General features: G+C 37.0%; 3 protein-coding genes across 3 annotated transcripts in view; all 3 read right to left on the bottom strand.

Annotated features, from left to right (window-relative positions):
* The window catches only part of BDH2 (3-hydroxybutyrate dehydrogenase, type 2), a 10807-nt gene extending 2310 nt beyond the window's left edge, over nucleotides 1–8497 (bottom strand). Inside the window, exons 1-6 of the mRNA XM_010003160.1 lie at nucleotides 8423–8497; nucleotides 6982–7060; nucleotides 3888–3984; nucleotides 3326–3434; nucleotides 2166–2226; nucleotides 495–608 (exon numbers count right to left, since the gene is read on the bottom strand). Coding sequence (XP_010001462.1) covers nucleotides 495–608; nucleotides 2166–2226; nucleotides 3326–3434; nucleotides 3888–3984; nucleotides 6982–7060; nucleotides 8423–8494 — 532 coding nt within the window. The 5' untranslated portion in view covers nucleotides 8495–8497. The remainder of the gene's footprint in view (nucleotides 1–494; nucleotides 609–2165; nucleotides 2227–3325; nucleotides 3435–3887; nucleotides 3985–6981; nucleotides 7061–8422) is intronic.
* A 3844-nt stretch (nucleotides 8498–12341) lies between these two features.
* Nucleotides 12342–47447, bottom strand: CENPE (centromere protein E, 312kDa). The gene is made up of 43 exons (XM_010003174.1): nucleotides 47392–47447; nucleotides 47031–47122; nucleotides 45431–45520; nucleotides 45234–45352; nucleotides 44039–44158; nucleotides 43020–43101; nucleotides 42747–42814; nucleotides 42596–42667; nucleotides 41787–41838; nucleotides 40886–40973; nucleotides 40571–40697; nucleotides 39842–39961; nucleotides 38413–38571; nucleotides 37962–38106; nucleotides 36787–36881; nucleotides 36420–36476; nucleotides 36172–36339; nucleotides 33555–33677; nucleotides 33070–33204; nucleotides 32313–32490; nucleotides 31708–31862; nucleotides 30497–30811; nucleotides 29414–29725; nucleotides 29051–29230; nucleotides 27864–28070; nucleotides 26855–27136; nucleotides 26609–26767; nucleotides 25516–25737; nucleotides 24240–24402; nucleotides 23826–24043; nucleotides 23423–23560; nucleotides 22357–22557; nucleotides 22129–22275; nucleotides 20425–20637; nucleotides 18880–19089; nucleotides 18154–18363; nucleotides 16950–17171; nucleotides 16118–16321; nucleotides 15279–15391; nucleotides 14700–14797; nucleotides 13996–14158; nucleotides 13301–13563; nucleotides 12342–12439 (listed from the first exon to the last, which is right to left on the bottom strand). Exons 1-43 carry the CDS (start codon nucleotides 47445–47447, stop codon nucleotides 12342–12344), a joined length of 6639 nt encoding a protein of 2212 aa, XP_010001476.1.
* An 810-nt stretch (nucleotides 47448–48257) lies between these two features.
* On the bottom strand, nucleotides 48258–54714 carry RSPH4A (radial spoke head 4 homolog A (Chlamydomonas)). The gene is made up of 6 exons (XM_010003173.1): nucleotides 54425–54714; nucleotides 53689–53920; nucleotides 51306–52055; nucleotides 50103–50253; nucleotides 49163–49280; nucleotides 48258–48492 (listed from the first exon to the last, which is right to left on the bottom strand). The coding sequence occupies exons 1-6, from the start codon at nucleotides 54712–54714 to the stop codon at nucleotides 48258–48260; spliced, it is 1776 nt and encodes a 591-aa protein (XP_010001475.1).
* Nucleotides 54715–72089: the final 17375 nt, after the last annotated feature.

The following is a 72089-nucleotide window of genomic DNA, read 5'->3' as shown; positions in this document are numbered from 1 at the left end:
TTAGCGTGTCTTCACGGTTATGTGTAACTTCATAATATGATTCAGGAGAAAGACTGCAAAACTATCAACATAGCGTAGTATTCTAAATTTCAACAGAAGACTTCTAAGAATTAGATTAAATGTTTTTCAGGCAGCTGAACAATGGCTAGCCTGTTAGCTAGCCCTTGCCTGATTCTAAGTTCTTGGACTATATTTTTGAAAATAAATGTTCAAGTACTTTGTAAGTATTTTTACAGATATATATATATGTATAATGTTATGTATATCTACTATGTATGTGATGGGTTAACAGATCAAACATACAGCATGACTACAAAAGTAACAACTTAGCCACTTTTAATCTCAGAAATGTTTCTGGCATGCCCTGCTCTTTTAGAATGCTGGTTACTCTAGTTGCCATTTGTAAGTCTATTCTTCATGAATAATGCCAAACTACATTGGGCCTCCTAGCCCACTAAACTCTAAAGTTTGCAAAATAAGGTAAGAATACTTACCAGGACATACACAGTTGCATCTGATGCCTTGTTCAATGAAATCAGCAGCCACAGACTTTGTTAGACCAATCACTGCTGCCTTTGAAGTACTATATACACATCTGTTCACAACTCCTAACAGAAGGTCAGTGTGAAGGCAGTGTAGAAATATATGAAAAAAAAAGAAAAGAAAAAGAGAGATTCAAGTCTGTTCAACATGCACCTGCTTCAGGACTCCAGCATTTCCTGTAGCAACTGTAGTCTTTCCAGAAGGGAGGGCTAACCAGAATGCTGACTGCCACAGATCTACTCAGGCATAAATGAGAGCAAAGCACATGATCTTTCAAGAGTCTAAGTTTGGGAAGCAGTCTAGAAAAGTTAAAGATTTAGGAACACATAGACCCATCTGTTAGTCACCACCAGGCTTCCTCAGGCAGCACAGCTACAGCACTTATGCAATTGTAATTGATTTCTTCACTGCTCTTCTGAAGAGCATATGTAGCAAGGCATCACTGCACATTATTCCTTTTTAGTTAATGAAAACTGCTAAAAAGGATCATAGAATCATAGATTCATAGAATCCTAGGGGTTGGAAGGGACGTCAAAAGATCATCTAGTCCAACACCCCTGCCAGAGCAGGGTCACCTAGAGCACATCACACAGGAACACATCCAGGTGGGTTTTGAATGTCTTCAGTGAAGGAAACTCCACAACCTCCCTGGGCAGCCTGTTCCAGGGCTCTGTCACTCTCATAGGAAAATTTTTTTTTCGGATATTCACCTTGAACTTCCTATGCTCCAATTTGCACCCATTACCCCTTGTCCTATCACTGGTCATCACTGAGAAAAGCCTAACTCCATCCCCCTGACACTCACCCCTTACATATTTGTAAACATTGATGAGGTCACCCCTCAGTCTCCTTTTCTCCAAGCTAAAGAGACCCAGCTCCCTCAGCCTTTCCTCATAAGGGAGATGTTCCACTCCCTTAATCATCTTTGTAGCTCTGCGCTGGACTCTCTCAAGCAGTTCCCTGTCCTTCTTGAACTGAGGGGCCCAGAACTGGACACAATACTCCAGATGGGGCCTCACCAATGCAGAATAGAGGGGGAGGAGAACCTCTCTCGACCGACTAACCACACCCTTTCTAATGCACCCCAGGATGTCATTGGCCTTCTTGGCCACAAGGGCACATTGCCGGCTCATGGTCATCCTCCTGTCTACCAGGACCCCCAGGTCCCTTTCTCCTACACTACTCTCCAGCATGTCAGTCCCCAATCTGTACTGGTACATGGTGTTTCTCTTCCCCAAATGCAAAATTCTACACTTCCCCTTGTTGAACTTCATCAGGTTTCTCCCCACCCAACTCTCCAGCCTGTCCAAGTCCCTCTGAATGGCAGCACAGCCCTCTGGTGTGTTAGCCACTCCTCCTAGCTTTGTGTCATCAGCAAACTTGCTGATGAGGATGCCACAAAACATTCTAGACAGAGATTCAGAAGCCCAAAGGCAAGAATCTTAGTGTTTCTGCAGCTTTGTCTGTGTCCTTGTATGTATGTATGAGTTTTAAATTATTATTTTAACTGCATCACTCCACAGGGTTGGCAGTGCCCTCTGAATTCAAAGTTGTGCAATATTTGTTTTGTATTCCCATAATAGTACAGATTTACAGAAGGAATTCTCTAGCAAGCTACTGACCTTTAATGCTGGATGCCACAGAAGACATATTTATAATGTTTCCAGATTTCTGTTTAAGCATCTGCAAAAGAATACTTAAGTCATATGTAGCCCATACATGCAACTGATACACAGGATAACAAAGATGAATTGGCATGAATACGTGATTCTCTCTTTTTAAACTCTGCTTTACTACTTCAGTCATAATCTGAAATTCCCACTAGGTTCTCTTAAATCATCTCAGATTATGACAGGAAAGGATTTTTTTCCTAGATAGCCACCTCTGAATCATTGCCCTCTTGTCACTACAGTAAGTCACACTACATAAATGTTTGCTCACGCCATCTACTAATGTAGTAATTCACTAATCCCATTCAAACTTTCTTGCTTTGGAGAAGACTAAAATACCACTCTAGTACCTTGTAGCTAATGTAGCTAAATTTCTTGAAGTTATAACCTTTTTATGCACCCCAAGACCTGAGATGCCTGAAGCTGTTATTAAAAAAAAACTCTGAAAATAGAGAACAGCTAAGAACAAACAACAACCAACCAAAAAAATGACACTAACAAAATGGATTGAAACAACACTGAGAAGAGAGGTCATCATCCAGTCACAGCTTTCACTTCTAGCCTTTGCATTTAGAGGCATAAAAACACCTTACTAAATTAATAAATCTTTGTAGTCCCAAATCTAGTTATTAAATCAAAGACAAAAACTGCCCTCAAGCTGCTAGACTAATTGAATCATTGTTCTGTTACAGCCAGCATGTTGGCATCAGTGGTACTGAATAGCTCCACAAGCTAGTTTCCAGATTTTAATAAGCTTCATATTAATATACATCTTTCATAAATATTTTTTAGCAGCGGTATTGTGCAGCTATATGCTATACTGTAATATGGGAATACTGTATTACAATGGCTCCCTCACTGCTCTGCATTTGAAGAATTTTAGTTACAAATTATACAGGGAAAAAACCTGAGTAAATCTTCTCTACCATATCCTTTAGATAGATTGTCTACACAAACGCAGAGGATATTTTTAGAGCAGGACTGATCTCATCTAAGGGCCTCCCCTATACAAAGTGGCAAATCCCACGCTGTCACAGTGCCAACAAATCAGACTTCCTGCACTCTAAACACAATGCAGCAGAGACTAAAAATCATGGGCAACCAAGCCTTACCTTGGGAAGGAATGTCTTGATCATTAGGTACATGCTGCGAACATTGAGATTCATAGTGAAATTCCAGTCTTGCTCCTCACAGTCCAGAATGGTTCCATGATGCACAAACCTAGAAAAAGAGCAAGAAGTGGATTAGTGTTTGTGATACACATTTCTGTGGCATTTATTCATGTTTTTCCATTACTATTTTGCAGTGGCTAAATCTTCCAACCTTGAAAAGGAGGGACAAGACTCAGTATGGGCAAATAAATGATTGGCAATAGTGAAATTAAAAGTAAAAAAATTAGAGCACCACTACCAGACCTTCAGATTTGCTTGGGCTGTGGGTGCCATCAGTACAGGGCACCCACAGAGTGGGGAAAACAAATCCCAGAGCGATTCTATCTTGGCCTGGGTAATATGGCAGATCACAAAAAGTTCAGTTTTCATCAAAACACATTAAAGTTTGTATTAAAAGTATAAAATACATTAACACAAAATAGAGTGCATTTAAGTAAAAGAGAGCACTTCTGGAGAACAGTGAAACCTAGAAGAATAGTAGGATCAAATAGAAGCTGGTTACCCTGCAATGTTACAGAGGACGTCAATCTTTTCAATCTCCTTGGCCAGATTTTCTACCTGCTCCCTTTTGGTGACATCCAGAAGCCGTATTTGAATTCCTAGAAAAACATGGCATTTTCTTCACTGTATTTGGCTGAGGATTCAGTTTATTTTCCTCAAGTGCTGAGGAGTGAACCACAATTCAAGTCAGCAGCTTGTGAGGAACAGTGCCCCCTCAGTGGTGCACCCAGACATGGACACTCACTGAGTGAGAGATATATTTAATCATTGTTAGTGCAATGGTTAAATTGGGACAGCAACAGACAGCATAGCATGCTACTTAAAGTTTCAGAAGGAAAAAAAAATCAACTGATTTGATTGTCATACAGCATCACACAAGTAGATGAGCAACATAATTTACTATGAAACATTACCTGAAGAATTACAGAACCTGTAAAATCACAACAGGCTTTTATGCCTATTATTATAGAATAATACTTACTTGGAACTAGCTGCATGTGTCTTACGAATCAGCTTTATATCAGTTATCTAATACATCTACCTTCTCTCATCCATGTGAGAATTCTTACTATGGCATAGGCAAACTGGGGGTCCTGGTGGAAAGGAGGATGACCATGAGCCAGCAATGTGCCCTTGTGGCTAGGAAGGCCAATGGCATCCTGGTATGTATTAGAAAGGGCATGGTTTGCAGGTCAAGAGAGATTCTTCTCCCCCAATACCGTGTCCAGTTCTAGGCCCCTCAGCTCAAGAAGGACAGGGAACTGCTTGTAAGAGTCCAGTACAGAGCCAAAAAATTATTAAGGGAGTGGAACGTCTCCCTTATGAGGAAAGGCTGAGGGAGCTGGGTCTCTTTAGCCTGGAGAAGAGGAGACTGAGGGGCAACCTCATCAGTGTTTACAAATATGTAAAGGGTGTGTCTGGAGGACAGAACCAGGCTTTTTTTCAGTGATATCTAGTGATAGGACAAGGGGCAATGGGTGCAAATTGGAGCATAGGAGGTTCCCCATAAACATCAGAAAAAAATTCTTTACTGTGAGAGTGAAAGAACACTCTCTGGAACAGGCTGCCCAGAGAGGTTGTGGAGTCTCCTTCACTGGAGACATTCAAAACCCACCTGGACGCATTCCTGTGTGATGTACTCTAGGTGACCCTGCTCTGGCAGGGGGGTTGAACTAGATGATCTTTCAAGGTCCATTCCAACCCCTAAAATTGTCTGATTCTGTGATACTTCATGATACACTTTGCCTGCACCCTTACTCCATACTGCATGTAAAGAGTGAGTGTGCCCCCTTCTCAGAGTACATGAGCTTTTTATCCAAAGTAAACCTGGATGAGTGGAGAAGGACACAGTAATTACTGACTCCAGAAATCTCCTTAGCAGTTACAATGAGGCTCCCAGAAAACTAACAACTGCTGCTGAAAACTCTTTTGCCACAGCCCTTTTTTTCTGTTGTTGTTTTTTGGGGTTTATGTATTTTACAATTTAGTAAATACAACTAGGAACAGAGTCTAATACCTACAAGGAGATAGAGCCAGACTTCTCAGAGGCCCACAGTGGAAGGACAAAAGGCAACAGAAAAGCTGTAAGTTAGGAAAGTCTGAATATAAGATGTGTTTAGTTTTGGTGGGGTTTTTTTACTGTTTGTTTCAGCCTTGTTTGTTTTAAAAGTATCATTATTATTTAAAACTATGAGGGCAGTCATGCTGGAACACACAAGCCTACAGAGGTTATTGAGGAAATTCCACCCTTGGAGAAGTTCAGAACCTGACTCAACACAGCCCTGAGGAATCTGCTTTAACTAGTCACTTCAAGCAGTAAGCAGGACTAAATGGCTTTCAGAGGTTTAAGTTATGGGAGATTATAATTTGAAATGGATAAAAACCTGTTTCTTCTGAAGCCAAACTGACAAGTCCATAAGTAGGCTTTAAATGCTTTAGTTAAATGATATAGACACTTTCGAAGATATTTGGTGTAACAATGCAATTACAGGCTGGTGATTAACATCAGCAGTGGAATTACTCCTCCTGGATAAAATTCAAAGACCACAATATGCCAAGTCTTGAAGAATTACAGCTTAACTAATCACATGTCGAAGGAATGGAAATGCCTCTGAGTGTATGGAAAAATAACTCTTTCCTTGTGAACACACTAACAGAGGGGAAAAAAAATGCACAGCACAAAATTTAACACTTCCTAAACACCCTCAGATTGAACCTAGAAAGTCCTAAAGTTCCTAAAAAAATTACAAAGGAACTGCTTATGGTTAACTCCAGTCAGCAAAGACCAATGTTCACTCTCAAAGCTGTGCCAGAGAAGTGTGTTTTTGCATGTTTGACTGCTGCCCTGTAATAAGAATTCATTAAATCCACTTCATTCCCTCAAATTAAGTTGAAAGTATTTTCAGTTACAAAATATATCCAAGTCTTTTTTTTTATTATTATTTTAAGATAAAAAAAAATAATCCTGCACTTCTGTTACTTACTAAGAAACACAGCAATGCAAAATCTGTTCCTTGAAATATGTTCCAGTGATAACAATAGGAAAACAAGCTTCAGGCTTGAGCATTTGTGCAAACAGGTTAGGCTTATCTAGTGTTGGTGGAACTAGTTTCTGAAGACATAAGAAACCTACTAGAGAGTGATCCTTTTAATGCATTCCTTAGGAAGTATGGACCATAGAAACGCAAGATGCTAGATGTACTTTTTATATAGCCGGATATTAATTCTTGTGAGCAGAAAAAAAAAGCTTTGTGCCTTTTAGAGTGGTACGTTTGACAATTATCCTAGTGATCTCAAAAAGTAACTGAAATAGGCACTACTCTGGGAAGCACAAATCAACTTCTTCTGTGACACAAGAAACTCAAAGTTATCCCACATGCCTGGGATAATTCTGTCTGGTATGTTGATTTTGCAGCATTTTACATTATAAATCTCTGCCATTCCTCTCCACAGAATAAAGCAATGGCAACCTCTACAGAATTAGTATGAGTATTTTCTATTTTTTTTCTAGCCTTTTAAAGTTTACCTATCCTCAAATTATACTCCAGCCAGCCCACAACAAAGAGCTGAACTACTGCCCACTACGGGTCATTTACCTGGATATTTCTCCAGTTCACGCAGCTTAGTCTCATTGATGTCTGTAGCAATGACTTTGGCTCCTTCTTTAGCAAAAGCCTAAATAAAACAATAGAAGCAATTTATATTTACTCCAGATCTTACCTGGAATAAGATCTGTTTTCTTCTCATGTCATTTTTGGTTTGAAATAAAGGTTGGGTAAAGGTAGCTGATCTGTCACTTTTCATTCTGAGTATGTTAGGAAGCAATGGATATCAATAACCACACATCCTGGGAACAACAAAGTAACTATACATAAGACAGATTTAAGATCTCTTCCTTAAAGTAAATAAAAATAAAGTATAGGTACAGTAACCACACTAAAAACTGGTATTTTTGCCCTTAATAGCTGCATATGCTGTAGAGAACATGTCAAACACATAGGGCTAGAATTATCAGTTTTTTTGGCTTTAAATGAAGTTAATGGGATTTGGCAGGTAAAGGCACAAGTCATAAAAAAATAGTGGTATATTAACTTTATGAAAATTCTTTACATCCAAATCATTAGACTATAGCAATATTAGAAGAAGCATGATTTGATACTTAATCAGAGATATTCCTTCACTCTTGATGCTCCCCTCAAAACCACTTTTCTCTGCATTGTGATTAGTGACAAATCAACAGCTATGCTAACAAAGTAACCTCTGTTTCAAAAGTATTCTGCCATCTCAGATCCCCTAATCTTCAAAATAAGTGTCTCAAATGCATCTTAAGAGGATAGTGCCATTAAACATGCCAGCCTTCCGTGGTTTATTGGGTATTTACACAGTGAAATAATCAGAAAAATAATTACTTACTCCTTGGACTTCTCAAGACAAGCAGTCTTCTGTATTCTTAACTGCATGCATTAAAAACTAACTAGTCTGGCAAAAATCCTACTTGTGGGAGCTTTTCTGGGCTTGCTGATAAGAGATACTGAGTCAGCCCTACTAGTTTATCTATCTATTATGGAAGAAGTAAGTAGCAAGGGAAGAGCTGGTCAAAAGGGATTAAAAGATAGCCAGAACATTAAATTCTGTTTAACAGTAATTACAGCAAATTTGTAAAGGATTTCTCACAGCTGCTCATTGTGAACAACACTGTAGCTGTGCTGTTAGTATCACATAGTTATGTAAACTATTACTGCAGATAGAATACCTTGGCTTTAGAGCAAGGAATCTGCAGTATCACACCTCATAACAGGAAATATTACCTCTCTCCTCCCTATTTTCTCCCAGGACAAAGCAGCCGAGATATTGGATTAGAGGTACAGACACTACCAACCCAATATTGTTAAAAAAACAGTTGCAGCTGTGCTCAAATCTTGCCTATATCCTTGCGTCATGTTACCACTCAGAGCTTTATTCATTCAAGAACTTGTTGGTGTAGGCATTATTGGAGAAGCTAGCACCAAGGACACAGGGGAAGATTTTCCAACTTACTATAGCAGCAGCTCGTCCAATGCCCTGTGCTGCTGCAGACAGCAGTATAACCTTCCCATCAAGGCGACCCATACTGCTCACCTGTGCAGACAGAAGATGTCACAGAATAATTAATAAAAAGATGAGCCAACACTTCCTAGGCATCAGCTGCAAATGCATTCAAAAAACTAAGCGTGATTCAGAGATCCTCTGCCATCAAATCATATCACAGAGTGACCTGTCTGGCTGCATTGTGACCCTGAGTCATCCAGGATTCTGAGGGGACTGCCTCAACTTAGTTCTATCATAACCAAGGGGACCTAAAATAGATAAAAAGGCATTTAAGTGCAAAAGCCAGGCTTTATTACAAGAGAAAACAGACTTTATTCTTCCTTTATAAAAAAGCCAAGATGAAACTGAAGTACAGTAACTTGTATTCTAGAGCTTCCACTGTTCATTGAATTGTTAGAAATCAGGTGTTTCAGCTACTCCTGTCAAGCTACAAATTAATCAGCCTCCTGGATTGCAATAAATTCCAGACAATACGCTGGCCTTGGTGTCTGCTCTGAATTGTTTTAGGTATCCTCCAGCACAGCAGATTCCCAGCACCAGTAAGGCAGATGGGCGGGGGCAGGAAAGAAGCTCTGTCCTGTCTCACCTCTCGAGTTGCTTGCTCTAGGGGAACTACTGAGCATGCTTGAGGCGAGCAGGAGGGAACCGCCCAGACTTTTAATTGGGTTCCCGTTAAGCAAAACTTCCTGCACTTTTATAATCCACAGAGCACAATTTGTTTATATAGCTAAGACCATAGAAGCGTGTCCCAAGAACCTCAGATCTTTAAATACGTGTATGAATCCAATGTAGAGTACTGCTAAGTTAAGACAAAGATGCCAAAACATCCCCCAGGTTAGAAGCAGATGATGTTATCTGAAGATACTCAAATCCACACTGCGACTCAAATTTAGTAAAATTGAGTCAAATTTAGTGTTCCTACATCTTAAACCAGATTATTATCTGATTTTGATCAGAAATTTTTTTTCCAGCAGTTTTCCCTGACAGAAGTTGCAGTAAAACTAATGTTTCCCTGGAGGTTATAGATTCAACAAATGAGACTTCTCTGAGATAGTTCAACTGAAAAATTATTTCCACTCTAATATGAAAAACATTTTTTTTGGTTTAAAGTTGTACTAAGTGATAGACTATATTGAAAGACACTGATTTTTTTTCACTGTAGGTTTTCCCCCCTTTAACCGGAACACACACACACAGAAAGAATCAAAGCACAGAAGAACAGTCACATAAGCAAAGAGTAACTGAGATGCACGTTTCCAATCAGGGAAAAGCACAATACCTTAAACACACTTTTTACATTGGCTGGTAAAAATGCCTCTGATGGCAAGCTAGAGGCTAAGGCCTCTGGGTATTTGGCCTCTGTTAAAATAACCTTTTTGCATTGACAGACAAAACATACCAAATAAACTGAGTAAAATGAGATTACTTGTAGCAAATCCTGAGTATCTTAACAATGAGATCCAAGTGCTCCCTCCAGGCAGAGGAAGGTTTCTTATTTCTTTGTTGTTACCTTTCCAATGGAATAAACAACCTGATCAATGTAAGTATTTCCCCAAAAGACCCTGAAATTTTGCTGTGCTTTTTGGGATTTGTAGTCTGAGCCAGGATGAAGCTATATTTTCCTGTATTTACACCCACACTCTGGCTCAGATTTCATGAACATTTGCCACATTGATTCTATGAAGCATTTAAAATAAATATTAGGTCACTCACCAAGAGTTCTCAGGTTATTTTCACCGACCTTTGCACAAAAGGAAGTTTTGTACTTTTTTGCTGTGCTTTTTGGGATTTGTAGTCTGTTAAGTTTCTCTAAATGAACGTAATTTCCTGTTGAAATATTGAGATGCTGCCATCTAGTGAAACTAAGGACTTCAAGTGAGATTTTCTCCTGCGCGGGAAAGAACAAACAAGGGTCACCAGGCCTGGCTTTCCATTTTCCCTAAGAAATTAAAGAAAACGAAAAGTATTCCCACAAATATAAAGCTACCAAATCTTAAACTAAAACAATACTTACATGAGAAATTGTTATTTTGTTTGGTTGCGTTTTCTTTTCTTTTTTTTGTACTGGTAACTTACAAACTTTTTTCTTGTCTAGTGGTTTAACTTACATATGTGAAGGTAGAGTTAATATGATCAGACTGGAAAATTCTAGGATAAACTAATTTAGTTACAAGTTCAAACCAGACCTAAAGCTACCCTGATAGCATTAAGAATTTGGAACCCTACCTGAACTTAAGGTGGGCATATTTTCCTCAGAAAAGCCACTTCTGTGGGTAAACTGGGACACACAAACAACAAGTTTACAAACTCATGGATTTTTGGTTAGCAGTACCTTTAAAGGCTTCCCCAAATACACTCCAGGGCAGAGATTGAGAGATAAATAATTGCAGTTTCTTCATAGTTACAGTAGTTGGCAGAGTTTTCAGCTATCCAAGGTAAATAGGTTGTTGGTTCTTCAGAGATCTCTGAAGTAGCTCCATCAGATAAATAACCCGTGTGCAACTTTTCCAATTCCAGTAACTGCTGAATGCCCAGGAATGTGTCAATGTAATAATTTGCTTACCAGCTTGGGTTTTGAGTATTTGGGAGACCTAGCATCGCTTAGAGCTTTATTCCTATAAAACAAAATAATGCTCTTGATGCAGACATCTTTGTTAGGAATTACTTTCCTCACATCATGATGATGATTTAACTCTTAAGAGTCGATCTCAGGTTTTGAGTGTCAAATTCCTATTCGGTTGGCAGTGAAGGGTGTGCAGGGAGGAAAGTGAGGAGGATCTATCATCTAGGCTTAAAACATTTAAGACTTACAAAGAACAATAAAACAAAGCACCAGTGACACAGACTTGTACAACAGTAAACTTCTTCACAGAGTAATTATTGCAGAAAGCCTAGAGGACACAGACAGGAAGTGTAATAAAGATGGAAGTGGTGAGATTACTATAAAAGATAGTCTTTAACACTGAATATTGTACTCAACATCCAGAGATCATAGCATAAGTTCAGTGACCAGCAAAAACACTTATAAATATTTAAACACTGAAGTTTATTGTTTCTTTATACAAAACATTCAAAAAAGTAGGCCTCACAATGCAGATAAGGCGGCTAGTAAAATAGTCTCTTGCAGTCCTGATCATCCAGGTTTTTTTCCATTCACTAGAGTAGCAGAAAAGTGTCAGGTCCATTGTTTCCTGTTAAAAGGAAAACCAATACCCAGCTTCAAGCAGGAACTAGAAGTATACTGAAAGATGAGGCAAAATACAGAGTTATTCTTGGCATCATAATTGACTGCACTGCAGAAGTACTCTAAGGAGTTTAAGAGGAACTCTTGATTGTGTGCCATATAAACAGCAGATTAGAAACTTCAGTTACAATGTCCAGATAGTGAGGTTAAAACTGCAGTGAAAATGCAGTTTTTGTACTTACAGAAAGTATGGTATAAAAGCTATATGCTATGGGGGGGAAAAAAGTATAGTTCTGTCCAACTCAATATCAGACCCAGAAGAGGACTGTTCTAGGCATGACAGAATGAAAGGTTTAAGATTGAGAAGTTTTACGTTAGATTAGTTTGTGGTCCATTTCCATTTTTTTCTTCGATACATTGACTTTTCTTTCCCATCCAAAAAAACCAAACCAACACCAAAGTAGATCAGTTGGGCAACATGACTGCTTTTCCTTTTTCCCTGCTGTATTCAAGCTTCCAATTGTGCTAAGTAGCAACTCCAAGACAGCAAAGGATTTTCATGACACCAGAGCTCTTCCCACAATTTGTAGCACAGGCTGATGACTTTTGACCTGAAGCAGTTATTTTATCTACATGTAGATTCTGGCTGTAGCCACTGCAAAGGCAAGTTGCAACAGAGCACCTTTACTGGGTGGGGCATTCAGGGGCTTCATCTTTCTTTGAATTTCCAAACCAGAACTTAAGATGTTCTTCTGTTGGCTCTATTCCCACAGGCCGTGAGTCTATACAGAAGAAAAGAATAAAGTAAAACTTAATCTTTCCTAGTTAGACAAGCAGTAGGAATATGCAATTTAATCCTGACTAGTGTTTTAAATGCCAACTACCAAAGCTTGCCTCTGAGGAGTTTGGTTTGTGAGGAAGGCCATACTATCATCAAGCTGGCCATCAAAACAAACAGGAGTGAGCCATATTCATTCTGGAAATCTGCAATTAATACCTTGAAAATGGGGTTAACTCTTCACCATGCCTGCTGGGGCCTTCTTAATGCTTTGAGAAGCAAGTGTAACAAGGACAGTAGCATTAATATGCTAGCATAGATCACTAAGAGACTTGTCCAGAAGTCACCAGGTCAGATATGAGTAGGGCTGAGGAACAGAAATTATCAAAACAGCTATTACTGCAGCTGGATCTAGGTAGACTGGCAGATTCAACAAAGACTAAAATCTGTCACCCTAAAGAAGTTTAGGAAAAAAGGTAACCAGCAATTAACTTTGAATAGTTTTGCTAGAAGTCTGTGCTTAACCAATGTGAAATTAAGAAGCAAAACATTTTAGACTATCAGCTACCTAATTCACTTTAGGTCATCAACACTTCCACTGCAGCAAAAGGAAAAAATAAAAATTGTATAATCTTCAGGAGGTGAAGTACTACTTAAAGGATTTAAGTTCTGTAAAGAATATTAAAATTTCATAGCTCCAGCTGGTTAGCCCTTCAACAGCCACCTGATTAACCAATCAAGAAAACTAATTGTGGAAGTTTCAAGTCTGAATACAGAAAATACAGGGCATTTTCTCATAACTCAGACCACCCCTTAAATTTTGCCTCTCCAAGGCCTTATAGGAGAACAGCACTGCATTACGTACCTGTTGGTGTACCCAAGCTGGAATTATCAAAGAAATTTGTTGGACAAGTCAATGGCAGATGCTTTGATACCTCCTGGGTCACAATTTCCTGAGAAATAGGTTCCTTGCATGGTGAAGGCATTTGCTCTTTAAGAGAACGTGACACTGTCTTCCTTGGAGACCTTGGCACTGTCTCTCGAGTAGTTTCTCTTGAGGATCGTTCTTTCCACTTGAGTGCTCTTTCTTTCCATTTTCTAAGTTCCTCTTTCAGTTGAAGCTCATTACTTAAAAATAAAAAAAACCCCAGAATTTAATTAAGAAAAAAAATGTAGTAGTTCCTTTAAATAAGGAAAAGTTTGTGACAGTTCCTGTGTCTTCAGACAGCATACCCACAGACATGGCAATGCATAACCCTCTGTATCTTACTTTCAGATATGTTTTTAAATATTTAAATATTTTAAAGCAAAAATTCCTTCCAACATACAATTTAAGTGTATATTCTAGCATTCAAGATTTTTTATGACAGCAATGTAAAGTTCAAAAGCCACAAAGATATATCTAAAAATAAGCTTTAAATAAGAGCTGGATATGAAAGAATCTAGAAAATCTAAAATTAATACTCACTTCTACAGGCCTCCCAGAAAGAAACATTGATGACATGCATAGTTAAATAGCAATAAATGATTCAACATGTTGCTGATCAGCTTTATAGTTACCTTAGTAGAAGATCATTTTGTTTCCTCAGGTGCAAGTTCTCTTTCTGGAGCTTAACTTGTTCAGATTTTAGAACAAGTATTTTTGTGCTCTGCACAATACCACTGCCACCACCACAGGTAAGGGGTGCTTGAGATTGGTGAGGAGCTTCTTTTTCCAGCACCACTAGAAAACAGATTTATACAGATGTATATATTATTTGGACAGCACTTAAAACCAACGTATTTCTTTAGCCTATTCCTTCCCATGGTCTTATATACAAAATCTCACTAGGTTACAACTGCTATTACAACAGCTACTCTTTTTATACACAAACACATCCCAGTATTCACACTGCAAAGGAGATACTATGAAACTGAAAAGATTCTTCATTAAGCCATTTATAGTTAAAAATAGTTATAGTTTCATGTACATCACAATTACGATTAGAACTAGTTATTCATATGTGCTCAGTCAAGGAACAAAGGCAACATGAGCAACTAAAACTAAGTTTACCCCATGGTAAGTGCAGACATGGCTAGAGAAATAAAGACAAGAGCTGTGATTCTAGTACATGCAGCTGACATTTTACTTTGTCTCATCTTCCAAAGTACCCAATCCACCTTATACCCTTTGAGGTAAAAGGCTTGCATCTCAGTCTAGGTGTTTAACAATATAACTTAAAATGGAATGTTTAACATGAAAGAGTCCCTTATATTTAATTTACCAGAAACATCTTGCTCTTTCTTGGCTCTTCTAACTTCTTCTTTTAGCTTTCTTAACTGTTGTTCTTGGTGTTCTGTAAGAGCTTTATAATTAGCAAGTCTATATGGGACAGAAAGAGGAGAAGAAAAATAAACACAAACCAGAAATCCTCAGTTTAATAGTTATTACAATTGCAGGAGAGCTAGTTTGATTTCCAAATGAGCTATCAAAATGTACCAAAGCTATACAGGTAAAAGTACCTAAAGTTGGACTAGAATTATTCTCTGTGTCCATTCTCTCCAGTGAGCTAGAGAGTGACTTCAGTCACTGCTTTCTCCTCAGTTTCTTTGGCCAGAATATTTGTTACTTTTATGGCTGAACATGGGTCAGTGGGGAAATTTTGGTAGGTGCATAGGGAAGGAGTTTCGTAATCTACTCAAGACACACATGGTTTTTACTTCACTGGAATATAACTACAGTGAAGACTTAAGACACCTAGAGCTGAAAGCTCACTACTTATTCTGTGGAAAAAAATAAACAGAAAAGTAAAAGCTAAGAACTAAGTATTTGAGAATTGTAACAAGTTAAGATCTGAACTTACATTGTATCAAAGGAGTTTGATTGTTTCATTCTTTCCATATCACATTTTACCAATTGTGTTTTGAGATTATCAATTTCCTCTTTGTACAACTCAGCACCTTTATCTAATTTTGCCTGAAAAAAAAAACACAACAACTTAATATGAAGAAAGGCTTGTAACTGAGAAATTAATTTAAGGGTTGCTTATTTTGTATCTTTACTGTGATCTGCTAGATTTTGCAGGGCAAGACTAGGAGCAGAAAGTTATTTTGGAGTAAGAACACCCAACATCATGAACTAGCACTAGAGCATTAGTTGGTATCCCAAATCTGGTGTATTACATGCAATCATATTTTAGCAAGTTTTGCTGACTTGATTGCAGATATAAGTCTGAGAATTTTGAACTAATATGCAAATACATTACATAGAAAAAACACCTCATGCTTCAGTTTCAAAACCTAAATTTTTTAGAACATTTCAGAAATGCATCACATACAAGTGATAAATTTAGCTTCTAGTATCATAACGTTGCTTCTAAGTTTTGTCTCTTAATGCTGCATTGGTAGAATGTGAAACTGCATGCTAAACAAGTAGTGTTTTACTCTAAGAATGCTATATAGTACAATATATTTACTTTAGAGAGAGCTACATTTCATCTAAAGCTTCTCAAGCATGTCCTCTCTCTAGGATCAGGGAAAAAAAAAAAAAGCAAGTTTAACATTATAAAAAAATGAGGATTTGATTTAGCCAGTTACAAATCGGTATATGACAAGCCACTGTAGGAAAATAATTGCAACCCAGCAGATAAGGCATCACAAGCTATCACACTGAGCTTAGAGGGGTAAAGGATTTTGTTCATACCTGGAGAGTCTGATTCTCTGTTGAGGCTGTTTTGAGGCACTTCTCTGTCTCATTCAGCTTGGCTTGCAGTTGGATGATCTCATTTGTCTCTGTTTTCATTCTTATCTGTGTTTGTAATTTGATTATCCTGTCATCTCTCTCTTTTACATCTTTTCCTACTTCATTTATTACATTTTGCAACTTCTGAATTTTGACTTCCATAGCCTATTAAGATATCAATCAGTTATGAGTAGTTATGCCAAGAGATATATAACAGTAGCAGTACATGGCTCCATTCTTAATATAAACAAAAAACCCAAACCACACAAGAAATGCAATACTACAGGCTCTATGGCAACTCTTGGTGTCTATCTGAATGTTTGGCGTCACCTTTTAGTATTCCAGAACATTCAAGTCTAATAAAATGTGCTTTGAACAACGGTAACTGGCATACAAAAACCAAAACAGATAAAAATGAATCCTCAGTTCTTAGGATTAAAGACAGAACTCTTCTCCTGCTTCCAGTTTGACATAATGAATACCATACACTTAAAGGAAGTATCAAGAGTGGCTCACTATTAAAATACTTCAAAAACAATGGGAATATTTTACCTAGATTTCTTAACTGACACCTATTTGTGTGCAGAAAACAGGCAATTAAAATTATCACATTACAGAAAAGAGCTCAAACTTCTACTCTGGGAATATAAAAAAGCTACAAAAATAAAGTGCTCTTGGGCCTAACGTGTTGTGTAGCACAGATTTACAGCTGTTCTCTTTGTTTTGTGTTCGCAGTACTCTCACTTTGAAAACAAGCATTAAAGAAGTTTCCCTTAGAAACAAAAATTGGTACCTTTACATCTTGTTCTGCAGCCTTTAATTTGTTATGAAGCCTGTAGTTTTCTTCTTCTAACATGAGACTGGCAGAGCCACCAGGGGCCAGTTGTTCTTGAAGGCTGTTTAGCTCCTGAAGAAACTCTTCACTTTTCTCTTTTCTCTGTTTCAATTCAGCATCAGCATTTTTACAGTAACCAGCAGTTCTGCTATCCAGCTCTGAAGAAAGTTGAACGAGTATCTGAAAATACATAATGTCACACAGATAAATTTTAAATAATTTTTTAATCGGGTAAAAATAAGTGAAGAAACAGGAAGTATGTTGTGGGGCCTGCATGAATTTCACTTTCTTGTTTCTGTGTCCCATTAGAAGATACTTGTCATCAGAAATTGAAGCACAAGTCTGGTTTAATTTCCAAAAAACTGGAAGAGAAGAAGGGACTTCAAATTTGCCAGTATTTCTGCATTAACTTAGACAAACACTAACATTACAGAAATAAAGGAACTATTGTGGAAATACTTCTCTAATGTCAGTAACAGGACAGAACTGAGTAAATTGCCCCTCAGAAGCTGTTCTTTGAGAAGTGTTCCCTACATTTTATCAGAGATAGAACTCAAAATTTTGCTTATGATGCACTTAACTTTGTAAAACACTTGGTCTTTTTTCCAAAGGAAGCAAAAACAAAGAAGAAAGAAGAAAAGAAGGCTGAGCCATCTTTAGAATAGCTTGACTTTCTGAAGTTAGAAAAAGTGTGAAAATATAAATTGCAATTTAGTTTTAAAAATAGCTAAAGTAATTTTGATAAAGTTGGCTTGAACAGAACCATCTTGTGGGCAGAAGCCTGGAGAAAGTGATTATATCCAGCTGCCACATTCTGCATGCAAAGCTAACGTAATAATTTTGAACCTACTGTTTTTCCAGAATTCAGCCTGATAAAAATGCAAACACCCTCTCCCTCCCACCTGCCCTGTCCTTATCTTCTATCCCCCATTTGACACCTACAAAGTCTTTAACAAAGCAAGTTTCCAAGTTTGGATGCATGAAAGTCTTTAAAAATCTTGTATTTCTACACATAACACTGAGGCATGAATACAGAAAGTACTACTAATAATAATGAATAATCTTTAAATAGCCCTTTTTTGTTTTGTTTTCAATTAGATTACAGGTATTTACAGAGTTCTTACACAAAATACATTTCTGATTAAAGAAGATTTAACTTTACCTTTACTTTAAGAGTCCACAAGTTACTGACTTGCAAAAGCATTTCATTATCTTTCTCCAGCTCTTCTTTAAGTTCTTCTGCATTACAGTGTGTTCCTGAAAAAGCTTCCCAGAACTGTGCTCTTTCTTTTCTAGCACTTTCTTCCTGCTGTAATTCTGCCTCTATGCTGAGAAATTCACTTTCCATTTCTGATACATCTTTGAGAATGCTCTTTATAAAACAAGGAATTCAAGTTTAAATATTGTTTGATAACTACATATCTAAATAAACGTTTTGCCATCTTAGCTATTAATACTAGCAGGAAGTCTTTTATAGCAACTAATGTAAAAATGAAATGTAAAAGGAATTTCACTATCCTTAAATCACTCCCTACTGGGAAGATAAAACAATTTACATTCCTGGGGCAGGTGAGAAGTAGAAAGAGGGGGGGGAAAGCATGTTAGTAAAAATTTCTCATTTTAAAAATCATCCCAGTATCAAGTAGCACATATTTTACAGGGCAAATGAGTAAATAACATTCCTGATACTTTATAATCTCATCACTTTGAGCCACTCTGTAGAACAGAATCCTCATTTTATAGAATAGCATTAAAAATACAAATTTTATTCCCCCTCCTTTGAGTGAAGTCTTAACAGATAAAAGCAATGGCATTAGAATAGCACCACCACAATAACCCATGCCTTGAAACATGCAAGTGTTTGTGTGAAAATTGTTTCAAATGTTACCTCTGCCTCCAAGTGCAAGTTGTGCAGTGCTTCCGTCATGTTTAACTCTTGAGAAGATATTTTATTCTGTTTCAAATAAGTCTTCCTGATATACTGAATCTGCACTTGTAGCTGATCTTGTTTTCTCTTTTCCTCAATCATTTCCATATCATACTTGTTAACAGTAGCATAATAATCCCTTTTCTTCAAGCAAACACAACTGAACAGGAACTGTTGTAGAAGCACAGGGTGTATTAGTGAGTATGCTTTAAAATGATACCAAACATCCAGCTATGATTACATATTTTACAATTCAGTCTATTTACTCTCCTAACCCATAGGCATCCAGGACAACTAAAATATGATTAAGAAAATGGAGTTCACAAATTCTCTATAGCAACAGCATATAAGACTTTTAGAACTGGCTCACCATTTTTCAAGTATGCTATTTTTTGTAGACTCCTAGAAAGGCCAAAAAGTCTAAAAGGCTCTAGGATAGTCTTCCACGACTCTAAACTTTGAAAAGCAAAGTATTCTTTGTTATATTTATTTTCTCTTAAGAGCTGTGAAAGGTGCAGATGATGTACAAGAATAATATTACCGTGCTAATTTAAACATTTTTCTAGTCAAGATCACCACTTAAACACCTTTAACCATAAAAGCTGAAAGGCATCTAAAAACCTAAAAAACCCTTAATGAATTTAGGAAATAAGGCCCTCTGGAACAGTTGTTAAACTTTTAACCTAATGGATGTTTATAGAGACTACTAACTCTCAAGACCATATTCAGTATTTTTGTGTACTGCCACCTACCTCCTCAACAACAAAAAACAACCTTTAATGTTTCATGGTAAAGAAAGAAACAGAAAAATTTAGTGTACTGCTGCATATGATAACAGGAATTCTTTCCAAATTCCCCTAACTTTTTACTGATAATTGCAATCAGTTTCTCCACTGAACTACAAATTGGGGAAGGTCTGCAAGGCTACAGAAGTTAAACTACTTTAGTTTTGCAGGGTAAAACATGTCTTTCCCCCCACAATGAAATACTAACTTATGAGTCCATACTTTGATTCCATATTCAGTATTTTTGTGTACTGCCACCTACCTCCTCAACAACAACAAAAAACAACCTTTAATGTTTCATGGTAAAGAAAGAAACAGAAAAATTTAGTGTACTGCTGCATATGATAACAGGAATTCTTTCCAAATTCCCCTAACTTTTTACTGATAATTGCAATCAGTTTCTCCACTGAACTACAAATTGGGGAAGGTCTGCAAGGCTACAGAAGTTATCAAACTACTTTAGTTTTGCAGGGTAAAACATGTCTTTCCCCCCACAATGAAATACTAACTTATGAGTCCATACTTTGATTTATAGAGTACAGAAAATTTTCCCAATTAAAAAGAGATTAATATTAATAAAATAATACTATGCAAAGCAGTTGAATTACAGTAAAAAACTAAGGCTGATTATCTTAAATAGTTCATTTTCCAGGATTATAAAGCATTTACTATCACTTTATTTTCCACAAGACATACATTCATAAAAAATTTAAGCTGGTACCTTCAGTTTGTTCAATAAACTTTGGAGATTACTGTTTATTTTCTCATTGGCAGTTTGAAGTCTTTTGACATATTTCCTCTTTTCTGATGAAAGCTGAGTCAGCATTGCAGCTACCACTGCTTTCTGACTATTCAGATCATCCTTTAGATTAAGGGACACTGTAAAGAGACATTCATACCTCTTTCCCATATTTGTGAATTTCTCAAGAAGCTCCTAAATGCAAGTGAAACACAAGCATTCAGTCACAGTAAGAAGAGAGTCATTAGCTACAAACAAAGCTTAAAATAAACCATCAAACTCCAGGACTAAATCCTACAGTTGCTTTTACAACAGAAAATTGAATACGAGTAAGACTTCAGTTTTGACTTGCCATGGGAATAACAAGAACACTAAGCCAGGCACAAAAGCAGACAATTTCTTAGTTTTCCAGAAAAATCTTATTTCAGAAACTCAATTTTTCATTTTAATTTCAAGTTTTCATTTTCAATTTTCGTTTAGATTGCCTGGTCACTTCAAGACCTGTATTTCAGGCCTGAAATGAAATTGTTTCCTGTTCACAAGTTTTCCAGGTGGGCTGTCCTCTGGCTCCCAAGTTAATTTATTTGGTTATTTTGTTGAAAGAAAGGAATTGTGACATTGTTTAGTATTCTGCAATAAAAAGGGAGATGCAATCAAGCAGTGAGCAGGCTGAGAAATGCAACAGGCTTCAATGCACTCTCAATGAACTACAAGTCAAGTATCACATACAGAACTAGGTTATACCTTTTAAAACAAATACAAAGTTTCCTAGGTGTACTGCCTCCATCTTTGGTTCTTAGTTGAAATTAACAGGATTCACCAGTTTAACTCTTCACCTCACAGTAAAAATATTGGAACTAACACATGCCCTGTGCCCAACAGGAGCAAGTACAAGATACTTAAGAAAACTGTGCAAGAAACGGAAGCAAATTTTACCTATTACAAAAATCAGAAGGGGAGAGAGCCATTAAAAGGGATCAGCTGATGTTTGTTACTTACCCCATTATTAGCTCCCTACTGGTGATGTAGGAAAGAAAGACAATATGAAGAAAGCTACACAACTATTTTTTGTAATTTAGACTTTTACTATTTTTTGTGTTAACTGAAGCAGTACTCAGTTTTTCTAGCATGTATAGGAAGACATCCAGATTTGCTGTATGGATGTACAGACTGCAATACAATAGTACTCTTTTAAGTGATTAATGCATGTTCCAAAATCTTGGTTTACTTAGGCTTTCAGTAGATTAGTAGTACTTCTGACATCTCTGAGAAAATATACTCAGGATAGTTAATTAACAAAAGCTCTAAGGAGTTACAGGAGCTCCCTATTTTGAGGAGAGTGGCTATTTAATGAAGCCAATTTATTTTTCATGGGAAGTAACAAAAGGGAGGATTTTTCAAAAACTACGTGGTGAAGTCACATGTACATAACTAGTTATTTTCATTGAGGTGGCTGGATAGTAATGACATTGAGTTGTCTCAACTGAGATCAACTTAACCTTCTCAGAACAGGATGCATGGCCACTGAATAGCAACAGCAAATCAGCTTATCCCATGGCTTGCAGCATCTTAGTAAGATATACAAACAATTTTATAGATTATACACAGAAGCAAGATTTATGCCCCAGAACAAATGGTATCGAAGTTTTACACGCGTCTTTAAAATAAGCAGAGAAGTAAGTTTACCTTAATTTTTAAGGTTTTTTCCTTCAGGCTGTCATCAAACAGCTGCTCAGCATTATCCAGTGGGTTCACCCGAACAGACATATCATGCAGGTTTCTCTGCTTCAGTTGGTCTAGAGCACATTCCAGTTTTGCATTTGTTTCAACATACTAAGAAAAAGCATACATTTTAAAGTACCATTCAAGAAGAGAAGTTATTAGTAACTTAGGCATGCAGTTTGTGATACCAACCATCTCAGAATTTTTTTGCAATTCTGTCTTCAGCTGGTCCCGCTCAGACCTGACATCCTGGAGAAGTTTTTGTAGCTCATCTTTTTCTCGATTAATTGATGAGATTTGTTCTGTAAGTTGCAAAGACTGACTAGTTCTTTCAGCCAGTAACTGGTCTTTTTCACATGATACACTATTTAGCATCTCTGTTAACTGTTGAATCTATAACAGTGGAGAAAAACAATAATTATGAGTTGGTCCTGGTCTATATAACCAACCCCCCATGAATTACTCATATCAGTTGCGTCAAATATAAAGAACCATTTCCAAGTACTATAAAATTCACACTAATAGCAAGAGAAGTTTAAGTATTACTTTGGTGTTGTAATCAGTTGGAAAAGAAAAGGAAGAGAAATAGCATTACACCCAGAGAACTGTAGACAGTTCTTGGTCTCCAGTAAAACAAGAGGAAGCAAACAAAAAGGCAGTCAACATATGTTCACAGCATAAGAAAATTAAGAAATAGATAATATAAGAAACAGGCAATGGAAGTATCTTTATATCTACTCTAATGAACAGTAAGACAATTGCTAATCTGAAGCACTCTTCTGATATACAGGTAAAGGTAGATTCTGACTGGTGAAAAACGAAGAAGTGAAAACTGCAAAAAGACCAAGTTGGCAAGAGTGAAGTTCAAAACTTTCTGAATAAGATACAGACTGAAAGCATGCAAAGCATCAAGGATTCCAAACCCACTTAGGTTTGTACTGTCTACACAGTGACTTTAAAAGTTTGAATAAATACATGTATAATCACTGACTATTACGTTAGGCCTACACATACTGGATAAATCAGTGTCCATCCTAATGGAGTGATCAAGCCAGTTGGTTATGAGGCTGAGACAAATTGTCAATGCCATTTCTAAATGTCACTACAAAAACTTGTACAAAATCCTTTATCCGTGTTCACGCTTGTTTAGCACCCATAAAAACAACACACTGAGAATTAAAAATTAAATGGGATTTGTCTTGACCAACAAGTTTAGCACAACAGTGCTAGGAGAACAGTTACTAAAACTACTCTTCACCTTGTTTGTTAGGCTGTCCTCCAAAATCTCTGACTGTCTCTGAACTTTTAACAAATGTTCTTCCCTTTCTTCAGCTTTGACCTTCTCATTACTGAGGAGTTCTTGTTGCCACTTCAATTCCTTTTCAGTTTCAAGTATCTGGAGTTAAAATAGAGTAACAGATTTGAAATAGCACGTGACTACCTCTCACACACCAGACCATTCAATATTCCCCCAGAGTAAAAATACTTGGCACAAAATACCTGCTTTAGTTTGAGTAAGAGAAATGTTAGCAGAAGTTAAAGCATGTCAATATTCTTCAGTCTGCATGTATAAGGTTAATACATGTAAGGTATTTTTCAAGAATCAACCATTTTCCTCTATCAAGCATTCATAGTTGTTATTAAACTTTAAGATAAAGCACCTTATCAGCACTCTCCTGTAGGTTAATTTCCACTTTGTTCTTCTCTGCTTGAATACCTTCCAGCATTTCCTGGAGCTGATCTCTCTCCTGTGCCAACAAATCACACTGTTTCTCCAGCTGTTGAAGTTTATCACTTTCACTCTCAGTCTTCTCTTTCAGTTCCTCCAGTAACTGGTGCTTTTCCTTAGTTAACAAATTTAAATCCTCATTCAACTTGACTACCTATTAAAAATATTTTTAATGAGTGTAAGATTAACACATAATTACCAAAAAGTCTTCTGTTGCTAAACCATATTGCCATAACATCAACTATTGGACCAATTTAACAGCACAAATTATCATGGGTAATAACACCTGTTAGTCTAATGAGTCCTTGAGGCCACATCCTCTGTTTTTAAGAGTTTATTATAGTACTTGCCTTTTCTTTCAGTTCCTTTATTTCCTCATTGAATTTTTCTTCAGTGTTTTGCAATTTCTCTTCTTTATTTGCTAACATTTTCTTCTGGATATCAGCTTGCTCTTTCTGATGCTTTAGTTCTTCCTGCAGTCTTTCTATCTCTGTTAGGACTTTCAAGGACTGCAGAACAAGGTATTACATGGATGTTCACTAAGTATAACTAAGTTTTGCTTATTGGGAGTTAAGCATGATAAGTAAAAGCATTTGAATTCTTAAGAGTGCACTATCAGAATAATGAGACTTTTACTTTAGAAAAAAATCAGTTGTCATTCCCATATGCCTAGTTTAAGAACGGCAAAGGAAGACAATCTTTAGAAATAGTCTATCAACTTAAGAAAAAAAAAGTAGGCAAAACTAAAGAGGAAAGGGAAAGGTATTTTGGAGGAAAGGGAGGAGGGAAACACCACACAGATTATTATTAAAAAAAAATAAAATGCACCATGAAAGATACCCTTAGCCTTGTGACAACTGCCACCAGTTACATAAAAAATTTGTCCAACTATTAATTTTTTTATTTGTCTTCTTGTTAAAGATTTGATCATCCTAGCTTGCTGATTTTAGTTTTTAAATTAGCTGGTCTCTACATACTTGAGAGATCAGTGGTTCTACCAGAGGTTTCTTATAACTTGTATGAAAGCTTCTAATTCTTGAAATTATTTGTAGAGTTTCCCTTTGAAAAAACACTTACCAGGCTTTCTTTTAACTTTAGAAGTTACTAGCTTGGTTTTTGTTAAGCAAATATATCTGAATGAATTTTTTCTAAAAATAGCGTCAACATCAGCATACTTTTCAGACTAATACTTGGAACATTCAAGTCACTAATCTGATAGGAAATATGATGTCAAGAAAGAGAAATTGGATAGCTAATCACTTTCTTTTCTGGGTTTAGCTTTCTCTTCATCGATCCAGAATGAGATGAAGTGGTAGAATTAAATGCTTAGGTATCAGTAAACCTGGGTCACCGCTTCTGTTCAAAGCTAAATGCAAGGCACTGTGGATAAAAGATGTAACAGCACCTTGTGGAATGTTTGTCCAGCAGGTGGCAGACCACTGTGCCCAAATCTAGAACACCGCAGTAACCGAAAGGACGGGAAGGGGTAAGGGACAAAAAAACCCAAAGAGAGATTCCATGGGAGAGGAAGAAATCCTGAATAGCAGAAGGCTTCATGACCAAAATAAGTCGGTGTGGTACAAGGTGCCTTAAAACAATTATTTAAGAGATTTTATACATACACTCTCCTTGCTTTCCTGACAGTCAGCCTCTAATTGGTCTTTTTCTGCTTTATAAGTCTTCACCATTTGCTGTAGCTCATCTTTCTCCTGATTAAGTAAAGTGATTTGCTCAAGCTGCTGACAGATATGTTCATTTGTTGTTCTTTCAATTTGTTCTTTTTCTGCCAGTAGCTTGCCATAATCCAAAGAGACATGAGCCAGGTTTTCAGTTACTTCAGTGAGCTGAAAGAATATAAGAACAGTACTAATATTTCTATTAATATCTAGAATGGACAAAATTCATTTAGTGGTTAATTTGGAAAAAACCCAAAAAACATTCCAATCTGTTGAATTTTTTGTCCCAGTAATCAGGTTGTGATTTAAGAGTGTTATTGGATCATATTTCACAAGATTAAATAGATTTCTCTGTCTATACATAGGGGTTGTTATACTTGGATTATTTCACAGAAGACATCTGCATTAGTTTACTGCTATAGTAAGAGAAGAAAAATGCAACAATTTTTCTTAAGTTAATCAAATATCAGTGCTTCCACCTCATTGGTAGACAAAAGTGAATGTGTAAAAACCCATGGGCCATTATAATTCTATAAAAATTACTCCACTGGTGTATCCACAGCAGATAGAAGACAACACTTGTTAGATTCAGTAGCTTCAGACATGAAAATAGTAAGTAGGTAAGAAATTTACAGCAGTGCAGCAAGTTAAAGAACAAGCTGCATTCCCTTTTAGTTGCTCAAGTTTCTTCAGTTACATTGCTAAAAGACATTATTGGAATTTTAAAAGTTTTAAGACTAGGAAAATACATTGAGATCAAAGAGCAGTATTTATGTCAAATAATATTCCATTGTTCAGCACTGAGGCATGTTTAGCTTTAAGTAATGGTTGCAGCTTAAAGGTAAAATTTTATTAGATCATCTTCTCATGATCTCCATTTCTATGGAATTATTTTAAGAAGCAATACAGGGAGCAAAAAGAAGGAAGAACTTTTAATTACGCTTCATTATTACATTTACTGAACCTCTACAAACTCAAGTCTGTAGAGGATATGGGGTGCCAATCCTGATATAATTTTTAGTTGACTTTATTTACTGACCTTCTGCTGCAGTTCATCAGTTGTTTCCTTCAATGCCTCTTGTGCTTTCAGGAGTTGATTTTCTTTTTCTGAAATACTTCCTTTCAGTTCCACAATAGTTTCCTGATGTTGTCTGAGAGAGTTATGAGCACATCTCAGCTCTTCCTGCATCTTTGAATTCTTTGGACACACAGTTACAGTACACAAAATTTAAGACTTAAGTTTAAAAAACTTCTTATCCTAAAGGAATAGGACTTTGTTTCTTACCGTGCTAACTGTCTCCTGTATAGTTTCTCTTAGCTGGTCTCTCTCATTCTGGAGATTCTCCAGTTGCATTTGAAGATTAGAATCTCCTTCTGTCAGAGTGCTCACTTCTTGACAGTCACGCAACTTCGGAATAAAATCCATTCTCCCTATGTTTTCAGATTCTCTTTGACATTCGTTTGCCTTCACTTCTTCCATTTCATGGATTTTCTGTTGTGCCTGACTCAGCTCTTCTCTCAGAAGAATTAATTCTTGCTCAATAGATTTATCTTGAATCTGTGGTAACTATTTTATACAGAAATAGAAGTCATTGCATTTGGTAAAGTTGGTAAAGCTTTAAGAGAAACATATCTGAATTTTGACATGTTTGTTATGTAAAACAAATAGTAGCAACGTTTTAGAGAGATTTGTGTTTTTTTTTCCAGAATAAGATGACTGAATTCAATATGCAATGTAAGTTTCTTGAAATAACATAAGTAAAATCTGAAGTGAGAACTACTGAAACAAGACGATTATTTCCTTGAAATTTGTATATTCCCTATAAATATTAAAATATATGCACATACTTTACTTTTTCAAAATGTACATGTAACATGTGCAAAAGTATGCCCAATTATGGAAAATATTTGCTGCAATGTCCCTTAACATACACTGCCAGGAAAAAAGTCAGTTCTGTCTACACTATGAAAAAGCAGAACCACCTCTCCAGATGAGCAATTTTTAAGCTTCATCTATTTATAAAACCACAACTCTGTGCAAATAAACCCAAATCACCACCATCCTGTATCAAGTTAAAATTCTACTTACAGAAAAAATGTTTGTCATATCCTACAAGTTGTCTATATACAAAAATATGGGTGGAATACATTTCAAATATTAAATATTAAATCTGGTATTTAATGGTCTGCAGACAAGTCCCAGGACCCTTTTCTCCTGTTTCTTTCGCAAATGATGTTCATTCAAGTGAAAGTATAAATAAGCATGCTTTTTCTTACAGCCTCAGCATAATTACCTGAGTTCCTTCCCCGTACTCTTCTTTTTTCAAATGTAAACTGTCCAGCTTATCCTGCAACGAATTTTTCTCTTGTGTAAGGAAAAAGATTTGCTCTTTTAGAGCTGGAAGCTGATCACTTTCTCTACAGTTATTTTCTGATTTTTCTTCAGCAAGCTGGTCTCTCTCTAATGTTACGATTTTTATTTCTTCTGTCATTTGTGATATCTATAAAAAAAATGTGGAAACAGATTTTCCATCAATTTAAAACTAAAATGAAATAGCAGTTTGAGTTGGAAGGACCCTTTAAAGATCAGTAGTCCAGCTCTCCCCTGCAATGAGCAAGGACATCTTAACTAGATCAGGTTACTCAAAGAAAATTTGTTTTATTTACTCTGCTACAGTATTTTTAACATCAAACCACTGTAACGGAAGAAGAAAAACTCCAGAACCAAGTCTTTAGCCTTTGTCACCTGTTCTGTTTTTTTTTGTAACCATTTAGCAGTCTCTTCTGCACTATTGACCAGAACTTTATCTAAAAAGAGTACGATAGGAAAAAAAACAAATTAAAAATACCCTTTTGATTATTTTTACACATCTATTCCAAATCATGCAAATGCTGAATTTAAGACCATTGACTTACTGGGTCTGGTAGCTGATATACCTCAAGAAAAATCCAGTCTCATATACTTCAGATTCTCCATCCAAACAAACTGCCACTGAAGCAAATATGTAATACACAATATTCTCAGCACCCTTCTTTATCAATTGTTGAAGCATAAAAAACCCCAATGGATCAGCCTTCTGCTCTGTGTTGGGAACTGAGCTGCCATTTACAACCATGTGCTATGCTTCTCATTGGGACTGAGTGTTAGGAAATAGCCTCATTCCTAGACCTATGTAACCCTTTCTCTTGTCTTCTATTTGCTGTCTAATGCCTCCACTTAAACTGACAACCATGGGGCATGCTAGTTAAGTAAAGGTTTATTAAAGTGTATGTTACAGCTTGAAGCTCTAGACATTTAGATCTGGTAAACAAATACTGGTGAAGACGTGAATCAGGCAGTACTACTTTCTTGCCCAATTTTTACTGACAGCCGAGAAGTTTTCTAGAGTGCAACCAGAAGAGATTATAATCAGACTAACTAGGCTCGTTTTCAGTGTTTGAAAACACAAAAAACATTTTTAATTATAACATGATGTTTTACCTGCATATTCAGTTCTGCAATAGTTTTCCCTAGTGCCTCTTCAACACTCAGAAGCTGAGATTCTTTTTCAGAAATACCTTCCTCCAACTTCTTGACAGTCTCCTGGGATTGCTTGAGAGAACTCCGTGTATCTCTCAGCTCACTCTGTGTATCTCTCAGTTCTTCATGTGCCAAAATATTCTTTGGAATAAAAGGAAGAAAATCCACAACAGAAAATAAGTATTTTGCAACGTTAGCAGGTACTCCTTGATTTAAAAAAGTCCACACAAAACCCCACTCATTATAAACTATGTTGAAATACAGTATTATTACAGTCTTCTCCTTAACATGTGTGGCCCATTTCTATAAAGCCAAAATTCCTACCATTGAAACAGTGTCCTTTATATCCTCTTTGAGCTGGTCTCTCTCAGCTTGAAGAGACTCCTCTTTTTGCTTCAGGTCATCTCTTTCCTGGGTTAGAGTTTTTATTTCTTCCTGACATTCAGAAAGCTGCTGAAGAACTGACTGGATCTCTAAGTCCTTGGCTTCTAAACTCAACTTTGTAATCTTCTCTTGCTCTCTTAATTGCTCCATTTCATCTAGCTTCTGCTGAGTCTGAGTAAAATCTTCTCTCACCTCAAGAAGTTGTTTGTGCTCAGCTGTCTTTTCTTCCAGTTCTTTTATTTTTCTAGAGAGCTTTAGTTTGTAAAGGAAAATATTAGACACTTAAATTGTAATGCAAAACCATGTATGTGCTAATGTTGTCACAGAAAATTATGTTACTTTAGAAGAGGTGAGAGATTCTAACTTTCAAAAAGAGAATAGGAAGTTCATCACTTCACATTAAGTCACCTAATGTGAGCATTTATTCATGGAACCTTCCTGTGGTTTTCTCCTTAGCGGCAAAAGTCTTACTAAAACATAACACCACACACAAAACTGTAGCATAGCTTAGGAATTTATCAAACCAGGAGTTATCAAATCCATAGCTGGAACATGACAGCCATATCAGTGCTCATATGTGGAGAGGTTTTTCCCCCCCATTTTTTTAAGTGCCAGTTTATACAGTGATTGTCTTTGACTTGAAAGAGCTTCTCTTCTAAACAGACTCCAGTTCCTGATGAGGAAACTGACTTTAGATATAGTTAGTCACAGCAGCATATTTAAAAAAAAAAATAAAAAATTGCATAACATATAAATTAATAATAGGAAAAGAAGAATTAAAATGTCAACTACAGAAGAACATATAACCTGGAGCAACATACAGATTTCTTTGCCTATGAAGAGGCTGCATAATCCCACAACCTTATACACCTGACATGGAATAAGTAATATCCACTCATGCTACAGGAATTCCAGTGATAGTGTTATTTATACCTTACAGACACTTACTCAAAAAAGTTTTTGTTTATACTATGAATGAATTCCTCATGTCTTAAACATAAAAAGGAACAAGCTGAAACTGACCTCTAATTTCACTTCATCCAAAGTTGTTTTAGACTCTTGTGCTTCTTTAGATAGAATATCTATTTGGAGCTTCATTTGTTCATTGTTTTCTGATGCAGCTACATATTTTTGCTGTAGTTCTTGATGGAGCTGTTTAAGAGTTCCATATTCCTGATCAGACTTTGCATATTTAAGTTGTGCATCTGCTAAATCATCTTTTGATTTTCCAATTTCTTCAGTCATATGTTTCAGTCTAATTTCATTATCAGCTATTTCAGAAAGTAGCTTTTCTCTTTCCAATTTTATTAAGTGTAGCTCCTCACATTTTTCAAGAATCTGCCAACAGAAAAATAAACAGCATTTTCTAAATCAGTATTTCTCACAGCTGAATTAAAAAAACACGTTCATATGCAGATATATGAAAAAGGACAAGGCAAACACAGCACATAGTACATTAGGTTTTGCAGTGTTGGGAGGGAGCTCTCTAGCAAACAATCGGTTAAAGAGAACACAGACAAGACCCTTTCAAAACCTTGAAACCCCTTGTCTAACTCTTTAGATGTTCATTAAATACACCCTTTTTCTGATGTTTGAGCTAAGACTGGACAAATAAGCCTAACTATAACTCCTAATCTGAATATTTAGATGTTTAATACTTCCTTCATGATACAGAGTTTATAAAGTTGTTAATGTCTAATTAAGTTTTGTTTAGACCACTGAAAGGGTTTACAGCTTTTTGCATTCATGAGTTTGAGAGATTACTTGCCCAGGATACATCTCACTGCACATACGTAGTAGCAGGTATTGAAAGATAAAGAAACCTAGACATGTCTGCAAAGAAACCCTTTAAGACACATTTATAGCAAACTTAGCAGACTAAGGCCTAAGCTGCCAGTAAAAAGAAACTTTTCCTTACAAGTTTTACAGAATTTGCAATTTAAACCTGTCAGTTCTCAAGCAGCATTTCCACTAAGGGGTCTTGAAATACTATTTGCCCAATTAAACAAAAATTCTATTTTAGAACAGTAAACCAGGATCAAACATCATTGTGCAAATACACACAGTTATCAATGGCATCCAAGTAGGCTAGCAAAGGTTCAACTAGAAATAGCTCAGGATTTTTTATTCCAAGCAACTTTTGGTTTCATTATCCAATAGGCCTCCATTAATATGTTGCCAGTCATGTACAATATAAAAAAAAAATAAGGAAAAGGTTGATTTTTTTTGTTTACCTCTTTCTGCTGTATTTCAACAGTATTTGGTAAAGATTGAAGTTCTGATAGCTCATTGACTTGTTTTTGTAGAATTGCCTTCTCTTTCAGTGCTTCTTCCAGTTCTTCTTTTAAGTCAGCTGCCTTTTTTTCTACCTCCGCAAGAAAGAGCGGACCTAGAAAATTAACAAGTGTAGATTAAAAAGAGCATGAGAGAAGAAAAGCATGTTTTAAATTAAGCATAATATTTATAACACACTAGACGTCTTATCAGCATCATTTAAGAAAAGTATATTTTACAATGGCCAACAAATAAAATTAAACCACAGGTCCAAATATAGATATTACTTGTTAGATTGTCTTAAAATTTATTTCAGATTCTCCCTAACAACCTTCATTAACTTGACTGAATTTGTGCAAAATACAGAAGATTCCATAATTAGCAGTTTTCTGAGTAGTTCAAGAAAATGCTAAAGCAGTTACTATGTGCCAACAGTACCAGGTACTTCAATATTTTATACTGATGAAGGTCTAAATATTTGAAAAAACACAAGCCAGTCTTCCCTATCCACCCCACCACTATGGGGAAAAGGGAAGAGAGGGAAAAAAAACACCTGAAACAGCACCTTTTGGAACTTTACCCTCCATCAGTGATGTTAGTCTGGTATTTTCTTGAAATGCAGACTGCAACTCTTTCTGCAAGTCAGCTTGCATTTTTCTGTAACTGGCTTTTCCTGCTTCTACTTGGCTTTGATAGAGTTGAACATCCTTTTGCATTTGCTTGTAATTATTTAAGAGTTCATTCTTCAGGAAGAAAAAACAACATGCAATTAACACAAAGTAAGTCTACTTGCTTAACATTTAGATATTATATCTGTCACATTTCCTGTTGTCACTCCAAACAACTTTGGCCGTGATAAATGTGGCAGAATAATCCATAATTTAACATCTATATTCCTGTTAGAGTCCTCTAACATGGTCATGGCCATAACTGCTTCTACTACTTTGTCTTTACTCTTCAGAAGTTCAAAGTAAGCTCCATCCCAGTTCTCTGAGTTCACATCTCATTCTCTTTTATTCTATGGTAAAATTAGGTTTGGAGTCCTTTGTTCTAATAACTCCCTGAATACTGTTCATTTTCTCTTTCTACTGGTAAATCTAACTACACACTCCTGTGGAAGTTGCCTCTGTTTCCTTTTTATCTTTGTCCTGAAAACTCCTTTGCCGTGAATTCTGTAATAAGAACCAGTAGGTGGCACAGGAGCCATTAATTTTGTCCAAGTACATCTTGTCGTTATCGATTGCGTTCTTCATTAGTCTGGGAACAGAGAGACCTTTAACAGCATTTCATACAGCTATAAATGCAGTTTAACAGGTACTTGCCATCTTTTCCTTCAGCTCCAAGTTTTCAGTTCTGAGAAAAGCAGATTCTTTTTTGGCATCCAAGGCTATGGCTTCACTATCTAAGAGTGATTTATTCAGCTGCTGAATTTCCTCAATTAGCTTATCAGAATCTCCCTGAAAAAGACAGATACTCAAATTTTAAAAAAGCCACAATAAAGCATATGTGTTTATCATAATGTGATTAAAATGTAAATATAGGTTCAAAAACTTGGTGAGTTTACTCTATTTGTTAAGTTTACTCTAAAAGGAATTAGTCTGAGAGATGGGATAAAGAGCATCATTTCCCATAGCTACCCTTCACTAGATTACTGCTGAATAATAATGTAGTAATCAATGTTTTAAACTTACTAAAAGTTATCCTAACATCTGTAGGGAATGACATTTCAATTAGGTCAAGGTGATACCTAAATTTAAGTCATCTCCAAAACATCCACCTCTCAACCCAGCAAAAAACTCATATTTACCACTGAAAGAGATGTGTCTATCTTTTCTGCTCCTGCTTTCTGTAACTCTTCCACGCGATTCTGTAATATCCTTATTTTGTTTTCTTTCTCTTTCAGTTGTTCACATTTGGAGTTTATTTCTGCCTACAAGTTGGAGGAAAAAAGAAAGAAGGGAGATTCTAGTGCTCAGTTTGGTTTTTCAGGTAAGAATTTCACAAAAACCTGCTTCGTACATAGTAAGAATTCATAGGGTGTAGACAGATCCTCCTTAGCTGGAGTCCAGTGGTGTCCAGGTTGTCCTCAGCAGATACAGTATTTTAAGATAAACCAACCAAGAACATTTCATATAAGTCTCATGGCATGTAAATTCATCAACAGGCTCACCTCAAGTTCTCCATTGTACACTTCAGCATTTGAAACTAGATTCTTTAAGTTGGTAACTTCATGCATTAGTTGAATCTGTGGAGCAAATTGAAGCAAAATTGCAGAGCATGTTAGAAAGCACCCACACCAGTAGTTTTAGTTGCCAACACTATAAAAACAAGCCATGTCTATCTTACATTGTTTGCTGTTAGTGGGGAAGCCATGTACACACACACACACAAATCTAAACAGCTACAAAGCAAGTTGCTACATAGCCTTCCAAATAGATAGATGAGATGCAAAGCTCAGTTTTAGCTTCCCAATAATTAGAAAGGATTCAAGTACAATTTAAATGGTATAATTTTGAGAAGCAAGAGCAACACGATCAAAGCTTTTAATGCTGAAATTGTACAGCTATGACACTTCAAATTCTAGTCATATTAAGCAGCTTTTTATGACAGTGCAGATATTTACAATTTAATTATCCACTAACAAGAATGAGAAAGTGCCAAAACTGAGGTAAAGCAAGCTATGAACACATGCAGTGGCATCCTCCAAAAGGAAGCACAAGTGGAAGACTAGCTAAAAATCACTTCTTAAGCTGAAGAGCACTTATTTTGGTCTTTGTTAAAAAAACCTCTACAATAAGCACTAATCTACAATTATTTCTGTGTAGTCACAAGTGTAGGTATGGAGAAAATCCAATCTGTAATTTTAATACCACTGAAAAGCTTTAAAATGAGCATTGTCTTGAGTATTTCTATACAGTTAGGAGTATAGAAAGAGGAAAACCCAGTATGTGATCTTAAAATCAGAGGATGGTTTTAAGAAGATATGGTACAATCCTACTGTTGTTAGTAATTTAATATAATTATTGAAATAGAGTTTACCTGTATGTACCTGTGGTGATTTAAATGGATGGATTTCAACTAATGTATTTAGTGATTCTGTGACTTTACAGCATTGCTGTAAATCATTTATAAGGGTATCAACAAATGCTTATATTTTATGGACTGTTTTCACATACATGTCTGAAAAAATGAATCACTCAAATAGCAGTTCTTGTAATAGAAACTACATTAGAACACTGCATCTGTTGTTATTGCACACAACATACAGACATGCAAAACTTTGACAGGTAAAACTGAAGATTTGTTAAAAATTGGCTAATAAGGAGGATATCACAGTTAGCCTAGCATACAAAGGGATCTCCTAAAAAGAATCTTAAATACAAGCTAAATCAGAATCCATTATGGATCTGTTTTGTTTCAGATCCACAAGCATTTGTAAGAACACAATGAAGATAAGGGGTAAACTTGTTCAACTGTAACCTCAAACACCAGAGGCATGTAACTTCAGCTTCAACCTTAGTTTCATAGTCAGAAGATATTAATGGACTAGTGTGTACAAGTAATCTGCAGAGACATTATCAGGAAAGAAATGGAATAATACATCCACTTGTCAGTACCTGAATATGTTTGTTTTGGGGTTTTACTACTTTGGTTTAAGGGGTTTTTTTAGGAGTTTTTGTAGTTTGATTGGGGTTTTTGTGCAATGACTTATTTCATGGTCTAGCCCTTGGGCAGTTAGAACCCAATACCAGGAATATCAATTTTAGGTTACAGAATCAGAGCATAAAACATTTGGACAAACAATATACATCTCCATTAACAGCACAAGGAGGGGAAAAGTGAAAGTCAGCATTTTCTGCATCATAAGTCATCCAGTAGGTAGGTTTACCTTTTCTGACTTCCTCGCACAAAATACAATGTTTTTATTTTTCACAAACATTACTATTCACGCTATTACTTTAAAATATTTTATTGCTTAGTTAAATATGTTAGAAGTCAATGCTCACTGTTCAATGGATTACCAAAAGCCAGAGTTATTTTGGATCATAAACAAAGATGCTTTGCACAAGAAATACATGATACAGTCTAGCAACCATATTTGAACTTGAAAACAGGTAAAAAAAATTGTTTATGCAGCAAAACAACTTTCTCTTGCAGAAGTCCAGAGTGAAATTCAGATAACACATATATAAAAATAATTGATACATATACACACAAAAATATACATTTAACCAGACTTCAAAATATAAATCTGAATTTTACACTGAGTAAATTCAGTTTAAAACTTGGGTTCATTTATTCTAATGCTGAACTTTGCTTGTAACATTATACATTTCTGAGTCAACATCTAAGTATATGTACACTGAATAAACTCCAAAACATTTCAGCATAGGGAATTCCGTGTTTATTTACATGCATCTTACCTCATGATCTTTTTGTGTTTGTTTTTCCAGTGCTTCAAATTCATCCATTTCTATTTTTTCCTTCAGTTTCTCCTTCATTTCATTTATTTCTGATTTCAACTGCTCATTTTCCAATACCAGGTTATTAAAGTTAGCTTGCAGGGCATTGACCTCACTTACAGCAATATCCTGAAGAAACACAACACCTTTCTTTAGAAGTTGTTGTTGAGAAGTCAGTCTTATTTCTAGAAAATACAGAACAGGCTTACCTTTTCTAGGGCCAATGCTTCACAGAGCTGCACAGATTCTTCAAAGTCTCTCTGAGTCTAGAAAAGGAATTGCTCTCAGTTAATTAATCTGCAAGATCAAGCAAATGCAGTATTATATTTCTTGCTGCTTGTCTTTTCATCGCTAGTCCTCTTTAAATCCCAAAGCTTACTGGATCATTTACCACACAACCCATAGACATAGAACCATCACACAACATCAGAAATTACCAAGAGTCGTCCTAACCAGTTATAATAATTATTTGGACATAAAGAATTTTAGTGTTCTACAGAAGAGCAAGTCTGATCTTAGAGATCTGTATATGTATAGGCATTGTATTAAGACGACCAAAATAGATTACGAAGTTACCCAATTCATGTTAGGTCCAGCAGTCCATTCTACTTCTGAAATTTGATCAGTAGCCATCAGAAATTGGCTGTCATGTTCAGAATTCTCTAACATGGCTGAAAGGAAAGACGTATTTAAAAATACAGAGTAGCTAGAATTATTTTCTTATCAAATAATTTTATCACATTGGAAACAATCATTCGATGGCAATGATGTAGCACACCGAGTATTGTAGAGATGATCATTCAAGTGTCAAGGAAAGAACCACTCAACACTATCCTGCAAGATTTAAAGAAAAAAGCACCATCTCCCCCATGCAGAAAAATACCAGCAATCCACACAAGCAAAAAAGTTTGACGGAAGGATAGATTCAGCAACAACACAATCCAATTATTCTCATCTTCAGTTCAACATTCTTTGTCTCTCACTCATCTGGTAAGTCTTTGAATTTCTCTGTATCTTAATCTGATCTTTGAATAATTACTTCTCTATTCTCGCTGAAAATTTTGGAATTCCACATGCTCCCCCCCACCCTTTACCACCCCTCCTTTTTAGGGGAAGAACAGAGTTTGGATGGATAGTCCGTGTTAAAGAATAACTGTGGCTACTTTTACAAAAAATTGGGGGGTAGAGGTAGGATGTGTGGCATAAGTATTTGTAGACCCTGCCTTTTACCTCAGTTTTTACATTTTATTTTAACAAATTCAAAGTTCAAGATACTGAAGAGAAGTTAATTTGTTGTAAAATCCATACAGAGATACTTGGGGGTTTTGTTTTGATTTAGGTTTTTTGTTGTTCTATCAGATAGTAAAGTTATTCCCTTTGGGAAATTAAGTAATGCTTGCAAAGTTATCAGGAATTTGTTAGTCATCATTTCACCTGTAAGACTCATGTCCCAACTTTTAAAATGAAATGTATCTTATTTTCAGCACAAGAACTACAAGTATTATTGCACTAGAACCACTTCCCTTCCAGGCAGCATTCTTTGCTGGCAGACACATGTTATTTCTGTATGGGACACAGGAAACTTAAAACTGGGTTCATGGGACAACTTGAATAGTATGGTGCCAAGTAAATGTAAATTATTTGCTAACAATATAAAAGCTACATTTTAACTTAAATTTATTAAAGAGGGATTATTTTTCATTTCAAAGCTGCTTTGCAGCATTTCCTTATTTTTTCTTGAAGATACTTACAATCTTCCATATCTGGTAGTGACAACAGAGACATTTTCATTTTTTTTGTTTCAGTCAGCTTTGGCTTTTCAAAGTCATCAAAATAGCTCACATTTGCCTGGTTTATTTTGCCAGGAGCCCAAGTAACTCTTCTTCTTCTCTTGGCCTTAAAAAAAAAAGTATTTACAGAAAAGGTTACACAAACAAAGCTAACTAGGCAGTGTTTTGTAATTTCTTCAAATTTAAACTACAGCATAACAGTTTGAAAGCAAGTGTCTGCAGTCTCTTCACAAGGCAACATTGAATTGATACTCACTCAGAAGTTATTTTAAAAGTTACCCCTTTAAAAATAAAAAAAGGTGTGAAAATTGCCAGTCAAACATTCTTCATTGTCAATACAACCCTAAGTATTTAGTATTACCTTTTGCAAAGCATTTCAGTTAAAAAAGTAAGATCTAGAACAAGTGCTTACTTTAGCATTCTGTTTTGAGGAAAAGGAAGCAGAAGTCACCAGCATCTCGGTTAAGTTTCTTATCCTGTCTTCTTGTACTTTTTGAAGAGAATTTTTTTCTTCCAACAGCTGAGCCAGTTGGTCTTTTTCCATTGCATGCATTTGAGTCTTTGAAGACACCTTCCATAAAAAAAAGAATATTAACCAAACTGATATTTTAAGAGCATAAACTATTTCTGTAGAACATACAAAATTACTAATATTTAAAAACTACACACGTATATTCTTTAAAGTCTGGAAGAGCAGTCTTTAATCTTTAACAATGAAACTGACTAAAGGTGTCAAAACTCTGCCAGGCAATACAGCCTCAGATTTTTCTAGGGACAAAAAAGCACTCTTTCAAGGGCAACATAGTTTAAGATGACCTTCCCGTGGTGGCAGAAGCCTGAAGCTCTTTGACAAGTATCATTCAATTGTCAAATAACAGCGAGGTACTCTACACGTGTGGTCACTTAAAATTTGAAGTATTGAAAGTTTGTTATTATATAGCAACTGCCAGACAATAGCTGTTTTGTCAACTTTATCAAAAGCATACAATACTTTGACGAACTCTAAAGCTCACATGGGACTTTTCAACAAACTCTTCTGTACTTAAGTACTTTATTCACTACCTACTATCTCAGAACACAGCAAACAATTTTGGGTGCAAGTTTATACTGCAAATTAATTCTCTAAAAATAAGAGGTTATTTTTCCTTAAAACTGTTTGTACTAGTTTTTTCTATTTGCAGAAAAAGGACCTTTTGATTATTTAATTCACAAAAATGGTATGTTCAGAAATGTGATTTTCCTGTGCTTTATCTTTTATAATCTATGTTCTTAACAAGACTTGCAAGACTGCTTCTCAAGTCTTGATTTTTTGAGAAGGATGAACAGTTGAGAGACTGTTTGATGGGAAATTACTATTACTCATTTTCTAAATGTCTTCTGCCTGCACATGACATAAGTTTTGCCGCTGATCTTATGTAGTTGCAACTTCTTGCAACTCAAACTGAAGATAAACATGGGTAAGGGGGGAAAATATGAGTTAAGTTGGAATCTTTAATTGAAGTGTAAGAAGTTTTTTAATGTCAGTTAATTATTGCTTTTGATCTGTTACAATATTAAAATGCCCTATAAGGCATGACATTTCAGTTTCTTAAATACATTAACCTACAGAAAGATAGCGTTTCACTTAGTTGACCTTACTCAGTATTAGCTTTCACACAGGTATGTTATCAATTGTTCTAAACTTCACATCACCTTTTCAGTTTCTATTATTTCAATAGAAATGACAGCTATCACTATCAACAGTTTATCAAGTCCTCCAGATTTAACTGATACTGGTTTAAAATAGAATGTTTCCCAACAGCTATCAGAACTAAAGGTAGTTTAATATGTTTATTACATACTTCCTCCAGCTGCTTTTTCAAATCCAGAATTTCTTTACGATATCTCTTTAGGAGTGCATCATCATCAAGTACTTCGTTTACTTTCGGAGTGTTCTTCATTCTTTTGGCTGTATTGGCAAACTGGAAGAATATTCTCTTATGGGCATTAGTTAGATATATATTGAAAGACTGTCTTATATTTCCAACAGAATTAAAGGGACAATTTATTTGGCAAAGAGCAACACAAAGGACACAAATATTTAGATTTGCTTGTTTTTAATATATTCTAAGCTTTGAAAAGTATGTTTTCTTTGCTTGATACCAATACCTGAAGAATTAAGCCTAACATTAAAGCAAAAAACAAAGTTATTTTTAAAAAAACCTTGAGACCACCAAAAAGGAAGACAATCCTACCTAAAGAATACAGTTAATTAAAAGTTCAATTACTGTCCTTCCTGTAGGACCTAACATGTTATTTTAGTGCAGACTTGCAGTTCTAACTGTATTTGGAAAAGAAAAATAAGAAAGCAGAGGTGAGAGGAGGAGCTTTGTTCCAACTGCCAGAAAGCTCTAGACAACATAGTACAAAAGGGTGAATGGGAAAAGATGCTGAGGACAAAACAAGTATTTCAAGTCCTCACAGAATCTGCAGAAAATTCTAGTGACTATCAAGTTACACCTTTCAGCCCTACAACCTGTTTCCAGTGTAACCTTGAGTCCAAATAATGTTTGAAAATAGCCAAGTATTACCTGAAGAGTACTGAGCGTTTCATCAAAAGAAACAGGAGTAATTGTACAAATAATAACCGTCTTAGCATTTCCTCCAAGGGAGTTCTGCAGAATTCGAGTCAGCTTGCTGTCTCTGTAATTTATAAAGCTGATGAAAAAGAGGGACAAAAAAAGAATGAATTCATGTTTTTGTATAGAAAGAATAGTAAATATCTTTTCTAGAGGCAAGAAGTTATTTGAAACAGTTACCTATGTAAAACAGGATTATAAAGGATTGCAATTTCTTAGTTGATTAGTGAATTCTCTTAAAACAGGTGTACAAGCACAAGTGCTTACCCAGAAGGGTCATCACAAAGTTTTTTGATAACTTGACCCAGAATGAACAGGCTTCGGTTTATATTGCAGCCTTCTTTCAGTCGGAGACCTAGATAGTATCACAGTGTTAAAAAAAATATTTAAAATTTAAAAACAACATTAAGATACATTTGCAACCTGTCATGCTTTTGTGCTGTGTTATGTTTACAGGTGTTATCCAAGAGTTAAATCTCAAGTGCCACAATGTATTATGACACATCAGCACCCAGTATCAAATGCTTTATAACTGAAATGCATCAAAACATAGTAATCTATCAGAAACACACAATAATAATTATATAGTAAGTAGTTGAGGTCATAAAAGCTTTAATTTTGATCCCTGTTTAAATTTTGCAGATGTCTATACTTACACATGTAAATATACCAAGCCAGTTTTAGATAGAACTTTGGGTCAGTTATTCCTTTTAAGAGAGAACTGTAACTTGTGTTCCTCTCAGATAATTTTTTAAAATCATAACAGCATTTTTGTGCAGCTTCATGCCATCATTGTTAACAAGAAAGCTTGCTCCTAGCTTAAGAGTGAGCCATGTTTTTACTCTTCACCTTTACATATGAGTCCCTACAAACTTTTAATGATTTCTTCACTGCAGGTGAATCTTTACTGATTCATCTCCATTCTGTTAATTCAGTGAATGACTCTTGCTGGACCTGCTATTCTAGAAAAGCCATATTACCACCTAATTGTTTGCACTTTACAGCATTTTCAGCTTTTTCCTGAGTAGTTCCTGCCCTACCAAGCAGAAGAGAGATAATTTATAGTAAGTAATACAACAGCCCATATATCAAATAACTGCCTATCATAGTCTCATATAAGGGTTAATTAACAGAAATGGTCATCAGGAGAGCCTCATTTAACACTCACCTTCAGATCCTGTTTGACTGGCCCTTTCACTGCCTGCCAGATCTACCAAGTTCTGCAAATAAATTATTTCACAGGTTAATTCTTAGGCAATTTAGTTTCAGATGCTCATAATTCTAAATTTCTTTTAAGAATTTAATAATCTAAAGTTAAACTTAGGAAAAAAAGCAAGAGATCTGTCATTATTTGAAGTAATCCATAGGTACTACACACATACCAACCAATAATTTCAGGATACATAAAAGACATAGAATAAGTATTTGTAAACTCTACTGATACCACCCTGAAGAGTACTTCAAAATAGCAGTGCAATTCCTGCTACCAAAAAATAAACAGTTTCTCAATATAGAAGTGTTAACTACAGATTCAAACTGTAGGAAGCTTCATAGAATCACAGATGATCTCATCTAATCTTCCATGTTTAAGAGAGCCTAGATAAAACGTTATAGCACCCTGTCCTGAATCAGCTGTATGTCCTTGTCTGTCATTGTGGGGATAGGGAAAGGAAGAAACTAAATACCAAAGGAAAAACCTCATTCTAGCACAAGCTCCTCAATCTAGCACAAGTTATCTAGGAACTATTCTCATGTCAGAATTCCCTTTGATGGGAAGATAACCTCTGGGTAACACTCCGGGAGTCTCCCTCAGACACAATCAGAAACACAGTTTCTACTTAAGAAACGTCTGATAGAAGCTAACAATAAAGCATGCTTGTAATGTCATTATAAAGTAACCTCTTGCTTGAGAGAAGAATGTAACAGTATATTCTCTACTTAAATGTCTATTATAAAACTTCTCAGAGTACAGCTTACCAAGTGAGATACCATCACTGCTCCGTCACAGTTTGCATTTGCTGGGTCACTTCGTTCTCTGCTTTCAATGATCTAAAAGAGGGTGCAATAAAAGTTTTTGCCCCTTCAAAAAGAACAACACTCCCACCCCCAATAGTGAAGCAGTTGTTACCATTCTGAAGATAGTGTGAGAACGGCTGCTGTGCTCATTCATTTTTGTTTCTCCATAGTGGCGATTTTCTGTCAAAAGCAATATTAGAATACTTTTGCTTATAATGTTGATAAACTTGAGATAACAGACAAAATACACGTTTTAAAACCATCTGAAAAGATTGGCCTCTGTATGTAGTCTCAAAGAGGTAACACATTACTCTAGATACATCAGGTTCATCAGTGCTTTTCTAAGGTATCAACTGACACTGGCTAAAAAAACCCACAAACTTACTTTCTCCTTTTCTGATCCATTCCATAACTTGTTCTGGGGCAACCACCACCTCTTCAATCAAATCTTCTACATACGTATTCCTCTTGAGAACAAAAACAGTAACAAGTTTTACTGAACTGTAAAACTCACTTCAATACTATAAGCTAACATTACCAGCAATTACTATGGTATTTATTCTCTGGTTTGCTTCCTTAAGAGGAAATAACTTCAGTTGAATGCATTTTTACTGTATGCAAGGAACAGGGAAGTTGAGACCTTTATCTGAACTGTTACCTAATGGCACAAGAACCAAACAGACTTAGAAAGATTTCTAAAAAGAAAACTGTCGAGGGAAATGTCCTTCTGGACGTATTCTGAGGGAATCCTGGAGTATATATTTCAGTCAGTAAATGTTATAAGGCCATAATCACACAACTGATAAATCTTCATTCTTCCATTGTTCTAAAAGCATTGTTCATTGAGGGCATTGAAAGAAAAAAAACAACCCACAAGCTTTTATTATTTGCTACAAAACTTGGTATCAAGAACCTGAAGATGTATTAATAAAGATTTATTTTCCCCTACTGATCATCTGACTGGATAGTTCTAGTCTGCAGGTTATTTTTTTATTACAGTAGAAAAGTATATGTACTTTGTAGATGACATGAAGATGGTATTAAAGTAGCTCTCTGTTGATAACTTCTGATGCTTTAACATAGAGACTTAATGTCATGTTTGTAGAAGTTTCATTAGTTAGACTACTCCCAATGCCAAAGTTAAATAAAATATACTATCCTGGAAAACTTAAGGGATTAAGTATACATTTACAAAGTATTAAAACCAGCAACAGCAAGCCCAACTTCACAGTTGTTACTATACTGAATCAATTGTCCTTATGCTAATACTGAAGATTACAATTACACAATTTGACATAGCAGAGCTTTCAACTACATGCCTCAGAAAGTTGTTGTTTTTTTTTTTTACACATCTCCTTTTACTCCAAGCAGATACAATACTGACACCATGTAACATACACTTACATTAACATCCTCACGAATTCCCAGAGGCTTCTTTTTCCTCATATCACCAAGCAAATCTGTAATGGTTTCATTGTAGATTTCCATGTAAGAAACCCTTAGCAAGAATTCTCTATCTGGAATCTAATGTTCAGAAAAAAAAGAAAACAAATACCAGACTAATCAGTGAACACTTTTAAATGCAAATATTCTGAATCAAAGGTATATGTTCAGAGATCATTCCACAGATTTCTTACTCTCCCATCCTATTCACACATGAGCACCTATCAGTAAAGAATCATTTTTCCTCTATGGCAGCACTTTGCAGCTACATTAATGGTATAGCACTTTCAGTAGGTTTTAAAAAAAACAACTGCCTTACAAAAGCATCACAATAGTCCTCCCATTTAAATGACTTTTCAATTTCTAATTTCCTCCTGCTTAGGCCTTTTCTTCTGTGTGTACCTAAGCCTTCTCTCCACTTGCTTAGATTTGCTTTGCTGCTGCTTCTTGTCCTGCCTTCCTGGTAGGGAAGGATGGAGTGAGTAGAGGCTGCAGAATGGATTCAAGGACTACAGCACCATTGGAAAGCTTTCTTGTCTTTAGTTTCTTTTGGAGACCTCCTAAGGTACTCCGCACCTTCTCAAAGGAGCAGTGTGCTTCCCATGTAACTGATGACAATTACCCAAAATCCTCAAGGCAGAAGCAAGTGCTCTGCACATGATGTTTTGGAAATCACTTTTATAACTTATGCCTTCTCCTTATTTCCTATTAGCATTGAGAAATTAGCCTATGACTCTTTTGAAAGCCTAAAGTAAGTAAATTTAGTGTCATTCTGTCATTTAGTGTTATTCTTCTCACTAAAGAGGTTTTCAATACCGTTACATTTTTAAAGTACTAAAAGAGCAGAACACAAAGCTTCATGATACATTATGGACCACGTTAGTGAGTAAGTATCTATTATACATATAATCAAGGTTCAGTGTATTTGCAAATTTAAAAATCACTTCTCAGTTTTGTTCTGATTTGAGTCGAACTAAGAGTTTCATTACCTTTTTTTAAACTGCTCATATTTGCAAGGCTAGCAAAGCAACTACAACATATGCCCAATATAAACTAATTTCCTTCATAAGCTCCTTGATACTATGCATAATTTTTATGTAACAGTCATAAATATTTCTAGTCCTTTCAGTCACTTCAATGTTATGGAATTGCTCACCTCACAAATAACTTTGAAAACATGTTGAATTGCTTTAGGAATGATGCCCACAGAATCTTCATTTCCCATCATTGTGTATGTCTTCCCTGAAGCAGTCTGTCCATAAGCAAAAATTGTGCCTAGAAAGATAGTTAAAGTTTGCTAATTACTTATGAAATACATTATAAACAAGATTTAAACACAGTTTTAAAACTTACCATTATAGCCTTGCACAGCTGACTCTATAATTGGAACAGCTACACCTTCATATAACTGGTGAGTATTGTCACTTGAGTGAAAGACACGATCTTAAAAAAATCAAAATACAGCACGTCAATCCATTGTATTGCACATCAAAAACAAGCTGGTTTTGTACAACTCAGTATTGCTGACTTCAAATCAAATAAATGGGCAGCAGATTATTTGTAGGATAATTCAAATATAGAATGTTATTGTGACACTACTAATATAGGCATTTTTAATTAATTATTTAATTTTTTTTGCAAAAGAAATACTAAACCCAGAACCAAGAAAGATACAATGAACAGACAACAGACACGTAAAAAAAAACAACTAAGAATCACTGACAGAGTTAAACAGTCATCCCATTTAATCTTAGTTTATCTATGAGGACTGTAAATCTGACAAGACAGGACACTTGCTGAACTTCTAGCTTGGACCATGATTTTATTCAATCTATAATTTGGGAGAAATCTTTGTGGTAGCTACATGCAGATTAACGAGCGAGTGGATCCGTAGGAAGAGACAAAGCAAGGATGAGGTTGTAACATCCACACTAGGAACTTTTCAGTTTTGTGTTCCCCCACCCCATCTCCCTAAAGCACTGGACTAGGCCTAGAAAAGAAATTCAGCCTGTGTGTTCCAAAACCACTCTATAGCATGTACTAGAATGGAGAAAGCAATGTCCACCAGGCAGCTGACTTCAAAAGTGCATTCCCAGTAATGACCAAAACCCCAGGTACCCCAAAAACACTCCTTCAAAGTTATGTTGTTGGAAAAAAAAATTCAGGGATGTTGCAAAAACTTAAGGTCATTGTTGATGCTAGCGATGTAAGTTAATTGAAATAAGTAAAATGGGGAAGGGTGAAAATCACATTTGGGGACAAATCACATAAAAGAGAAAGCAAGGGACAAGCAGAATAAAAACAGGGCCTAGGTAACAGTGAAATAGTAAGAATTAAACAAAACCAGATTCCAATTAGAGAAAATCACAGCCCAAGCAGTCAACAGCCTAGCCTTGAGACAGGCCTGCAGGACACCTGCTGGACAGATAAAGGGCATGGAGAGCCCACGCCACAGCTTATTTTAGATACAGCCTTGAGCACTTGGGGGAAAATCAGAGTGATTTAAATCACTGTATTAATATATTAATGAGCTATTAGCATGCTGAAGTACCCACCCACAGGCTAGAGGCACCCCTACTAACAAGCCCCTTACTCTTTGAGAGTGCGTAGTGAAATGTTTGAGCACTATCACTTTAAATGGAAGAGAGGAATTAGTTGACTTATCATGTGTGAATGAAAGAATAATGTTAGAAATAAAGCTCTTCCTCACGTTTTCAGGTACGAAAGTAGCACTTGCATTTTGGGAGACCGAGCCTGCTCATGGGATACCACCCTACTCCCTGTTCTGTGCAGAACTGGGTATTGGAGCAAACACCTCCGCTCTGCGGGTGGGTGGGCTCCTTGCACACCCGACGGACACACTCTCATGACAATGTCAGCGCACGTTCGAGCAAGTTCAGCAGCCAAGATCCATGTAAGCATCAACATAAAACAACTGCTTTCATATTCTTACCGTAACTGAACACTTTTGTACCATTCACTTCGGAAATGGTATTATTTTCGCTTCTCCAGTAGAGTGACACTTTATCTTCCAGAACATTTTCTCTAAAAAAGAGATACTATGTCAGCTTCACTCCGCCCCACGCAGGTTTACCCCTCACTACGAGCACCTCTCTCCCTCAGACTGCCCAGGCCTGTTTGTTCCGCCTCGGGAACAGACGCCGCAACTTAGGCCCCCACACCCACCCTTGGCAGGACTGTGCCCGCGCCCCTGGGGCCCAGCCGGCGCTGAGAGGGGCACAGCAACACCCAGCAAAGCCGGGAGACCCGCGGGTAGCGCTGCAGCCCCCGCTCCGGCCCGGACGGAGCCTCACCTGGCGATGAGCGGCCGCACCCGCACGCAAACGGTCACGGCGCCCTCCTCCGCCATCCCCGCGGCCGTGGCGCACACGCCGCCCGGGCGGGGAGACGCGGGCCTGTTCCTCGGGCCGCAGGAAGCAGCGCGGCCCCCTAACCGCCGCCGGGTTTAAACTTTCCCGGGGCCGCTTCCCATTGGCCCGCGCAGGGCGGACGCCGCGGCGGCGCGTACAGGCGCCAACGGCTGCGGGGGAGAGGCGCGAGGAGGGGCCGGGGGCGGAGCCGCGCTGAGGCTGCCCCGCCGCGCAGTCCCGGGGGCAGGGGAAGCGCAGGGAAGGCTGTGGGGCGGAGCTGCGCTGGGGCTGCCCCGCCGCACAGCTCGTCTGCCCAGAGCCCTGCGGGGGTGCCGGCCAGCGTGACAGCATCTTCACGGTGCACCCAGCCGGTAGCCTAGTGAGCTGTCTGCTGCATGTGAACAGTACGCTTACACACCTAACAGCGAAATTCTTAAGTAATTAGGTTTATTTATTTTTTTAAAAGTCATATTTATACCGGTATTGAAATACGGGTTAGAAAAACAAGTTGAATGTGTGGTGGGTGGCTCAAACAGTGTGAGTTTAGCAAACAACAGACCATGTTTGTCTACCCTTCTAAAAAAAAGGCTCCCTTACAGTTGTGTCTCCCGGGAGAGACGATGCCGCCTTCGCGCCAGCACGGGTGGGCCTGGGGGACAGGAGGAGGCGGAGGATAATGCAAGAAGAGCCTGCAGAAAGCAAAAAAGAAGGCATGCTCTTAAGATCAACTAACTAATGGCTCATTTATGAAAATATTATTCATGTTTACATTTGTAAAATAAAAATGGTGTAGTTGTCATCCCCTCATTTTAATCATCCTCGTCCTCTTCCTCTTCTTCAGCCTCTTCTTCCTCTTCCTCAGCTGCAGCTAAGGCTTCTTCCTTCGCAGCGTTGAAAGCCCTTTCCTCTTCCAGGGTGGGGTCGCTTGCCTCAGTGGTATCTGGCCCGCTGGGATATTCTGCTTGCACTGGGGGAGGCAGAGTGGGATTGTGGTTCTCTGGACTGTATTTGTGACCCCAGCCAAAGTAAATGTTATCAAATTTCCTGAGAAAGAAAAGTGAAATATCACACATTCTTCCCCTGAGAAAACATCAGTGGAAGATATTGTCAGGGTTCCTTACTTTGCCATGCAAAGTCACTGTGGTGCAGATGTCCCAAAACAGAAACATTCAAAAGACAGCACACATTTTTAACTGATGTAACTGTTGATTAATCTGTCTTCCACTTAAAAATCTCCAAACGCTAAAATGATTAAGGCTGTACTCTGTCACTGCAATACAACTCCACATTAGTAAGAAAGCTCAGTTTCTGACACCAGCTCCAGTGCTTATTTAAAAGCTCATTAAGGTAATGACTGTACCACGTGTAGTTGGAGCGAATGAACATTAGAACTATAGAATGTAGCTATTTTTGTAAAAAGCGCTACAAACTCGGTAATACAGGTTTTTAACCCAGGGTGTGCCCACATACTAACTGAGCATTTACATCCATCAACTTTATGCTAGCCTTTCCAACAATTATTCATTTTCAGTCTTAAATACATACTAATTGTTGCCGTGCACATTTAAGTGGCCTTCTCTGTCAGCCTCCAGAATAGCTAATATTAATGAATAAGTAGAATGAATTAATAATAAAACCACTTTTACTTCATTAGGCAGGTATCTGTGTTGAGCATATACGGTCTGTGATGCAACCATATCAATTAGCTACTCACTTGCCAGAGGCAAAGGCGTATGCTCCTGGCCATCGGTTAGACTGGAGGATTGCAACAGCATATTGCGGGATCAGGTTTGTAGAAGGCTGAGCTGTCCATGCAGGGATGTTTGGAAATCCTGGAGGCAGCCAAACACACACAGCCTATAAATACATTTGTGAGCATCTGCAAAATATTTAACATGGACCTACAAGACTTTCACAGAATTCACGCAATTATTATAATATGTTGCAAACTAGAAGAACCGCAAGTCAGAAACAATAAATGTAGGCACTGTGTTCAAGCAGGCAGTTGGGATGGATGGGTGAGCAGCACAGGGATGCTATCAGAGCCACCTGGAGAGAAGATCATGTTCCTGAAACTTAGTAGTACTCACTGCTGTTTCTTTTGTGAGGACTTTTTATCACTTACGGATAAATTACATAGTTATATTTCATCTTGATCAAAGAATGGAGAGTTGAAAAATAATTTACTATTGATGTAATCTAATATTCAGGTTCCCATATACCCATGATTTGCTGCAGTAATATGCTACAGGATCTAAATCCCTATCTGATTATCTCTGCATGTGTGTACATACATATGTATTTATTTACATGTGCACACACTTTTTTTTTTTTTATCTAAAAAGGTGATGAAAAATAGCTGAAGGTATTTAATTAAGTGAGCTGTCTTGAACTTGGAGTAGCTTGACAAATCTGAGGTATTTTCCCCTTTATTCTCCACAAGACTGTTAACTAGTAAACCAATTTATTTCAGTTTTAATGTCAACACCATTAAAAATTTTGCTTTTAATCACTTTTGTATAAGAATGCGCTTACCCTACAAGGCCAAATTATATTGCCCCATTAAATGTCAGAGTCTTATAACTTCAATTATTTACTACCTACACATCAACATTCCTAGTGGCTATCAAAAACTCATACTCCACGAAGAATACCTTCATCTTCAGAGAGTGGAGTGAGAAGAGGAGGTCCTATTTCTTGCTGTAGTTCATCCGGCTCATCTGCTTTCTCATCCTCTTCCTCTTCTTCTTCTTCTTCTCCTTCTTCCTCTGATTTTTGAAAAGGATCAAACCAAACACAGCGACCCTATAATTGATATGAGAAAATAATACATACACATAATAGTCAATGAAAGCATACAAGTTAAAACAATTGTCTCAGGCACATGGCACACACAGGTAAGGGGGGAGGGAGGAGGAAGACAAGATGAATATGTATTCCATAATTGGTATATTGTTGGCAGAATACATTCCTCCTTCATCCCTGCTTGCTATTTCAGAATAACCTCTTACCTCTGTAATCAGGTTTTTGTTATTTTGTAGTCTTCAGTTCCTTGCCCATTCAGTTTGTACCCTTCCTAGGTAACCATTTTAAGAGGCTACCATCTATGGACTTTGCTCCTTCCTCTTAAAGTCTGCCTTGTTATTTAGCTACCCGTCAGAGGCACATAACAAAATATTGTTAAGATTCTAATGCATACAGATTTTATTTTTACAACGATTGTTTTGCTCATAATAGTTTTAAACCTTATTTCCTACCATTTGCTGTTATTTTACACTAGCATTCTTGAATTGGTAGACTGGCCAGCAAGTCATCCAACAATGACCATAAAATTAGCAGTAACTCTTTAAAGCACTAGCCTGATATCACAAATATTTTATGTTACAATTTTATTTACAATGTTTGGTTTTAAACTTTTCTATTTGCATGTTTCACTGAAGAAAGCAAGCAACAAAGAATAAAGCAGAAGAAAACATCTAATAAGTTCCATTTAGCACACAGTCAGAAGCTGTCTGCATTTTAGCATCCTACCCAAGAAAAATGAACTCATAACATTTTTGTAAAGTATGGACTTCAAAAGAGAAAACCCGGTATAGTAGATTGAAAGAAATTATTATCAAGGCTTAACTCCATACTGTTATCATCACTGAAAAACCTACTGCTACAACTACAGAAAAAAAGCTATACGTAAATATGTGCAACATATCAAATATATTTTCTGTAGAAAAATAGTACACTACGATTTCTGGTGATTAGTTCAAATGTGCAGGTGAGGAGTTTCAGTTACATTCTGAAACCCTGCAAGTACTCCCATGTGCATGGTATTCCAGGCCCACATGAGCTATGCCAGAACATACCTGCTCAAGAATACTCTGTACATGGTGTACCCACGAGGAGCCAGAATCCACCAATTCAGCCACAGAAAGAGGCTCAAAATCAGGGTTTTCTTCATATGTATCTCTTCCTCCTTCCTCCTCCTCCTCTTCATCTCCTTCTTCCTCTGGAAACTGGTAAAATCCAATGGGAGAGATCTGGGTTCCCGCTGAGATCCGAGCTATCTGTGCACGCAGGTAATTGGCCTCATTTCCAGGGAAAGGAGGAAAGCTCACAATAGGAGCATCCAGCCTACCAGTGAAGAACTTCTTGATTCTCCTGGCACAGACAATCTGGGCTGGTGTCACTGGAGGCAACTTCACCCAGGGTTTGCCTGGCTCATTACAGACAAAGTAGACATATTTATTAGTCCCAGTCCCATTTTCTTCTTTTGGGATGACAGGTGGAGGCTTATAGGTGGACTTTGGTGGTTCATCTTCTTTCTCCTCATCTTTGTCTTCAACCTCACCCACCTCTTCCCCTGTTTCCTCAGCAACTTCTTCCTCTTCTGCTTCCTCCTCCTCTTCCCCCTCTTGGTACTGTACTTGAGCTATAATATAGTTGCTCTCCAGGCCTAAAATTTTGCCCCAGAAACGACAGGTCTGGATTGGTTGAACACTAATTAGTTTTTTAAGGGCAAGGAATATGTGATAGGTTTCACCTTTGCTCAAGCCAATTCCAGCCTGTTCAAAATAAAAGGCTGTTTCCATCACATTAGGTAGAGGGGTTTCTTCCTGGGAAAGAAGAACAGGTGTTAAAGCTGAAAAATAGTATAATCATCTTTTTGAAAAACTAAGCATATTATCCACTGAACATTGTATTTCACTTCCCCGTAGTGCCACTTATTCTCTCAAACTGCTTTGCGGACATGCATTCTCTACATCTTCCATTATAATTTAGAAAAAATAAAAATTCCATTTTAAGGGCAAAGAAGAGAACACAGATGAACTGCTGCCTTTAGAATACAAGATTGAAAATTCAGACTCCAAATTAATGCAAAATAAAGGAAAGCCAGAATTCTTATACAGGATGTACAAAGGACTTCAGTGCTGAGTCACATCAACTATGTAAGGGGCCTTTATGCCCACAGTGTCATTGTGTTTCCTTATGTTCGCAGAAGATACATTTGGGGAAAATATAATACATATTTAATGTAGACACCAGAAAAGCAGTATTTCTCTGGAGTGCATGTTGTTCTTTTGAAAGCCTTGGCATAAAGCTCCCTGCGTTTTTTAAAAAATGCTGGTCCCTGCTCTTACTGAAGTCCATAGTAAGACTCCATCTAGCTTCAGTGGAAGCAGAACTAGGCCGAGAATGAAGATTTTATTAAGTATTTCCATTTACTTTATCACCCTTCTCTCATTTCATGGCAGTAGGTGATTGTATCACACACACAAAGATACTAGAAGTTGTACATGGCAGGGTAGGGAATCTGGAAGAAGTACTCCTAGTTTTGTATGGTATTTCTTTGGCTCTTCCACCTTTCTTATATCAAAGCAAGATAGGCAGGAGTATGAAAAATTCAAAATCCCTTTCTGAAATACCCTACTTTTTCCATTTTTACCATAATATTCTCTTACTGTAAAATAAGAAAAATGGAAAAGATGAAAGACTCTATCTTCTGGTTTTGTATTTGTATTCTGCAACAGCAATTCACTTGAATATACACTGGTAACTTCATATAAAAATCAACATCTTGTTGAATAGTTTCCCTTGGCTAATATAAGAATTATCTTAATTTATCATTGGGTACAAATGCTTCTCCATATTAGCAACTGGATACTGAAAAATACTCTTTTTTTAAGAAGCAGCTTTTCAACACTAGTAGTTCTTCATTATAACCATATTTTTTTTAGTTGGAGAAGCACAGACTGGAATTACAGTTGGAGCTGGAAGGATCACAAAATTCTCCATTCTCTATTTTACAGTAGGAGTTGTGCACAATACTCTTGAATTGGTGTCCAGAATGATGATGACTTTAAGTAAAGAAATGTCACTTTCATATAAATAAATCTGGATGCAGTATTCCATGTTGAACTGTCATGTGGAAGATATTGTAAACTTTACTTTCTGTTCATCACCTCTAGAACATCTATGATTTTAAAGTCTCAGGATATTAAATTTACTGCAGGAAAAAACCCCGGCTAAGTAACCAGATAGGTTTTCTTCTTCACAACTAGACATGGGACCAACTCAACTCTAAAGAGGATGTAATTATTTATATGGCTGTAATTATTTATATGATTGTGAGAGGCAATACTACAAAGGAGACCACGACTTCCTCCCTTAGTCCTTTCCCTTCCTGCTATCCTCCCAACCATTCCCTGATATATAAGATATATGTGTTTTTTTCTGATAATAACTCACAATCTCTTCTTCTAGTTGTTCTTCTCCTTCTCCATTTGTCTTGAGGAACAAAGCTTTAAGGTTTTCTGAAGCTTCAAATGTTGGAAGAACCTTATGTTCATCTCGAAGAGTGTCCATTTTTGTCTGAAACTGAGCCCACTTCACATCATTGCTGATATTCTCAATTATGTCTACTGCATTTGTGGGTTGCTCATCCAGGACCTTTGTTAGCATATTAGCAAGATGATCGTATCTGTCATATAAATGCAAATATTATAGGCCTACTATACACAAGTCTTAGAATGTTACATTTTTAATATCCAAAGTAGAATATAATCACCTGGAGCTTTGGAAAAAACACTGGAATATTTAGATGAAAGAGGATTATGGAGCATTATGGGAAATTAGATTTGAAACTAGCCTGGTTCTAACATACTTAGGAGTAGACCCATCTTCCATTTCTGGCATATACCGCACCCGTCTCAGGAGCTGAAGCTGAATTTTAACTTGGTCTTGATCAAATCAGTTTCCCTTTGAACTCTACAAATTCCCCAAGGAATTTTGAATCTGGAAGATGCTGGACACGTACAAGTATCACATAGTGATGAACTCCTGCATTTATAACATATTCTCCCATTTTATAGATATCCCCCTGCTATCCCTCCCTTTCTTAACACAACCCTTTGCACTTTAGGCAACTCTACTTTTTCTCTCATACTTCCCATCGATTTCACCTGTGTCCCTTTTCCAGACTTACAAGTTCAGGCCAGATGTTGTGCTGCTCTTCAGCAAATAGGCTTTTGCATTCTGGATTGCCAGCATTCGGGACTTGCTCTCGGGTATCTGATGATCATAGGGACTGTACCCTGGCTGATAGAGACCATAGCCTGGCTCATGTGGCTGGTAGGGGCCATGCCCACGTTCATAGCCTGGGGAGGAATCAGACGGCTCAGCACGGTCGGCGCTTTGCACGGGCTCTCCAGGGCTCGGCTCCTGCCCTTCCCACGGGACAGCCTGGGGCGACTGCTCCGCGGGAGGCTCGGCCATGGCCGGTCCCAGGGGTTGCAGGCCAGACACGGCACTCGCTGCCCCTCAGCCGCCGCCGGCCCCGCTCGTCGCGCCGCTGTTTTTCTTGGATCTGTGAATATAATTTGTAAAAGTAATTATCAAATTTTACAGCCTTTGTCTCCTTCTAAAAGAAAAAAAAGTTGTGATTTATGACAACAGCATGATACATCACCACTAAAATGCAGAAGACCAAAATACATTTTCTACTGCAAACAATGGAAGCAATTAAGGCAAATTAATGTTGTGGGTTTTTTAATCAAGCTTTTGAAGATTCATTCTGCTGCTCTCAACAGAAAGTTTGTGGTACCACAAACGTTCAAGACAGAGTATTAACAGCACTTCGTGGTTTATGGGCCCCACGGAACCGTCCTCAGGGCGCTGTGGGGCTCTCTGAGGGGCTTTGCTTTCTCCTACCCAGCAGAGCTGGTGCGTTTGCTAGGGGGGAAACCCCAGCGAGTTGCCCCAGTTGTTAATTCTTTTTCTAGAAGGATTTTGAAGCCCTGCTTGTTTCCTTTAATCGTGGCCCATAAACCACGAAGTGCTGTTAATACTCTGTCTTGAACGTTTGTGGTACCACAAACTTTCTGTTGAGAGCAGCAGAATGAATCTTCAAAAGCTTGATTAAAAAACCCACAACATTAATTTGCCTTAATTGCTTCCATTGTTTGCAGTAGAAAATGTATTTTGGTCTTCTGCATTTTAGTGGTGATGTATCATGCTGTTGTCATAAATCACAACTTTTTTTTCTTTTAGAAGGAGACAAAGGCTGTAAAATTTGATAATTACTTTTACAAATTATATTCACAGATCCAAGAAAAACAGCAGATGTAGATTAAGTTGGAATTAAAATGTTCTGATAGAGATCAGCTTTGTCTATGTGATGCAATCAGTGATAAGGAGACAGCTGGCTGCAATGTAAGTAACTTGTGTTTGCCACAGTTTCCGAAGGCTAAAATGTGAATGATAAATGTCACATTACAGAGGAAAAACTTGCTAACATCTATCAGTTTAGTTACTAGTGATGTGTTTTACAGGAATGCAGTAGTGCAGTGCTGTATGCCTTTGGGGTCCCATCAGGTATTATGTGCTACAGTGCTACCTACCTGAACAGACACTCAAAGTTATGTTAATATCCAGAGGATTCATTATATGTGTACAGTTTGCTCACGAGTTGTCTTGCAATTAAGTCAGTGAAGAACTTTTACTGTTTGACTGAAATTGAACACATATCTAGTATAGTATAGGTAGTTATGAAACAGATATATATAGCAGGTGAGGTTAGTTGTCTTGGTTTTGTTTTGTTGTTTTGCCTGTTGTTTGCCTTTTTTAAAGGACTTTAAAGGAGTTGCATTTTAGCAAATATCCACAGCTTTCCCAAGGGTAACTGTAGAGTGTCCTCTAATGACTCAACAATCCATATGGGTATCCATATCAAGAAAAATTAGTGCTGTAGCAGTCTCAGCAAAACGACCTATTAAGATAAGTAGTGTTAAATAAAGTAGTGCAATACCTGAACTGTAAAATGTATTTCTGTCATTGATGAATCAGTTAATGTAACTTCTAAAACATACAGTTTATTTTGGATATTTTTTAGAAGTAACCATTAAAAAAATTTTCAGACAGGCATTGCATGTTTCTATCAAGTTCCAACAGACTAAATGCCATTGAGAAACCTGACCCGTTCTGAAACAGCAACAAAACGTTTCCGCATCCCTTAATATGCAGAACATTTGTAATTTGTATGAAGGATTAAAATGTGTCTGTATTGTGCTCCTATGATTCAAACAAGGAAGACAATACCATCAAAATGTTACTTCTGCTCGATCTCAACTTGCAGAGGTTTTATTATTGACCTACTGATCTTTGTAAGGAATGTACACAAGTTCATTATTTTGCAGATGTATTTGCAAACCTTAAACACTGACTGCAGAGGGCAGTACAGTACTTGAAAGTTACTTCTTAATTCCTTTTTATTTAATATCCATGTTTCATATTTGGAGGAAAAATTATTTGTTTAGTAATTAACTTCTATAAAAGTTGTATGGAATTATCTTTCTACCTGTGATGTTTAGTGTAGCAGCTGCTCAAGAAAGGGCAACTGCTTTATCTTTTCAATCTTGTTCAGCAAAGAAAGAGAAAAGTAGGGGCACCTATATTGCAATTATTTAAGTTAGGACACATAAAATGTATAATGGCTCAGGGCAAAGAGTATCACAGCACAGAAGGATGTGTCAGCAACATGCTGTGATGATCTCTTACTGGTACAGAAAAGTAGGAAAGAGTTATGCAATATTGCTGCAGAATATTACTCTGATGAACACTGTCAGTAGCATGGGTTAGTTGGCTGAACAGTAACTACAGTATTAATGTTTTCTCTTTCCAAAAGAGATACATTAGTGGTTTGTATTGTCTCTGCTCTGGCCAGGTAGCAACAGTCTCTTGTCCTATGGATTCAAGTCTGTTCAGTAGTGCTTTTTTAAAAACTCAACTTTTGCCTGTGGCTGATTTCCAGGTGGAAGTATGATGATGCTATAAAATGCTGCATGTAAACCTGGACATCTGTTGTACTGCTATACAGTTTCATTGGTGAATGTTGGATAGGGTGCTAGAAGATAAAGGAGCTCAAGATAGCTGGTCAACATTCAAGGACCACTTCTTGCAAGCACAGGATCAGAGCGTCCCAATGGTTAGGAAATCTAGTAAGGGTGCTAGGAGACCTGCATGGTTAAAGAAGGAACTACTGGGCAAACTTAAGTGGAAAAGGAAAATCTACAGATCATGGAAGGAGGGGCTGGTCACTTGGGAGGAATATAGGACTGTTGTCAGAGGATGTAGGGAGGCAATTAGGAAAGCTAAGGCCAAAATGGAACTTAACCTTGCAAGTCAGGTTAAGGATAATAGAAAGGGCTTTTTCAAATACATAGCTAGCAAAACTAGCACTAGAGGCAATATTGGCCCATTGAGGAATGAGGTGGGAGCCCTGGTGACAGAGGATATAAAGAAGGCAGAGGTGCTGAATGCCTTCTTTGCCTCTGTCTTCACTCCTGCAGGGTCTCCCTATGAGCCCCAGATTCATATAGCCCCAGAAGAAGTCAAGATAGAGGAAGAGTTTGACATGGTAGATGAAGATTGGGTTAGGGATCAGTTGAGTAATCTGGACATCCATAAATCAATGGGTCCAGATGGAATGCACCCAAGGGTGCTGAGGGAGCTGGCGGAGGTCATTGCTAGGCCACTCTCCATCATCTTCAGTAAGTCATGGGCAACAGGTGAGGTGCCTGAGGACTGGAGGATAGCAAATGTCACTCCAGTCTACAAGAAGGGCAAGAAGGAGGACCCGGGTAACTATAGACCGGTCAGCCTCACCTCCATCCCTGGAAAGGTGATGGAACAACTTGTTCTTGGCACTATCTCCAGGCACATCAAGGACATGGGGGTCATCAAGAGCAGTCAACATGGTTTTATCAAGGGTAAATCATGTTTGACTAACCTCATAGCCTTCTATGAGGAAATTACTAGGTGGATAGATGATGGTAGAGCGGTAGATGTGGTTTATCTTGATTTCAGTAAAGCATTTGACACCGTCTCCCACAGCATCCTTGTAGAAAAGTTGATCAGGTATGGGTTTGGTGACCAGGAAGTGAGGTGGATTAGGAACTGGTTGAAAGGAAGGAGTCAGAGAGTTGTAGTCAATGGGGCAGAATCTGGTTGGAGGTGTGTGACTAGTGGAGTCCCACAGGGGTCGGTACTGGGACCGGTGTTGTTCAACATCTTCATCAACGACCTGGATGAGGGTATAGAATGTACCCTCAGCAAGTTTGCTGATGACACTAAGCTGGGAGGAGTGGCTGACACACCAGAAGGCTGTGCTGCCATTCAGAGAGACTTAGATAGGTTGGAGAGTTGGGCGGGGAGAAACATGATGAAATTCAACAAGGGGAAGTGCAGAGTTTTACATTTGGGGAAGAACAACACCATGTCCCAGTACAGGTTGGGGGCTGAACTGCTGGAGAGTAGTGTAGGTGAAAGAGACCTGGGGGTCCTGGTAGACAGGAGGATGACCATGAGCCAGCAATGTGCCCTTGTGGCCAAGAAGGCCAATGGCATCCTGGGGTGCATTAGAAAGGGTGTGGTTAGTAGGTCAAGAGAGGTTCTCCTCCCCCTCTATTCTGCATTGGTGAGGCCACATCTGGAGTATTGTGTCCAGTTCTGGGCCCCTCAGTTCAAAAAGGACAGGGAACTGCTCGAAAGAGTCCAGCGCAGAGCTACGAAGATGATTAGGGGAGTGGAACATCTCCCTTATGAGGAAAGGCTGAGGGAGCTGGGTCTCTTTAGCTTGGAGAAAAGGAGACTGAGGGGTGACCTCATCAATGTTTACAAATATGTAAGGGGTGAGTGTCAGGGGGACGGAGTTAGGCTTTTCTCAGTGATGACCAGTGATAGGACAAGGGGTAATGGGTGTAAATTGGAGCATAGGAGGTTCAAGGTGAATATCCGAAAAAATTTTTTTACTGTAAGAGTGACAGAGCACTGGAACAGACTGCCCAGGGAGGTTGTGGAGTCTCCCTCACTGGAGACATTCAAAACCCACCTGGATGAGTTCCTGTGTGATGTACTCTAGGTGACCCTGCTCTGGCAGGGGGGTTGGACTAGATGATCTCTCGAGGTCCCTTCCAGCCCCTAAGATTCTATGATTCTATGATTCTATGGTTGCACTGAGAACGGAATGATAAGTAATCTGAATGGACCTTCCCATTTCCTTCTGTTCTCTGTTGATTTCTGTGCAAACAAATATTGAATTGGCAAGCCCAGATTCAGGTTCCTTGTGTGCCTTCCTAGAAGAATGCCGTCATCACTAAATCAGGAAGTAGCACCTGTCAGGCAAGGCAGCTTCAACTGAATTCCAGCCTGTATGCGAGGAATCAGGTGCTACTGCTTTCTCTGTGGAGCTTGTTCTGGCAAGCAGGCTGCCAGGTTGTGTTGTCAGTTCACTTACGAAAAGGCCTAAGTAGTATATTTTTATTTGATTTGGTATGACACAGGTTTCAAACTGCATATTGTGGTCAAAGACTAAAGAGTCTTGACTTACGAAGATGATCTTTAGCTTTTCCTTTATACTATGCTTACGAATTAAACACTTGTTTGCTCCAACTGCTTCTAAATGACTTCAAGAGGAAAGATGCAGCTTCTGTCTCATTACCTTTGGTAATTCTCATAAAAATTTTACTAACTACATAGCTACTTTTAAAGCTCTTTTTTTATTCTGTTCAAAAGCCTGTGATGTTAATTTCTCCTATAGTTCCAAAAAAGCCACATGCAATTTTTATGCTTAGTTAAACATGGTTTTAATTGTGTAGCAGTTTCTTTTTCTTTAACCTAGAGAGGATCAAAAATCTATTTCTGCATCACTTTCAGAATACAGTTTTAAATTTGTTTGAAATTCTTCTTTTTATGTCTCTTCTAATTGGAATTTCCTGCTAAATATCTAGGGGAGTGTATATACAAAAGCAAGTATTATTCTGTGAATTTTAGATGTTTATTGTGCAGAGAGGAATAGATGGTCATACGAAATCTTAAAATATGGCTGTGACTTTCTTTTGTTATAATTGAGTCATTGCTGTTAGAATGCCTCTTTCTTTTTCTGTAGGGCGTGATTCTTTAGGTTTTATGCCGAAGTCAAACTGTGTTCCTCAGGTGGTCATAGACATGAGATTTGTGCTGGCAGTCTGAGGGGCTTTTCTATGAGACAATATTATTGGAAAGCTGAGAGACCATCCTCCTTCTGCAGGGGGCTGATAAAAAATGCATATGGTGCTCTGAAGAGAGTAGTTTTTTGAGGCGAAGTGCTGGCTTTTGCTCTTATTGAAGTCAGTGGGAGTTTTCACTACTGACTTCAGTGAAAGTAAGGGTAGGTCCTTTGTCATTTCATTATCACTTTTTTTACATAGACCAGGTTATATGCTAGGAGTCAAATGGATTTCAGTTCTGATTTGTAGTGAAGAGTTGTTGTGATTAAAGCTGAGTGTGAGTTTGCATCCTGGGGTGTAACTTCTGTATTTTACATTGTCTGAGTTCAGAAAATCACAGTGAGTTACAGGCTAATGTTCACCAGACACTTAACTGTAACTGTGCCATGGCAGCAAGGTTTGTGTGGACCAGCAAGTTTCAAGGAGTATTTTATATCACCTGGTAATCTGAGTACTAAATCTGTGTTGTAAACAAAGCTTTTGTACAGACTATGTTACTACAGTGCCATGGTGAGATTTTTTTGCTAGAAGTGCAGGAAATTGAAGTTGATAGGTTTTCAGATACTGGAATGTAATGTCTTTGGGAGTATTATTTCTGTTAGTGAGGGGTGATGGTATTTCTCTGGTTTTGGGCACTGTGAAACCGATTAAAAATTGCAGTGGGTACTATGATTAGTGCTTTCTGGGTGCTGTTGGCATGCTGTTTCTTACATATCAGTACCACCAGAGTTTGGTTTTGCTATCCTTTATAAACTAATATTTCAGTACTTGCCAGTGCTCATGACAAGTTTTTGTGGATTTGTCATGGAAAAACAAGTCAACATAGAATATAATTTTCCATTCAGAATTTGGCATTAACATGCCAGTCATGCAACAGAAATAATTCTGAGAATGCTTATTTAAAACCTTTATTGCCAGTGTAAATAAAAAACATCTTTAGTAGGTGGGATGATTAAACTTATTTTATTTGGAGATGGCTCAGTGTGTAAGATGAAGACTACCTTTATAATAACTTGTCACATGTTAAATCTTTGTACTGTAGAAATCTTATCAATGGCCATAAAGGATAATGATCGTATCAGAAGTGTGGTCACATGAAATACTAATTGGAACAGTCTCAGTTGAAACTTCTGAAGAAGTTAATCTGAGAATTTACATGAATATGTGTCAGGAATATTTTCAAATCAGTGCATAAGCTAGTAAAAGACAAGTGTACTGCCAAATATTTAATTTTATATACTAGATTGCTTAAGTGTCTTTTCTGATTAGGTCCCTGATACTGTTTCTAGAAACAATTTCATGTTTTTTTCCCCTCAGTCAAATTTACCAAAAACTGACCAATGCAGCAGTGGTGACCAGGCTGCCCTTTTCAGGTGAATTCTAGAGCTTTTTGCATATGAGGCTGCTGCAGAGTTAGAAAATAGATTGAAAAAAATCAGTTAATTAGTGTTTGAATCTCTGTAGAAAGGAGAGACCTTTGAAAATATGAACAAAATTAATGTCCAACTCATATCTGGTTCTTACATTCACATAATTTGTTCTCAGAATACTTTGCAAACTTTAAATTTGGTCTTCTGGTATTTCCTTGTGGAGGGAAACAGATATGAGACCAGCTTCTGTAACACTGGACATGAAATGTGCTGGGTCTTCTGATAGCTATGAAACGTGGAGAGTAACTTAGGCAGAGTAGCAGTTGTTATAATGCATAATAGCATGGTGCCTTCTCCCTCCAGGATCCTTCCTGAGTTCTTGCTTTGCTTATGTACCCATTGATTCCCTATTGCCAAGGTTGGTTTATTTGGCAGAGTTGAATGCAGTATGAGTAGAACTACTCTTAAACTATGAATTTAGCATGTGACTTTTCAAATATGGAGTTTAAGTAAGTAACTGGGAATACAGAAGAACTTCATAAAGCTAAGCAGCAGGCTACAGATTTTGGATAGTGTGATAACAACAGTTTTATAGTTGTTGGGTATTTTTTTTCTGAACAGCCTTTGAACACAATTTAGCCTTTAGTCACAAATTCATAAAACTTAGAAATTATATTTTTGAGTAATAAAATTCAAATTGACAATAGATGAATCATAAGGATCAAAGTTTAGATTTTTAAATGATAAAATCTGAAATGATAGATTGGAGGTTACAACTAAATTGTTCATAGACAATTGTGCTGACTGTTTTTCAAAGGCAATTTATGCAGGAAAAATTATGGATGTTCAAACAAAGTAATTAAAATCTTATCAGAATTAATCAGAGTGCAGAATTATAGTATTTTAATTGAAATAACTCAGTTACTAACTGATCTAATTTAATATGAATCTAATAACTCCCCTGAGAAGGAAAGGAGGTCATATTCTAGAAAACAGTAGTTTTATACATTTGTTATAGTGATGAAATGCTTAAATCAAGTTTTTCTTGCCCTTTTTCATGCTAGCTTAAAACTGTACCTTGACAGACCTGACTTCCAAGGAGAAGTGTGTGAGATGGTAGGAGTTTCTTTTGAAAACATCTATTGAATGTAGACTTATATAATTTTGTGGGGAATAGTAAAAAAAAATAAAATTAAAAAATTCTTTTAACTTCTTTAATTAGAATCCATGGAATAGAAATAACAATAGCTTGTTTTCATTTTAATCTCTTCTTAGTCCAAATGACAAATGGCACAAGTAGAGACACATTACTGGTGCTGAGGACCTGACATTCATTCTGTCTTTTTTAAGAGACAAGGAATTACTTTGGAGTAGGTTTAATCTAGCCTTGTTGATGGAATGTCTGCTAGTCTTTGAGGTGTGTCATGGGTTTAATCTCCTCTGGAAGATAATACTAAGACCATTTGGAGATGTAATCCAAAGTGTTTGCTGGTAGGAGTGGAATGATAAAGACTTGTTTCAAAAGTGTTCCCAATTCAAGTATAAATACTTATGTAGCGTGCACGTATGCACCAGTTTGAGCAACCAGAAGTTAAAAACTTGCTATAGTTGTGCAAGATGCAAGTGTTCTCAGTCTTGTCGAGTTAGAGAAGAGCAAGGAACCTTTAGTAACGTGAGTCTTCAGTCCTTGAATAGAAAATACTTACTATTCCTAACACCAAGTCTGTCTTAATGGCCTTCTGTTGTTGATGGAAAACAAAGAACATGCATCAAACAGTAGGAAAATATTGGTTTATAATTCTATTAAGAAATGAATGTGAAAAGAGCTTTGTGAATGGACTCCAGTCTTTGCTGGAGCAATTGGGATGAGTAGTGTTCATTAGATTTTTCTCTTCAGAAAACTGCTAGGACCTCTTGTACAATGGAATACTTTTTATTTAAAAAATATATTGCAAGGATCACCAGTGGAGCAGTCTAGTGTTTTTTTCATTGTATGAGGAAGTGCTTTAAATGACTTCATTATTTGCTAAATAGATGTGCAGAGACAGATGCATTCTAGATGGGTCATCTGACAGGTGGCGTTTTTCTCATGCTAATATGTTAATGTGTTTTAGTACTTACATTAGCCTAGTAGGTACAGTTTATATATTTTCAAGTTGTATTTTCATGGAATTAACTTACAATTGAAACACTAATCACCTTTCTCCCAATGATTAGACTTTTTCTGTTGTAGGAAAATACAAATTTTGGAATTTATCAAGCCCCTTAGGAACTAGATTTGTATTGGTTGTGCTTCTGTCTTTCTGTTAATTTTCAAGCTCCATTGCAGTATTTTTGATATTTTAGACAATTTTTAAAAAATTTTCAGTCACTGTATTTCTTCCCTTCTTACTCAGCTTTCATGAAGGCAAACATGGGGCTATCCAGCGTTTTCCCAGCAGAGTGTGCTTAGCTGTTTCATTTAAATATGTATGTTGACAACTATGTTTCTGAAGCTTGCAAGGTGGGACAAAATAGATTTTGCTATACATTTGCATAACATTTTTGCAAACTATGCAAGGTGACTGATCTATTTGCCTGCTACATGATGATAAATACCTTAAATATGATACTGTAAAAATCAGTAAAGCCAGAAATATTTCAAGCCCCTAATTGTGTAGTAGTATGTACATGTGTGTGACACCTGTATATTTTGACCTGCTATTACATCCAAATATATCTGCCTGCACATCCAAAACTGTCATATTTAAGCATCTACTTAATTTCTGTTTAAACAAATGCTGAATGTTTGTACTGTGAAATTCCAAATGTGCAAGCAGCTGGCAGAATATTTTGCAGCAAGGCTTAAGCAGATGGAGAAGACACCATCTTGCACTGATGGGTGGTGGTAGAAAAAGCTCTGAAAAAAGGCTGTGGGACAGGGAACAGCTGATGGAAACTAGGTCTTTTTCCTTGTTCTGTTGCCATGACTGAAAAAGGAAGAGGGAGAATTGACATAGAGAGACTCTGTCATTTTTAACTGTCTCTATTTCTAGACTTTGAACAGCACTTTAATGTTGTTCAAAGCAAAAAGGCTAAAATCACTCTTACTATAAAGCTGTACAGCCCTTCTAATTAAGAAGTCAATGGTTGTATACACCAGAAAAGACTCAGGCCAAACCAATATATTTTAAAGTGTTCTTTCTGATAGTATGGATAGAAGTTGAAGTAGAGTTAGGGCTGATGAGAGTTAATATATAAGGAACCCCTCCCATGCTGGAGGCTATTTAAGAGTTCTGTCACTTGCTGCAGCAGCTTCAGAGGAGAAACTGCAATATTAAACTTAATTTCTATTGTGGCCGTAGTTTGATATTTACCCCCCTTGAATGGTGTACAAAGAGATAAAATAACTTGCAGGTTTCATAGGTGTGAAACTTTCTTCCTGTAATAGTGTCCTGTTTCTGTTGTTACTGGTTTTTATTGATCATCAAAATGATGGAAGTCCTTGTTAATTGTTGAGAGAGAATTCCATGTAAGTCTTTCAGAGTATAGCTTTTTTTGCCAGTTCTGATATGCCAGACAGAAGAAATGAATGGTTTAAATTAGAAATATAATAATACTAACTATAAAATAATAGACAGAATTCCATGGATTAAAATGCTAAATGAATTAAGTGCACAGAAAGCAGAATTAAAGCAAATTAAACTGGGATGACAATTTCAGTGATATTATATAACCTATTATTTTTGCATCAGATGACATCTATATGGTTTCATTTGAGCCCTACACTCTGGGTCTTGAACTGTGGAGCACTTACATGTGTACCATTACAGTGAAACAGTCAACATCGCATAAAGTAGTAGACTAATTGAAAGGTGGAAGTCCCAAGAGTGTAAAGAAACTGTGCTTAAAGAACATGCAGCAGCAAGGGAAGCTTGCTGTGTTTCTCTATTAGTTATCCAGCTGTAAAGAATAGGAAAAATGGAAAAAACACAAAGTACTGAGGAGAGCACTGTGGTTGTACCACTGCAGATACTCATACATTGTTAAATTATGGTTTCTGGCTATCTCAAATTCCAAATAGCATTACAATATAGCAGGTCAGTTCCTTAATTCCCCTGGAACAGAGGACATTAAATTTGTCTGTGTACCAGATCCAAGATTATCTTAGAAGTTTCTGGATCTGAACATAACATCTGCTTGTGATGATTAATCAGCCTAAAATTATTGGGACAATTTTCATAGACATATAATATGGGTTGTCTTAGATATTTGTCACTAAAACAGCTGTATATAATAATGTTCTTAAGGCATCTTGATGAAAAAAATAAAGCAACCAGCTTTTAATAAGTAGCCATAAAATAGTTTTTCACAGGCTTTCTTTGATAAATATAGCTCAGTGGGAAAGCCTTTGTTGGCAATGATTCTTACTATAGTAAAATATTTATACAGACAGTCAAGATTGATTATGTTAAAACAAAAAGCAAAAGTAAGATTTTGGTCTGCTTTTACACCTGCAAAAAGAACATTGTTTTAGTGTGAGGTCTATTTTAATAAATGCTACTCCAATTACAAAATAAATGTCTGATAAATATTAAATATATTGGATGATCATTCTTAAATGTCATGGAGGTTTTTAAGGCCAGGTTGGACAAGACTTTGTCCAACGTGGTCTAGTGGTAGGGTTCCCTGCTTCTGGCGGGGGGGTTGGAACTTGATGATCTTTAAGGTCCCTTCCAACCTTTATGATTCTATAAGCAGAAATAATTCTTTGTGAATGGTGTGGGGGGGAAACTCCCAATGCAACTTAATATTTTTCCTGTATTTAGAAATTTTTGGGTTTGAAATTTTTGTGGACTAGCTAATGTTTGTTTTTCTATGATAGAACACTTTTATAGTATAATATGTTGCTATTTTAAAGTAAATTATTTGACAAATATACTTGTTTTGTTCTAGTAGCTGAAATCTAGGTAAGCAAAGCCTATGGAAGAATAAAGAGCTTCTTGTTAACAGCCTCCTTGGAGGAAAAAAAAAAATCTCCTTTTGCAAACTGGACTGTGTATTCATCCAGGCAAGGTGAAGGCTGTAAAAGCTTCATATGAATCAAATAAATATTGTGTGAGCTAGATTATTTTTTGCAATAGCTAGATCAATAATTGATTTCCCCATTGAATGGCTTTCATTTGTTATAAAGAAATTACTAAATTTCTATTACAGAGAGGCAGCCAGTTGATGCAATTGAAAATATTTTTATTGGATGAGAAATTGAGTTTCACCTTTATTTCTGCTCTCAGATGACTTCTGATATTTTCTCAGTATTAGAATGTCATCTGGGAACCTGTAGGCAGCTTAGTTTTTCTAAGACCTCTCTAGTGATTCTTACATTCATGTATATTTGTCTATTTCCTTATGCAGACATTCACTGATTTTCATGTGGTAAGAGATCCCAAGTTCATTTATAGCATATGTAACTAAACACAAAGCTATGTATTGGCATGGGAAAGCCTAAAGGCTGGATGTAATAGTTTAATTCTGTGGTACATAGCACTTTATTCTTGATGTCCTTATGGATTAATATTAAGGTATGCATGAACACATGACTTGGCAGATGTCCATGCCTCAGCAAAGAGGGGGTTTCCTAATGTCACTGCTGAAGCAAACACAGACACATCCTTGTAAGAGTAAGATTCCTTACCTTTATGATTTTTTCCCATGTATAGCACATCTGAGTGAAGCCTTCTTTACATCATTTTTATCACCTATGAGGTGAGCTAGTTGTTTTGCAAGAGTAAATTGGCTTAGTAGTTGAATAGTAGTTAGGATTGGCTCCTGTATCTACTGGTGACATTGTCTACTGTCTTTTTACAGGTATGTACATTGTGTCTTTAATTGATCTGTCTATTCAGAGTCAGTTCCTGCTCTCCTTCACTTGTACACACCTTTAATTCAGTTGAAAGGATGAAATTTCTTGTAACACTTAGTGACTTTACATGTGTCTTTTGGTTCATATTAAACAAAACAAGAAATATTTTGACAAAAGCATTAGAGACAACACATTGAATTCATTGAATTATTTTACAATCTTAGTATAATTACATATATAGGTAAAAATACGTGCAACTTTTAGCACTAATGGAAAAAACCAGAACAATGACCCTTAGAAATCTGCCTGAGAAAACCAGTTGCCTTCTGTACACACCAACTCTTTCTGTCTCCTATAGACTGTTTGCTTCAGCTAGTTCAGCTAGTCTTGCTTTTCCTGACCATCTTTCCTTCTAATATATTTATCTAGTCTGATGAGTGAGTGACACACAAACACTCTCAAAAAATGTAAGATTAACAAACTTCATGTGTACACTCCACTTTTTCTCTTTGATACAAAAGGTAGGCAACAGACCTTAACTATGTTTTTCCCACTTCAAATGTTTACATTTTCCACAGGAAGAAGTGGCATTCTTCTTAATGTAGATTTAATGGAAGTTCCTGGAGAGATGCCACTTTTTAAGTAACTTAGGTACCATGTAAGCTTCCTGCCTATGGCTTTTTTTGACAGTCAGATGTGAGTGTGGGATAGTCTTCAGTAGAGCAGATAGTGGAAGCTTCTTTAAAGAAGCAAGAAAGTGGTCAACATTGGTGAGAACCAGATGAGGTAATTTCTGAGATCTTCTGAATAAGCCTTTGGGCATGAAATGGCTTTTTTTTTAACTAGCTAGCTTATAATGAAGAGAAGTTCAGCCTTCTCTTATCTATTAAGTCACTGAAGAGGGGCACTCTACTGAGTAGACGAGAAGCAAATACTGCTAGAAAAAATGTGAATACATACTGATGGGAAGGTACAATTCAGGTAGAATTCTTACTCTGTCCATCTCTAATAGACATTGTGACATTTGACAGTATGAAGTATTTTTGGAGGAAGTCAGTAATCTTCCATGCCACATAAAGTCACCAATCACCAAAAGAAAAAGAAGGAAACAGGAGTGGTTCAAGTAGAGTACTTGGTTAAGCCAGTAAAACTGGAAGATTATTTTTGGCTTGCTGTTTGCCAAAGCCGGAGCATAAGGGAAACCCCAGACCAAGCATTGCATCCTGTGTATCCAGCCAAAAGTGTAGATCACTGGACTGTTTCCTCTGGACAAAGACAGACTAGTTTCAGAATAAAAATTATTTTACCAGAGCCTGAAAGTTAAAATGTTTGTAACACAAGTTCTTCCTCTGGCTACTAGAGTACTGTGTTATCACAGGAGTCTCACTTATGTGTGCACTGGAAATATGACATGGGCATTATTTCCATTGTCTTTGGAATCTTTATGATGTACTGTTTTACTTCACACTCTGTCTGATACAGTAGTACCTCTCCATTGCTCAGTGTGGTACAACAGTTTGTTTATTTCAAGTTTCTTTATCATAATAGAGTATCAATCCTGGACACATATTTTAGTTACTGCTTTTTACAATAGTTGTGTTTACTGTAGCCTCTGCCTATGAATTAAGGAGATTAAGGGCTCAAACAAAGCTTTCAGTTGCTGCAAGTTATATTAAACTGATAAGTTAATTATCTAAAAATGGCAGTTTTCCAGAGGTGGTAATCACTGAACAGAAGCACTCATTTTGAAGATCAATGCCTGATGCTGATTTCTGAATGATATTGTAGCAACCATCAATGACAGCTTGAAATCAATCACATTAACAATTAAAGACATCTGAGTGAGTAAACCACTATCAAGTCTACTAATGTTTGGCTTACCTACTACAAAATAATGAGAACAGCTTGATGTCATATCTAATCTTCTGAGACATATTAAATTATAAAAAAAACCCCTCATCACTGTGAACACAGTTTATTTCTCAATTTGCAGAGGCACCCTTCTTGACTTAAAAAATAACCAATTCCCTGGCAAAATATTTATAATAGGAATTAAAATTAAACCTAGATATTGGTTAGAAACAAATATTTGATGTAATACTTTTACAAGACATCCTGAGTTATGGTATATTCCACAAAAGTTCTTAAATATTTAAGGCAACAGATTGCTTAATTTCCCTCAGAATATTCTGAAAACAATAGCCTTTCCTGTCACGAGACTTTATGCTGACAATGCTGCAAATCTGAGTGCACCACAAACTGTGATTCTTATGGATAGGAAAGGGAGCATTTGTGTTTGGCTCACTGTCTTAGGAATACTACTGTAAGTTATTGCAACTTTTTTTTTGTCCATTTTAGAGACAGTACTATGACTAGTGCTTTAGCAGAGAGTCATGCCTCAGAAGATCAGTGCATAGACGACTTCATGCTCCATTACCGTTTTCCTTTCTTTAATCTGGTAGAGACAAGCAAACTTGAACACAGTGATTTACTGTTGGACAAAGAGACAAGGGAGAGTAAGGATTTTTAAAAACATGAATAACAACATGAAACAAGAAATCAACTGGAAGTTAGTTGTTAATGAAGGAGATAACTATTTTAAAATGGAATTTCTTTTTTTTAGGGAGGCCTTTTTCCTGTAAAACCCTGTCGTTATTGATATCAAAATGAAGTGTAATTAAATGGACTAACTGCAAAACCCAAGGGAGGTCTGTGCATTCCTCTGAAGTGTTATATAACAGAACTAAGAAATAACTCTCTTCTTCCTGAGTAAACTTCACCTTAGCTTACAACCACATGTTTAATTCTAGACATCTCATAACTGGAGCTAGAAAGTGATGCTAGAAGTAGGCAGGAAAAAAACTAAACAGTATTAAGTTTAAAAAGAAATAAATACAAAACCTGATAAAAGTTATTTGAAGAGGAGGCAAATGCATATTGGAGTAGGATTAGTCACTGAAAGGTCTTATGTAAATGGAGCAGAATGGGTTATAACTAAGGTTCATTTTATTCAGTTCAAGAAAGGGCAACTTCCTGACTAACAGAAAAGATCTGACAAACAGGTTCGCTGGGCATGGAAAATTTTCAAAGGTAAATGCAGGAAACTGATTTTTTTAAAGGATGGTATGAAAAATTATAAAACAAGTGGCAAGACATTTTTTCTAGCAAAGTTATCAGCTCTGTAATATATATTCTTGTAATGATGGTGTGTGTGCATTTTGTAAGATACCTGCCCAAGAATAATTTTCAGTGACACTTTCGTCAGAGAGCTCTTTTCTTTAGTTCCTGCGATTCATCCATTTCAGTACCTGAATTGCTCAGAGAAAGTGCATTATACTCTTCAGCCTTTCTAAGTTTCACGTTTAGAGTAAGACAGCTTTCTGCTTTGTCTTGTGTGATATAATGGGTTACCATTACATGCACTTAAAAGTTTCTGATTTTTAAAGGTGGTGTTTTTTGGTGAACTGCTCAAACACCTTTAGGTACAGATGTAGGTATGGGACATGCTGTTTTACTCTTGTCTGTGGTCTTGTGACAGAAAGCTGGGATGCAATCTTCATGAAAATAAAATTAAAGTGCAGATTAGGAATATATTCTCATGCTGTATTAGGCAGGTTTATGTCTGATGGAGATATTACTCTGGTTAGTTACTCATAAATGTTGTCTGGCCTAAGGAGCAGAACTGTTAAAACTCCCAAGTTACCAGGTATATAGTTTGCCTTATAAAAATAATGGAAAGTACAGAGGGGCATGACACATGAAATACATGCATGGCATTCACAAAAATTGAATGGATAAAAGAGAAACATTTTTTCTAATAATGAAAAATGTAATAAGTATATATCAGATTTTATTTAGTACATTGTTAAGCAAAAATTAGTGTTTTTTTTTCTTTCAGTTTAGTCAGTCCCCTTCTAGTTCTTCCTAGTGCAGGCTTCCCTGCACAAAGACTTTCCAAATGCTCAGAGCTTTTCTGTCTGAAAGAGAATTCCTTTCAAAGTTTTCCCAATTCTCTATTAATGAAATCCACAGCTTAATACTTACATGTCACATAGATAAAGTGCCTCTTGAGGAATAATAGTTTTTAATCAGGAGAAGATCAATCCAGATGGAGAAGTTAAGAAGCCTCTATGCAAGGCATAAGCTAGCATGGCAGCTCAGGAGGATTTAGCTTCCTTTCAGTAGTGTAAAGCTTCAGACCAAGGAAAAGCAGTACCTTCCATCTTTGAGGTGTTGCCAGCAGCCTTATTTTTTTCACTTAACATCCAAGAGGTTAATTTTCAGTCTTGCAGAGAGGAAAGAGCTGCTGGCTGGGCTGCTCTGGGAAGTCCTTTGACGCTGGAACCTTTCCCTGTCCTCAACTTGTCAGACCTCATCTGGCAGAACATCTGGCAA

The sequence above is a fragment of the Chaetura pelagica genome, unplaced genomic scaffold (genome assembly GCF_000747805.2).
Source record: "Chaetura pelagica isolate M959 unplaced genomic scaffold, ChaPel_1.0 scaffold188, whole genome shotgun sequence".
NCBI lineage: Eukaryota > Metazoa > Chordata > Aves > Apodiformes > Apodidae > Chaetura > Chaetura pelagica.
The sequence above is the reverse complement of the archived record's forward strand: the minus strand, read 5'-3'. Positions and strand labels throughout refer to the sequence as shown.

Bases quoted from the DNA above. Each gene is read 5' to 3' on its own strand.
- CENPE (XM_010003174.1), bottom strand. From the start codon at position 47,447: ATGGCGGAGGAGGGCGCCGTGACCGTTTGCGTGCGGGTGCGGCCGCTC. The intron at 40,974-41,786 runs GTGAGTGTTAAA...GATACTATCTAG, and splicing joins CAGTCAAACAGGATCTGAAG to GTCTCCGACTGAAAGAAGGC. The intron at 25,738-26,608 runs GTCAGTAAATAA...ATATTCTTTCAG, and splicing joins CTGATGAACTGCAGCAGAAG to CTCACTGAAGTAACTGAAAA.
- RSPH4A (XM_010003173.1), bottom strand. From the start codon at position 54,714: ATGGCCGAGCCTCCCGCGGAGCAGTCGCCCCAGGCTGTCCCGTGGGAA. The intron at 52,056-53,688 runs GTGAGTTATTAT...CTTCTTTCCCAG, and splicing joins AACAACTAGAAGAAGAGATT to GAAGAAACCCCTCTACCTAA. The intron at 49,281-50,102 runs GTATTCTTCGTG...GGCTGCCTCCAG, and splicing joins TCCACTCTCTGAAGATGAAG to GATTTCCAAACATCCCTGCA.